Source organism: Camellia sinensis, chromosome 6 (assembly GCF_055761805.1).
Source record: "Camellia sinensis isolate YWXY chromosome 6, ASM5576180v1, whole genome shotgun sequence".
Lineage (NCBI taxonomy): Eukaryota > Viridiplantae > Streptophyta > Magnoliopsida > Ericales > Theaceae > Camellia > Camellia sinensis.
This window is the reverse complement of record NC_138966.1, coordinates 198,341,504-198,413,592: the sequence shown is the minus strand read 5'-3', so window position 1 is coordinate 198,413,592 and position 72,089 is coordinate 198,341,504. Positions and strand designations below refer to the sequence as shown.

The following is a 72,089-nucleotide window of genomic DNA, read 5'->3' as shown; positions in this document are numbered from 1 at the left end:
ATTATTTTGAGGGCGTTACACTAATGGTGGCCTATATATTGAGTGAATGTTTTTTTCGTAATTACGCAAACATTTTTGGTCAATTATGTAATTGATTTTTTCATAATTACGTGAACATTCTTGGTCAATCATGAAACAGGTTTTTTCGTAATTACGCAAACATTCTTGATCAATTGTGAAACATGAATATTTTATTTTTTAACAAATTACAAATACACCCATAAAGTTTGTTTTAAATATGAATTGGTCTTATAATGTTAGAAATTACAATTATCATTTGTTATAAATTTTCATTTAACACAATACTTAGGGGGGGAAAACCAATTCTCCTATGTAATAATAAATTATCAAAATTATTTATTGAAAAATATTTCTCATATTATTAAAAACTATTCAGTGACTTAATGATTTATTTATTAACAAAATGGTTAACTGAAAAATATTTTTATACCATTAAAAATTGTTAATTTAATTAATGATTTATTTATTAATAAAATCGATCATTTATTATACGAGTATTATTCATGTATAAATAAAATAAATTATTTGTATATATATATATATATATTTTCTTCTACAGTTTAGTTAATTATCTTAATAGTTTTTTTAACATGGGAGAATTATTTTAGTATTTATTTTATATTTATCTGTTAAGAAAAGTTACGTGCCATAATTTTTCTTTTTTATCTATTTGGAAGAAATGTTAAAGACTCATAAATTCACCCAAAATGATATAGTAATAAAATTGGAGTCTACATTATCGGGTGTATAACAAAACAAAAAATGATACATATTATACCACATAATTCTATCATATATCTAATGATTTGTTCTAGAGTAATATTTTAATTTTAAAAAAATTATCAAAATACAAACTACAATATACTGCAATAATAGCATGTAATGCATGGACCTTTCAAAGCTAATATATATATATATATATATATATATATAATTTAGCTTAAAATTTTATGCTGTACCTTAATTCATTGAACATTTAGTCTAGTTGAACACTCACCTAATTCACTTTTCTGGGCTTTTTTGGCTATTTTAGTTACAAAAAATAAAACATCATATCCAACCCATAATCATTACACTATTCTCTCACAAAAAAAGTTAAAAAAGCCAAAAAGTCAAAAAGTCCTTCACAAATCAAGTTTTTTAGCCCAGGCTAAAATAGTTAAAAAAGTCAAAAAGCCAAAAAAGCAACCTACTTCCCAAACGGAAGCCTATATACTAGTTGGTTGTACACATAAAACATATGCAATTCAAATAAGGAATAATGAAAACAAATAATAAAGAAATTAGTATATAATAGGTGTGTTTTTTAAGTGGTAAGAGTGTTTTTAATAAATACAAGGTCTTGGATTTTCAGACCTTCTGCACCACCTCGTTGTATGAAAATTGTATGATTTTGCAATTGATCAACAATTTTATAGTTAATCTCAATTTAAATTAAAAGAATTTTCTTTATTTTTTTTTATCATGCTAGTGATAAAAATAAAATATATTTATGTAAATTTTTATATTTACATTTTATTTTTTGAAACAAAGATATCAATGTATTAGAATTTTATTTTATTTATTTATTTGTGCGTGATTTGAAAAGTCTAAAAAAAAAAAAAATTTGAATGTCTAGCCTTTTTTTTTTTTTTTTTTGAGTACTCATTGTGAACCTCCTGAAAAATATTCTTGATGTCGTTACTTCCTATACCATTGAAAAAAAAAAATAAATAAATAAAAAATTATAGTTTCTGTAATATATTGTCAAGTTATTGATTAAAATGAAAAATGATATGGAAAACGAGGAGAGATAAGATGAAATTATGTGGATTTCTTGTTTTAAATATAATAATAATAATAAAAGAATAAATAGCTGTAAACATTTGCAACTAAGAGCAGCTCCAATGGAGCTCTCAAAACACTTGTCAAAGTTATAATTTAGCAATAGTGATAAAAAGTGGGTCTTCAATAGCTTGCTATTTTACTTGCCAAAAATGACATATATCATACATGTTCTCAAATTTGACAAGTAAAATAGCAACTGCCAAACATGCCACATCAGTAAATATGAACATATTTGTGGCTTCAAATTCAGTTAAAAAACACAATTGAAACAGTAGAAAATCAAGTAATTTTTCAAATTTAATTTTTCTAATTGAATTATATTTAATTTTTTTTCTAATTTTTCTAATTTTTTTCATTTTTTATATTTGTCTAGTCGAGAATAATATAAATATATAATTTTTTTTACAAATAGTTAAAAAAAGACATAAAAGACAAAAAATAAACAAAAATAAAATCATAAAAAAACTTATATCTAAACAACACCTACAAACTAGGAGGGAAAGTTGGTTGAGAATTGCCAAAATAGTAAGTGACTATTGGAGCACCATTGCTATAATTTGGAAAATAGCACTATTCATTGCCAAATTATAGTAATAATAATGGTATTATAGCAACAACCATTGGAGATGTTCTAATGCTAACCAAAAAGAGAGAATCAAAGAGGAAGAAAAACAAAATTGATAGTTTGTACAGAGTTTTAGATTGTATTTGGATAGTATATTTGTAAATTGAATTTTTTTTAAAAAAAAATTCTTTTAGGGACTGGATCTTGATGGTCTAGTTTGGCTCATTATGGGTTCATTTTTAACTCATGATGATAATTCGAATAATTTATTTTGTAAGGTCTATTGAATAAATTATTCATACTAAAAATCATATTGAACATTATAAGTCACTTGATCAAATCGCATTTATCTTAGCACAATTTAAATGTAATCTGTTTATTTTTTTTCAAATAAATTTGATCAAATTACTATTGATAGCTTATTAACCTTTTGATAAGAATAATCTGTTTGAAAAGTTTAACAAAATAAATATAAAAAAATATTTTGGAATTCTAAAATATGAGCCCTAAGAGCATCTCCAATGCATCCTCCATAACTTCAAATATGGAGGATTTGTTCCTCAGGGCCAGCCCTGAGGGCAGGCAAGAGAGGCTTGCGCCTTGGGTCCCCGAAATAGGGGCCTCCAAATATAATTTTGTGCTTTAGATATTAAAAAATAAAAACAAAATAAAATAAAGTAAAAATAAAAAAACTCAAATACTATAGGCCCAATTGAACACGAGACCCAAAAAAAAGCAATAAGACTAGATTTTTATTTATTTTTAAGTATTTGTAATGATTGCTTCTTATATTAATATATGAAAGTAAATTTTTATTTATAATTTTAATGATTATATGTGCAAATAAATTTTTTTGTAGCTATAAACAAATAAAAAAGTTATAACTTATTGTTTTATTCACATATATTTTTTTTTCAATGTAAGAGGGACTCATTTTCGAAGTGTAGCCTTGGGCCTCCTAAATCTCAGGACCGGTCCTGTTGTTCCTCAAACCCATCCTCTAAATCCATCTCTATTTGGGAGGAGGATGAGTTGATTCTCCATATTTGGGGGGAGGATAAAAAATAGAGGATCCCTTCCAAAATACGATTCATTCTATATTTTTTATTATATTGTAAATAACTTTTAATATGTAAATTTAATTTTTATAAAATTGATATCATTAAAAAGTATAAAAGCATACCTTTAAAATGAGTATAATACTAAATATATTTTACAAAAATTTCAAAATTAAATATTTGTTAATGAACAAAATTTTTTTACTTTTTCATGAAATTTTTTTCGAGAGAAATCTTTAGAGAATAAAATGATGATTAATGTTAAAAAAAAAATGCCCAACAAGTTAAAAAAAATAAAAAATTGCAGTAGATAACACCCATCCAGAAAAAAAATAAAGGTTTGTGATTGGAGTTTGAATAAATAGTAACGTCCTCTATATTTACTTTTTGAATAAAAAAATTTATTTTCATCCTCTTGGTGGGAGGATTGTGTTAGAGATGCTCTAAAGGAGCTCAAAAGGTGATCCCACTCCATTGATGTGATGGTTTTGACTTTATTTATTTATTTATTTATTTATTTTTTTATCACTGTCACATTATTAGAGCTCTCTTTATGTTGTGTTTGGTTAGGAGATTTAAGGAGGGATTTGGAAAAGGGAAATAAAAAATGCAAGTGAAATATGAATAAAATATACCTATATTTTATCTAGTTTCACACACTTTTTTCATTTCTTTTTCCAAATCTCTCCCCAAATCCGTCAACCAAATATAGTATATTCAAAATTTATAACTCTCGATCATGGTTGAATAAGGGTTGGTTTGGAAAGTGAATTGGCTTTTTAGCTTTTTGATTATTTTAATCTGGGACGAAAAAGCCTCGTTTGGGAAAGACTTTTTGACTTTTTTAACTTTTTGTGAGAGAAATATTGTAATGATTATACGTTGAATGTGATATTTTATCTTATTAAATTAAAAAATCTATTTTATCTTTTTATGATACACTATAACAAATTGGGTCTTGAATGACTAATTTTTTTTGTCTCCAAAGACCTAATTTCGTCACTATATGTATTTGTGAGGAAATATTTTCGTCACTAATTTCGTCATTGAATGTTTGTCACTAAAAATGATTGTGACGAAAAATAATTTCGTCACCAATAACATTACTTTAGTGACGAAATTTTTTGTCACCAATAAGACAACATTTTATCGCAAAAAATTCACATTTTCGTCACCAAATAATTATTAGTACCGTATATAAAACTTTCGTTGATGAATAAATTTTGTCACAAATGTTGATCATTTGTGAGGAAATAATTTCGTCACAGTAAAATGTAAAGTTGACGAAATTTTTCGTCTCCAAAAGTTAGACATGGGTGACGAAATATATTTCCTGACAAAAAGATGTATACGTGACAAAAATTTTAGTCACAAAACAACAAAATCAACAAAACTTTTCATATATAAGCTGCAATAAATTTCGTCACAAAACTTATTATTTCATATTTTATAATTCAATTTAAATTATTGTTTCACAAATATCTCTGCTCATATCTCAATAGCCTTCAAATATACTAACAAATCCATTAACTATTATACACCACTCCACAAAACAATTCAGTAACCAATTTATATTATAAATCAAAATATATCCATCAAACAAATTGAATAATAATTCATAAAGTATAACAAAAATACCATCACAGCTAATCTCAAAATGAACTAAGTATTAGTTAACAAAAAAAATAACACTTGATCTTGGTTTACAAGTAAAACTAAGTATCAGTCCACAAAATATATCAACACTTGATCTTAATTTGCAAGTATGCTTACAAATGTCATCAAAAACCAATCTGCAAACAAAATAAAAAGGAAAACATTAATATATTATCAATTACATCTAAACTAATATATAAATAATTTTATTTTATAAACCAATTTAGCAAAAATACATTTTTTTAATATTATATTTTCATCTGTCCTAAATCACAAAAAACAGCTGATCTAACTGGGGGCAAGTGAATCTTGTGAAATAAACACATATGAACCTGCCGATGTTAAAAACAATTTTAATGACTTTTATTGTCATATAAAATGGTTCAATGAAACTTGGAAATTGGAATCAAAGGTGGTTCACTATTATGCAAGAATCATACACAGTTGGTGAACAACTAACCAAAAACATAATAAAACTACTACAAATAAACATAGGAAGGAACAAAACCAATGTACACCTCCTAAGTTGCCATCCCTTGAACTAGCATACGTTCCATTCATCAGCAACAACAACTAAACACACTCTATATCAGCATCAAAACCAATATACACTCCATTTATTGGCAGTAACAAATATACACCTCAGTGGTAGCAAAATAATATGTCTTGGCTAGTTCTAAAAATTTAATAACATATGCTCTATAAGCTCAAATCCATTCAAGTTCCTAACTAAACTGATATACTTAGACTTCGTTTGGGAAGTGGGTTGGCTTTTTAATTTTTTTGGCTATTTTAGCCTAAGGCTAAAAAGCTTGGTTTGGGAAGTGGGTTGGCTTTTTTGACTTTTTTGTGAGAGAAGGAATGTAATGATTATGGGTTGGATGTGATGCTTTGTCTTATTAGACTAAAAAGCCTATTTTGTTTTTTGTGACTATTTTAGCCCCAAACCCACCCCAACCATCTTCCCAAACGATGGCTTAAAAGCCTAATTTCCTAAGACTAAGTTTGAATCATGATCTTCAATTTTCTACAACATGACAAACATATAATTACTAAGTCTTTCACTTTAATATTGCATTTCAGGCCAGCACATCCCAAATGAAACCATATTTTTAAAAACCAATCTATGAAATTCAGATTTTAGTTTTGGTTGCAATTTTTATTATTTAGATTAAATTACAATAAAGAATCAATCTAACAAAATTGATAAAATTTTAATCGTATAACTAATAATGCATAATAAATATATAATTGAGGTTATGTATGTCCATATCTATTACCAACATTTTCTTTAGATTGAGTGCTCATCAAACATCGGGGCATTTCCCTAAATAAGCCAAATAGTAAGTCAATTCCCAAACTAAGCCTAGTTTTGAAAGAATTCCCAAAATAGGCTAAATCGCGGTTGTGAACCACGATTTCAACACATATAGGCCTCTCTCGCGTGGAAGTGGGGAAATCTTAAAATTGTGGTTACAAAACACGCTTTTGATTAATAAATCGCGGTTACAAAACGCTCTTTTAATTAATTTTTTTTTCCCTTTGAACTCGCTGTTACAAACCATGATTTTTCCAAAAAAAATTTTGTTTTGAATTCGCTGTTTCTAACCACGATTTTATCAAAAAACATTTTTCTTTTGAACTCGTTTTTCCTAACCACGATTTTATCAAAAAAAATTTCTTCTGAACACGCTTTTCCTCACCACGATTTTATCAAAAAACATTTTTCTTTTGAACTCGCTCTTTCGAACCACGCTTTTTTGGCCAAAATTTTTTTCTTCTGAAATCGTGATTATGAACCACGCTTTTAGCGTAAATTTTTTTTTTTGGTTTTTTTTTTTTTTTTCTATTGTCATTGTTTTGGTGATAATGTATTTCAGAATAATTTTTTGGGTTACAATTGTTTTACTAAAACCGTTCTCATGTTAATTTTTTTTTTCTTTTCTTTTATCTTTATTTTGGGTTAGAATGTGTAATTCAGCATTTTTTTTTTTTGCTTGACTAAAGTAAATTTATTTTGTTTTTTCTTGTGTTTGTTTTGGGTTAGAAAGTAATAATGTAATTCATAAATTTTTTGAGCTTTAGTAAAGCCGTTTTGATGTAATTTTTTTTTTATTTATTTTTCTTTGTTTTGGGTTAGAAGGTGTTATTCAGTAATTTGTTTGCGCTTTAATAAAGCCGTTTTTATTTAAATATATATATTTTTTCTTTTGTCTTTGTTTTGGGTTAGAAGGTGATAAGGTAATTCATAAATTTCTTTTCGCTTTACTAAAGCCCATTTCATGTGAAGTTTTTTATTTTTTATTTTTTTCTCTTGTCTTTGTTTTGGGTTAGAATGTGTTATTCAGAAATTTGTTTTGGCTTTACTAAAGCCGTTTTCATGTAAATAAATATTTTTTTTCCTGTTGTCTTTGTTTTGGGTTAGAAGGTGATAATGTAATCCATAAATTTCTTTTCGCTTTACTAAAGCCGTTTTCATGTAAAGTTTTTTGTTTTTTATTTTTTTCTCTTGTCTTTGTTTTGGGTTAGAATGTGTTATTCAGAAATTTGTTTTGGCTTTACTAAAGCCGTTTTCATTTAAATAATTTTTTTTTCTGTTGTCTTTGTTTTGGGTTAGAAGGTGATAATGTAATTCATAAAACCTTGAGGAAAAAACACATAAGTCTCCCACAAAAATACATAGGGAGTACAGACATAAGTCTCGGACAACAATACATTGTGGACACCATGAACTTAACACACAATACATAGATAAACATAACAATTAGACAGACAAATATTAGCCAGACAATCTGACAAACTCATTACGGAAACGCTTACTCTAACACAGACATTACATATTAATGCATGACCTAATATTCCCGAAGTGTAGACATTAACACCTAATTCGCGCTTAAATCGGCAGGTGGCTCAGAGTCTGAATAATCCGAAAGCTCAGCGTCAGAGACAAGTTCAGGATCCTCCATGATACACTTGATAGCCGCAACATTTGGTTCTGTTCTGTTCTTCTGGGAATCCTTCTTAACTATGTGTAGCTGCATATCGCGGGCTAACCTACGGCCCATTTGAGAAATCTCACGTTGTAGTCTTTCACATAGTCGATCAACATTATCAGGATCTTCCTTTTGGATCTCAATAGAACGTGCTTTTGGCACCTTCAGTCGATTTTCCCGACATAATCTTTCCATTTGAACTCGCTCTATAAATAGTGCGGGCCACTTCAGAAGTCTAGCGTTTGCTAAACCATATCCTGTTTGATTATTTGATGGATCCTCCACCAAACCACATGGATCTCGATAGTACTTGGGCATGACAAAATGTCGCTTCCCAAACCTATCATGATAAGCACAAGAGGCATCTAACAAAGGAAATGGTGTTTCATCTTCAGCATCGCCACTTCGTCTTCCCCCTCCTCGTCGTGAACTGTCACCCCTTTGCAAGTTCCTACCACCTCTGTGATTCCCACTCCCTCCCATGAACCATGTAGCCATGCTAATTTTTTAAAACAAATGAATGATAATTTCGTAGGGCGAAATGAGTTGTAAGGTTGTGTCTTCACCTTTAGTTGTTTATATAGTTGGTTATGAATGGCTTTAGAAAGATGCCTCTGCATGACAATCCCACATATACGAATAAGGTATGAGTTGTCACTAGAATGAAAAAACAGAGTAAAGCAAATACTGTGTACCAAGTCACGTGACTTGACAATTCATCTGCATATACCGACAAAGTAAGGGCATGCTCACTGTAAGGTAAATCAGTGAATTCAGTGTTGGCATGTGACTTTCTGAATTGAGAATCCCACATATATCAATAAGAGATGAGTTGTCACTGTAATAAAAAAATCGAGCAAAAAATTGAGAAAACCAAAGCATGTGACCAAGTCACATGACTTGACAATCCATCTGCATATACGGACAAAATAAGGGCAAGCTCACTGTAAGGTAAATCAATGAATTCACTGTTGCCATGTGACTTTCTGCATTGAGAATCCCACATATATTAATTACAAATAAGTTGTCACTGTAATAAAAAAATCAAGCAAAAAATTGAGAAAACCAAAGGATGTGCACTAAGTCACATGACTTGACAATCCATCTGCATATATGGACAAACTAAGGGCATGCTCACTGTAAGGTAAATCAGTGAATTCACTGTTACCATGTGACTTTCTGCATTGAGAATCCCACACATATTAATTACAAATGAGTTGTCACTGTAATAAAAAAATCGAGCAAAAAATTGAGAAAACCAAAGCATGTGCACCAAGTCACATGACTTGACAATCTATTTGCATATACGGACAAAATAAGGGCATGCTCATTGTAAGGTAAATCAGTGAATTCACTGTTGCCATGTGACTTTCTGCATTGAGAATCCCACATATATTAATTACAAATGAGTTGTCACTGTAATAAAAAAATCAAGCAAAAAATCGAGAAAACCAAAGCCTATCCACCAAGTCACATGACTTGACAATCCATCTGCATATACCGACAAAATAAAGGCATGCTCACTGTAAGGTAAATCAGTGAATTCGCTGTTGCCATGTGACTTTCTGAATTGAGAATCCCACATATATCAAATTGGTGTTGAGGTAAATCTGTTTGTGTATAATTAATTGTAAATAGTGATTTTGACAAGCAAATCAAGTAAAACTAATTGGGTTTTAAATTTAGTTCCCCAACTGGACCAACCACTTGGCTTTGAGCTTGTTTGTCTAGCCCCCCAAGTTTAGTTATCTGTCAACCCCCAATTCCTTACCACAGTCATCATTTTGACTGGACTTCCAGGAATTGGAAGGCGACTCTTTCTTCTTTCCCGATGGAGATTGAAATTCGTTACGTACAGGATCCATATTTCACGAGCCCCAGTTAAGGGAAGCTTTTCACTGAGCTACCTGTTCTGTTTTATGTGTTGTTCAAGGCGGTAGTTCGTTTGTATGAACTTTATTTATTTCCCCAACTGGACCAACCACTTGGCTTTGAGCTTGTTTGTCCAGCACCCCAAGTTTAGTTATCTGTCAACCCCCATTCCTTACCACAGTCACTACAAGAAATTTAGCCTATTGTGACAAAATTTGGTGACGACATTTTTTTTTTGTCTTAAAATTTAACCCAAAGATGACGAAATATTAATTTTGTCGTTTGTTTTAATTTTTCTCAAAAGTGTAGGAGACGAAAACAAAATTTTGTCTGCAAAAATGAGGCGCCAATTTCATTTGCATTGGCGCGAATTATTTTAGCTCATTGTAGACGAACATTTTTGTCACAAATTTTTTTTTTTTTTTGTGACGAACGTAAGTCGTCGCCAATAAATTCCATACCTATTAAACGATGTCGTTGCATATTTCCATTTATTAGGCGACAAGTATATTTTTGTCTGGGAAGGATAAGTTATGGAAGACGAAAATATTTCGTCACCAATAAACAATCCATCATGAAGATAATGTCATTTCACCTTTCTATTAAATAGGCGACAAATATATTTTTGTCTCGGAAGAATAAGTTGTGGGAGACGAAAATATTTCGTCACTAATAAATTCTATTGATTGGGTGACGAATATATTTTTCGTCTCATAAGGTTATGTTGTGGAAGACAAAAATATTTCATCACCAATAATAAATTCTTTGTTCTGGTATTTAAGGATACAAAAATATTTTATCACTAATCATTTCTCTTTATTAAAATGCTGTGGTTTTGTGTTTCGAAGCATTGACACTGTGACCCCAAGAGATACACTCTGATGCTTATCACTCATTTTCATGTACACGGACCTTGAAGTCGTGACCCAAGAAGACACTTTCTACAAACCCTCATTTCTCTCTCGCACTTGAGTCTACTCCTCTCTCACAAGTATTGAAGTCGTGACTCAAGAAGACACTCTGTAAACCATTTCTTCTATTTCGCGCTAAAGCCCCTCTATTCTATCTCACACTTAAGCCCTTCGTGCATGCCAGCATTGAAGCTATTATCCAAGAAGGCACCCTATGCAAACCCACTATTCTTTCTCACAGTGAAGGCCCCTCTTGCACGCAAGTAATTTTTCTCATTGTCTGAACCAACTCTACCCTTTCCGTCTAGAACACCCATTTAGAAAAATCGAAGGCCAAAACCTCTCTCCACAAAGAAAAAAAAAAAAGATAATTAATGTAGCTATTTTTTTGTGAGAAAAAATACAGAGAAACAAATAATAAAAATTTGTAATTTTCAAAATTAATAGAAAACTTTACCTTGTTTAGTATGGAGTTTTCAATAATTAATTTTTAAAATTTGGTGGTAAAATTTATTTTCGTTTTAGAATGTAACCCAAACATGACCAAATATTACTTTTGTCATTTCTTTTAATTATTCTCAAAACTATAGGAGATGAAAAAATAAATTCGTCGGAAAAAAAAGAGGTGCCAATTTTTTTGTTGTTGGCGCCAATTATTTTAGCTCATTGGAGACGAACATTTTTGTTACAAAATTTAAAGTTTTTTGTGACAAAAGGAATTCGTCACCAATAAATTCCAAACTTATTAGACGATGTCATTTCATTTTCTTATTTATTTGGTAACAAATATATTTTTTGTCTAGGAAGGATAAGTTATGGGAGACAAAAATATTTTGTCACTAATAAACTCTTTATGCTCATTTTATCTTTTTGTTAATTAGGCGACAAATATATTTTTGTGTCGGAAGGATATGTTTTGGGAGACGAAAATATTTCGTCACTAATAAATTCTCCATGTGTCGTATTACATTTTGATTGATTACGCGACGAATATATTTTCGTCTCATAAGGTTAAGTTGAAGGAGACGAAAATATTTCATCACCAATAAATTCTCCATCCCCACACAACGTTGTTTTTGTATTTTTGTTGATTAGCCAACGAACATATGAGTTTGAGATGAAAATATTTTATCACTAATTATTTCTCTTTACTACAACATCGTCAGAAACTAAGAGACATTCTCACCTTAATCACTTACTTTCACACACACACAAATACTAAAGTCGTGACCCGAAAAGACACCCTCTACAAACCCTCGTTTCTCTCTCGCACTTGAGTCTCCTCTTTCACAAGTATTGAAGCTGTGACTCGAGAAAACAATCTCTATAAACCATCTCTTCTATTTCGCACTGAAGCTCCTCTATTCTCTCTCACATTTAAGCCGTTTGCACATGCAAACATTATTATTTAAGAAGACATTTTGTGCAAAGCTACTATTCTTTCTCACAGTAAACCCCTCTCCACAAAAAGAAAAAAATAATAATAATAATTAAATAAGGAAACAAAATACAAGAAATCAAGGCTATTGTGACAAAATTTGGTGACGAAATTTTTCTCTTAAAATTTAACCCAAAGATGACAAAATATTAATTTTGTCATTTGTTTTAATTTTTCTCAAACGTGTAGGGGACGAAAAAAAATTTTGCCTACAAAATTTAGGCGCCAATTTCATTTGCATTGGCGCGAATTATTTTAGCTCATTGGAGATGGACATTTTTGTCACAAAATATATATATTTTGCAATGAATGTAATTTGGTCACCAATAAATTCCCTACCTATTAAACGATGTCGTTGTATATTTCCATTTATTAGGCGACAAATATATTTTTGTCTAGGAATGATAAGTTATGGAAGACGAAAATATTTCGTCACCAATAAACACTCCATCATGCAAACGATGGCATTTCATCTTTCTATTAAATGGGCGACAAATATATTTTTGTCTTGAAAGAATAAGTTGTGGGAGATGAAAATATTTCATCACTAATAAATTCTGATTGATTGCGTGACGAATATATTTTTCGTCTCATAAGGTTATGTTGTGGAAGACAAAAATATTTCGTCATCAATAATAAATTTTCTGTTCTTGTATTTAAGGAGACAAAAATATTTTATCACTAATTATTTCTCTTTATTAATATGCTATGGTTTTGTGTTTCAGAGCACTGAAACTGTGACTCCAAGAGACACACTCTTATCCTTATCACTCATTTTCATGTGCACGGACACTCAAGTTGTAACGCCCTCAAAATAATAACATTAAACCCATCAAATAAGACATTCATTGACATATGAGATAACCACATTCTTTTATACATCAGAGTTTCATTACAAAAGTATTACATGTTAACAACAAAAGCAAATGCCCTATGGGCTTACAGCTTTCCAAGTTAACACTTGGTTACAATAAAAGAGTACTAACTCATTACACATTAAGCCCTTGGCTTGAAATTACATGTAATACATCAAAAAGGAAACGACAAAAGTATGTCCGCCTCTAGCCTCCCAAGCTATGTCCTTGGAGGTGGCATGCTACCTGTACCTGAAAATGATATTCCGATATAGGGTGAGCCACAGCCCAGTAGAAATACACTAAACCAACCATGAGCAATGACTAAAAGATTAGCAATTGATAGATGGCCAACACTGATACATTCACATAAATTACATATTTATGTCATACGACTTATGAGTCCAAGTTACTTCTCATTTTCCCTTTTTCAACAGATAAGCATATAAGCTATATCCACATTCTCAACAGATATGTATAACAACAATATCCCACATTCACAGATAAGCATATAAGCTATATCCACACTTCACAAAGATAAGCATATAAGCTCTATCTTCACTTCTCTAGACAAGCATAAGAGCTGTATCTACGGAGTTCATCCCCTGTCTTCTCCCAACACTATCCGGTTTAGAGGTACATCCCCTATCTTCCCCTAAACCGCGGAGTACATCCCCCATCTCCTTCTCTACACATAACGTATACAAACACATTGGTTCTATATACGATCACTCAATACCTACAGTTAATGTATTCTATCAACCGTCAAATTCCATGACACATTCCATTGATTAGTTTCCGTTTGCCTAATCATCATGCATTGTCTACAACAATCACGACTATCCTCCACCGATAGCCCAAAGCAGTTATTTCTAAACAGAAAATAAATGCACAATGGATATTTAATCAACATTTCATTCCGGTGAGTGATAAATAATTCAACTACACCCTTTACCCCTTTGCATTCCCATTCTCAACAATTTCATTTCATTACCTCATTTCTCACAATTAATTATCCCAATTAATCAAACAATGTAATTAGGTCATTTTCCATAATTACCATTTCAACCCTTAGGTCCCATTTTCATCAATGATTCAACATTTATTCCATTTCTCTATACCAAACATGCATCTAGGTTTATTATGAATAAAATCCCAACTTTTGTAAAATAACACAAAAGCCCCAAACTTTCACAAAATTACCAAACCAACCCCAACATCTCAAAATACTAAAATTTAAAGACAAAACTCATAGAGATGAGTAGGATATCCCTACCTCGAAGTTTGAGCCAAAAAGGAGATGAAGGCTCACAGATCAACGTGCTCCAAATCCAAACTTTTTCAGATTAAGTCGAAGCTCTCAACGCCCTCTATCTTTTTAACAAAGGCCCTAGGCTAGATTTACACTCTAGGGAGATCAATTCTTAGAGAGAGTGTAAGTTTAGAGAGAGAGGGTCTCGGATCTAGGGTTTGAAAGAAAAAGAGAGTGAAAATCTGATGTTCAAAAACGCTACTGTCCGCTGATATAAAACACGCTCGCTCGAGCGAAGCCTTTGTCGCTCGAGCGACCAGACACAGAAAACGCTCGCTCGAGCCAAGAAGTTCTCGCTCGATCCAAAAACTCAGAAGTGCGCTCGAGCGAAAGAATGCTCGCTCGAGCCAACAACTCAAACCCTCAGGTCTGCAACTAGCACGCTCGAGCGACGGACTTCTCGCTCGAGCGAAGAACAAACCAGACCGCTCGAGCGAAGAAAGCTCGCTCGAGCCAAGAAATACAACTCTCAGGTCCAGAACCAGACGCAATCGCTCGCTCGAGCGAAACCACTCTGGCTCGATCCACCAGACACGAACTCAACTCTCGCTCGAGCGACCAACTCCTCGCTCGAGCGAAGATCCAAAAATCTGGGCAGCAGCACTAGGCTCCCAAACACAACCAATTTGTAACAAACCTGCCCAACACATCCTATAACTCAATATACAAAGTAGAAAGGATGCAAACAGGATAATAAACAACTACCAACATCCACGGACACATGTCCGGATCACTGTACAACAAGGGTAAACCCAGGATTGCTATACAAGTCGTGACCCAAGAAGACACTTCCTACAAACCCTCATTTCTCTTTCGCACTTGAGCCTACTCTTCTCTCACAAGTATTGAAGTCGTGAAGCAAGAAGACACTGTGTAAACCATTTCTTCAATTTTCGCACTAAAGCCCCTCTCATATGTCTCACACTTAAGCCCTTCATGCATGCCAGTATTGAAACTATTATCCAAGAAGGCACCCAATGCAAAATCGACTATTCTTTCTCATAGTGAAGGCACCTCTTGCATAAGCACTTTTTTTTATTATCTGAACCAACTCTACCCTTTCTGTCTAGAACACCCATTTTAGAAATATCGCAAGTCAAAACCCCTCTCCACAAAAAAAAAAAAAAAAAAGAAAAAAAAAAGATAATTAATGTAGCTATTTTTTGTGAGAAAAAAAAAACAGAGGAAAAATTAATAATAATTTTTTAATTTTCAAAATTAATAGAAAACATTACCTTGTTTAGTATTGAGTTTTCAATAATTAATTTGTAATTTTTAATCTATATTTTTTTAGTAAACATTTTTTAATATTATAATTTTTTTTCTTTTTTTTTTTACTTTTTAAATCCCTTTAATTTAGATAAGGTGAAATTACAGCAGTTGTCCCGGTACTTTGGTCCTTCTATCATATAAATGGTATGTGCCATATCTATATCTATATCTATATCTATATCTATCTATCTATATCTGTCTATCTATCTATCTATACTATATATTAAGTAAAATGGGGTTTTTAACTCCAAGCCTTGTGGGAGGTCCAATCTTCCAATCTAAATTTCCTGATTTTTTGATTTTTTTTTTTTATAAAAAATCTTAGCATTTATTAATTTCTCCCAACTCTCAAGTCTTACCCTCATAATAACACTTTAATGCATTAAGAACAAGCACAAAAAAAATTCTTTGAAATCCAACACATATAAATTCCTTGAAAAGTTCCAACATATATAATTATTATCTCTCATAATAATACTTTAATACATTAAGAATAAGCATAAAAAAAAATTCTTGAAAAGTCCAACACATATGATTATTATCAAAATATTAAACTTTAATATAATATAAAAAAGGGAAAAAAAAGAAGAAGACATTTAAAAACAAAAAAAAATATTTAAAAATCAGAATTCACATATATAGATAACTAGCATATCACCCGTGCTATGCACGGATTGTGTTTACAGTTATCTATTTATGTAAATTGTGATTTTTAAATGTCTTCTTTTTTTCCTTTTTTTATATTATATTAAAGTTTAATATTTTGATAATAATCATGTGTTAGACTTTTCAAGGAATTAAATGTCTTTTTTTTATTATATTATATTAAAGTTTAATATTTTGATAATAATCATATGTGTTGGACTTTTCAAAGAATTAAATGTCTTTTTTTTATTATATTATATTAAAGTTTAATATTTTGATAATAATCATATGTGTTAGACTTTTCCAAAAAAAAAATTTATGCTTGTTCTTAATACATTAAAGTATTATTATGAGGGATAATAATCTTATGTGTTGGGACTTTTCAAATAATTCATACTAGCATATCACCCGTGCTATGCACAGATTGTATTTACAATCTATACTATATATTAAGCAAAATGGGGTATTAACCCCCAAGGCCTGTGGGAGTTTCAATATGCCAATCCAAATTTTCTAATTTTTTTTAAAAAAAAAAAAATTAATCTCAGCATTTATTAACTTCTCTCAACCTACAAGACTTTTTGACTTCTCTCATAATTACTGCAGTACCTTTTCAAAAACAAATAATTTGTATATTAAAAAAAATTTAAAACAAATATAAATATCTTTATCTATGTCTATCTATAACCCACAAGACTTTTTGACTTATCTCATAATTATTGCAGTACCTTTTCCAAAACAAATAATTTGTATATTAAAAAAAATTAAAACAAATATAAATATCTATATCTATATCTATCTATTTATTTATATTTATCTCTAACCCACAAGTTTTGTGGGAGCTCCAATATCCCTATCTAAATTTTTCTGATTTTTTGAGGTTTTTTTTTTTTAAAAAAAAAAACCTTAGTATTTATTAATTTCTTCCAACCCCCAAGCCTTACCCTCATAATAACACATTAATGCATTAAGAACAAGCATAAAAAAATTCTTTGAAAAGTTCAACACATGAATTCTTTGAAAAGTCTCAACACATATGATTATTATCCCTCATAATAACACTTTAATGCATTAAGAACAAGCATACAAAAAATTCTTTAAAAAGTTCAACACATATGATTATTATCAAAATATTAAACTTTAATATAATATAAAAAAAGAAGATATTTAATTCATTGGAAAGTCCAACACATATGATTATTATCAAAATATTAAACTTTAATATAATATAAAAAAGAAGACATTTAATTCCTTGGAAAGTCCAACACATATGATTATTATCAAAATATTAAACTTTAATATAATATAAAAATGAAAAAAATTAAGACATTTAAAAAAAAAAAGACATTTAAAAATCATAATTCACATATATAAATAATTGTAAATACAACCCGTGCTATGCACGGGTGATATGCTAGTATATTATATAAGGAAAATGGAGCTTTTAACTTACAAGCCTTCTGAGGAGCTCCAATATTCCAATCTTAATTTTCTAAATTTTTTATTTAAAAAAAAAACTCAGCATTTATTGACTTCTCTTAACCCACTTTTTGACTTCTCTCATATCTACTCCTACACCCATTTCAACTTCTCCCATGCACTATGCCTCCGTTTGGCAAGTTGGGTTATGGACTTTTTTGGCTATTTTTGCCACAAAAGACAAAATATGCTATTTTAGCTACAAAAAATAAAACATCACATCTAATCCATAATTATTACACTATTCTCTCACAAAAAAAGCCAAAAAAGTCAAAAAGCCAAAAAGCCCTTCCCAAACCAAGCTTTTTAGCCCAGGCTAAAATAGCCAAAACAACCAAAAAGCCAAAAAGCCAACCCACTTCCCAAACCAACCCTATGACTAGTAATGAGATTGTTAAATTATTTTTATAAAAAAATCTTTTAAAAAAAATAATATGTATATTAAAAAAATATCTAAAACAAACATAAATTCTTATTCAATCTATCTATCTATCTATCTATCTATCTATCTATACTATATATTAAGCAAAATGAAATTTTTAACCCCAAGCCTTGTGGGAGCTCCAATCTCCCAATCTAAATTTCTTGATTTAAAAAAAAAAATCTTAGCATTTATTAACTTCTCCCAACTCCCAAGTTTTACCATCATAATAACACTTTAATGCATTAAGAACAAGCATAAAAAAAAATTCTTTGAAATCCAACACATATGAATTCCTTGAAAAGTCCCAACACATATGATTATTATCCCTCATAATAACATTTTAATGCATTAAGAACAAGCATAAAAAAAAATTTTGAAAAGTCCAACACATATGATTATTATCAAAATATTTAACTTTAATATAATATAATAATGAAAAAAAAAGACATTTAATTCCTTGAAAAGTCCAACACATATGATTATTATCAAAATATTAAACTTTAATATAATATAAAAAAGAAAAAAAAGAAGACATTTAAAAAAAGAAAAAAAATATTTAAAAATCACAATTCACATATATAAATAATTATAAATACAATCCGTGCATAGCACAGGTGATATGCTAGTATTATATAAAGAAAAAAGGGTCTCCAACTCACATGTCTTGTGGGAGTTCCAATATCTCAATCTTAATTTTCTAAATTTTTGATTTTAAAAAAAAAATCTCAGCATTTATTGACTTCTCCTAACCCACAAGTCTTTTTGACTCCTCTCATACCAATTCTTACACCATTTTCAACTTCTCCGATACATTATAGTTATTGATGGGATTGTTAAATTATTTTTATAAAAAAATTTTAAAAAATAATTTGTATATTAAAAAAATATCTAAAACAAATATAAATTCTTATTAAATCTATATATATATATATGTATATCTATACTATATATTAAACAAAAGTGGGTTTTAACCCCAAGCCTTGTGGGAGCTCTAATCTCTCAATCTAAATTTCTTGATTTTTTGATTTAAAAAAAAAAAAAAACTTAACATTTATCAACTTCTCCCAACCCCCCCCCCCCCCCCGTCTTACCATCATAATAACACTTTAATGTATTAAGAACAAACATAAAAAAAAATTTCTTGAAAAGTCCAACACATATGATTATTATCAAAATATTAAACTTTAATATAATATAATAATAAAAAAAAGACAATTAATTTCTTGTAAAGTCTAACACATATGATTATTATCAAAATCTATACTATATATCTATACTATATATTAAGCAAAATGGGGTTTTTAACCCCAAGTCTTGTAAGAGTTTCAATATGCCAATCCTAATTTCCTGATTTTTTGATTAAAAAAAAAAACCTTAGCATTTATTGATTTGGTCAAAATCTCCTGATCAGCATTTATTAACTTTTTCCAATCCATATGTCTTTCCACATGCCTACATTTATTGATTTAGTCAAAATCATTTAATCAGCATTTAAAATCTTCTCATACAAATAATTATAGATACAATCCATGTATAGTTATTGCAGTACCTATTTCAACTTCTCTCATACACTATGGTTAGTAATAAGATTGTTAAATTATTTTTATAAAAAATCTTAAAAAACATAATTTATATATTAAAAAATCTAAAACAAATATAAATATCTATAATTATTCCGTGAATAGCACGAGTGGATTTATACAGAATATTAAAAGATTGAAGTCATCCAAAAACAAAAAAGAAAAGCAACTAATCTATACTATATATTAAGTAAAAGGGAGTTTTTAACCCAAGCCTTGTGGGACTTCCAATCTCCCAATCTAAATTTTCTAATTTTTTGATTTAAAAAAAAAAACCCTTAGCATTTATTAACTTCTCCCAACCCATAAGTCTTACCCCCATAGTAACACTTTAATGCATTAAAAACAAACATAAAAAAAAAAAATTGAAATCCAACACATATGAATTCCTTGAAAAATCCTAACACAGATAATTATTATCCCTCATAACAACACTTTAATGTATTAAGAACAAGTCTATACTATATATTAAGCAAAAGAGGGTTTTTAACCCCAAGTCTTGTGAGAGCTTCAATATGCCAATCCTAATTTCCTGTTTTTTTGATTAAAAAAAAAACCTTAGCATTTATTGATTTGGTCAAAATCTCCTAATCAGCATTTATTAACTTTTTCCAATCCACATGTCTTTCCATATGCTTACATTTATTGATTTAGTCAAAATCCTTTAATCAGCATTTAAAATCTCTTCATACAAATAATTATAGATACAATCCATGTATAGTTATTGCAGTACCTATTTCAACTTCTCTCATACACTATGGTTAGTGATAAGATTGTTAAATTATTTTTATAAAAAATCTTAAAAAACATAATTTATATATTAAAAAATCTAAAACAAATATAAATATCTATAATTATTCCGTGCATAGCACGAGTGGATTTATACATAATATTAAAAGATTGAAGTCATCCAAAAACAAAAAAGAAAAGCAACTAATCTATACTATATATTAAGTAAAAGGGAGTTTTTAACCCCAAGCCTTGTGGGAGCTCCAATCTCCCAATCTAAATTTTCTAATTCTTTGATTTAAAAAAAAAAAAACCTTAGCATTTATTAACTTCTCCCAACCCCTAAGTCTTACCCCCCATAATAACACTTTAATGCATTAAAAACAAACATAAAAAAAAATCTTTGAAATCCAACACATATGAATTCCTTGAAAAGTCCCAACACATATGATTATTATCCACCATAACAACACTTTAATGTATTAAGAACAAGCATAAAAAAAAATTCTTGAAAAGTCCAACACATATGATTATTATCAAAATATTAAGCTTTAATATAATATAATTAAAAAAAAACATTTAATTCCTTGAAAACTCTAACACATATAATTATTATCAAAATATTAAAATTTCAGGGTGTTTTGAGAAGTTGGTAAAAAGCTGACTTTTGACTTTTTGCTGACTTTTGACTTTTTACTAAGCTTTTTGGCTTTTTTAGAAAATGATTTGAGAAGTTGGTAAAAAAACTAACTTTTAACTTTTTTTAGTTAATATTTGTTTATGGTATCAAATCAAAATAAAATGACCAAAATAACCTTGCCAAACTTTGGAATTCTACATAATTTGTTAACATAGTTGGCTCAGCTTTTTTCCATAGCAACAAAAACGCAAGCGTTTTTGTGCTCTTCCCAAAACGGCTTAATATAATATAAAAAAGGGGGAAAAAAAAGAAGGCATTTAAAAAAAATTAAAAATTAAAAATCGCAATTCACATTTATAGATAATTGTAAACACAATCCGTGCATAGCACGGGTGATATGCTAGTATAGTATATAAGTAAAATGGGATTTCTAACCACAAGTCTTGTGGGAGCTTCAATATCTCAAACTAAAATTTCTAATTTTTTGATTTTAAATAATTAAAAAAATCCTCTATAGCTTTCATTCAAGCAAAATTACACAATTTTTAACTTCTCCCATACACTATGATTATTAATGGGATTGTTAAATTATTGTTATAAACCAATCTTAATTTCCTAAATTTTTGATCAAAAAAAAAAACAAAAAAAACTCGGCATTTATTACATTATCTCATACCTACTCTTACACATTTTTCAACTTCCCCCATACACTATGGTTATTGATGGGATTTTTAAATTATTTTTATAAAAAAATTATAAAAAATAATTTGTGTATTAAAAAAATATCTAAAACAAATATAAATTCTTATTAAATATATATATATATATATTATATAAGTAAAATGGGGTTTCTAGCCACAAGTCTTGGGAGGGAAATTTGAAACGTGGAAGCGATAATTGAAATTTTTTTGCGACAAAAAAATTTGGTCGCCGATTGTTAAACGACGTTGTTTTGTACTAGGAAAACAAAAAAAAAAAATTTAAAAAAAAGCCCTAATCTCTCCACTGTCTCTAGCTCGCTCTCTGTGTCTCTCTATGTTGGTCTACCCTCTCCCTCTCTCTGTGTTCTCTCTCTTAATCGGTGCCCACTCTCTCTAGCTCACCGAAGTCCCTCACCACCGTTACTCACGTCCGTCACACATCGCTGGAGTTTGATTCACAAAAATAATTTTTAAAAAGCACAAAAATAATTTTCTCTAGCTCACCAAAAATAATTTTTTCTTTTTGAAGGTCATAAATAATTTTAAAAAATATTAAACATTTCATGATACACAAAAAGCCAGCCGTTAAAAATTACATTTTTCACGATGCACAAAAAACCAACCGTTTAAAATATTTCACTTTTCAAAATACTCAATTGCTGTCAGAAAAGGTATGACCGAAAAAAAAATAGCGCCAAAATAAAAATTTCAGAAGCCAAACACCAAAAAAAAAATAAATAAATAAAAAATCAAAAGCGGCCTTGTTTGGTTTGTATTTGAGAAACATGTTTTGAGATAAAAAGTACGAAAATTTGTTTAGTTTGGTTTTTTTTCAAAAGATGTTTTGAAAAATTATTTTGAAAGAGAGTTTTGGAAAAAGTGATTAATTTGATGTGTATGAGAGAGAGATTTGTTTGAAAAATTTATAAACCAAACAAATTTTGGAAAAAAATTTTAGAAAAATTTATTTAGTTTGATTACTTTTAAAAACTTATTTGTAAATAATTTTTCTCAAAATTTTTTGAGAAACACAAACCAAACAAAGTCCCTAATTCATTCTCACACCCAAACCTGCCCTAGTGTCTCTCTCTCTCTCTCTCTCACACTCTCTCTCTCGTAGTGGCGACAACACCGACGTGTGCAGGCCGCCCTTCGGCGCCTAGGTAACCCTCCTCCTCTCATGTCCTCTCATTCTCTTCTATCGCTCTCGCAGAAGCTCACAATCTCTCTCTCGTAGACCGGCGTTTGCAGATCTCCCAACCCTCTCACTCTCTCGTAGACATATATTGAGGTCGAAGATCCTTCAATCTAGAAGGATTTGGATCTGCCGGAGTTTTGATCGGCCTCCGATGGGACATTTGTTGGATGAGAAAGTTATCATCTCGGAAATACGATGAAATGGGTTACATTGTTTAAAGATTTCAAAGAATAAGTCGGGTCTTTCTCAGCCTCCTTCCTTTTCTTCTTCATCTTCCTCGTCCATTAACCAAGACAACAATGTCATTTCAACCACACAAGACTCATCGGCATCTTCATCGTCTTCAAGGTTTGTTTTATCATACTATCTAATTATTAATGTGTTTTATGTTCTTTTGTAATGCCCTAAATTCAATTTTATTGAATGATTTTTACTGGGTTTTGTATAATAGTGATTAGTTGTTGTTGGGAGATGTTTGAATCTGCAAGTGTTTGATTAATTTACTCACTGATTAGAAGAAAGCTATCAACTGAAAAGTGTTAGGGGTTTCTAATAGATGAAAAGGCATGAAAAGGGGGAATAAAGAGAAAATGAGGGTGTTTGGGTTTCTAACTTCGATTATCCACTAAAGTTAGTAAGGACTTTTAATTAACTTGAGTTTATAAATTTCATTATCAAGTAGTGGTTTCTTATTAAGTAAAAATTCGTGATTTATGAGTCAGCATGAAGTTCAATGTGACTCATGTAACTTTGTTTTCTAAATTGATTCAAACATTATAATTTGCTATATTTTCTGTTAAAAAGGCTTCGTGATTAATAGTCTGATTTGAATTTCTGATGCATTGTGTTTGTTTTTGTATTGTTGTTTGTTATCTACTTCATTAGTCGTAGTTGATTTCTATATTGCTCTGTTTAATTCTGATTTTAAGCTCTGTATTGTTGTGCATTGCTTTTCTACACTCTCTACCAGCAGGTTTGATTTTCTTTTAATTTGATCCTGTGTTGTATGATGTCAAATTTGTGTCTCGATTTGGTTGAATTGTTGTAGGAGCTGTATGTGTTTGTATGGGAAATGATGGGTTTAATTTCTGTTATTTAGATATTAATTTGTGTCTCAATTTGGTTGAATTTTTTTTTGTTTCACTGTCAAATCAAACCAAAGCAAGCTTGGTGTCCATATCAAGTGGGTTTTGTTATTGCTTTTGAGTAATAATGATTTTTTTAATGGCATTGAATTGGATGTCTGTTTGGTTTTCTTAATACTTTTTTACAGCATTTTTGTTCAAAATTACTTTGTAGGCAGGCACAGAAAATTGAGCCTATTTAAGAAAAGCAAAAAACCAATTCTAGGGGCCACAACTTCACTGGTTTGAAACCCTTTCAGTGTTTGGTAAAGCATTTCAGAAGTACATATGCCAACCTTTACTTGATAAAAATTCCCAAAACCTGGTTAAAATCCAACCAAGTTGGCTGGTTTTTCAAAATTTCTAATAAATTAATGCAAGTGGTGCTGATCTGGTCCATTTTTTAGATTACCCAAAGCAAAGTATATAATGAAATTGAAATGTTTTTCATTCTTAATTTTAAGAAATGAATGACTATCATTTTCCTTTATTTGAGCATTGTCATGTTTGTTTTATCTTATGAAATTCTTCTCAGAAGTTCCCTCTCATAAGAAGCTAAGATCACTTCTGTCACACTCAAATAAATTTTCCCTTCTAATTTCTATTTAGGCAAGCATATCACTTAAGTGAAAGCATAAAAAGGTTACTTGAAATCTGATCATGAGTTGTCTTGAAGAAATAATGATTATGCAAAATTCCTGATATTATGCCATTATGAATTTCGTAACAAACTTGCATCCTCTTCTATATATCATTTCATTTTGAATAATCGAAGTTAATGTGAACTTCAAATATGAACTTGATTTGCAATTTTGAGTTCATGTTGTTTTCTTTGTCTTATTCGTCAAAATCTACTATTGGATGCCAAAAGAAAGCTTGGTGAAATTTTATCTGCATTTGAATTTTTGGATAGCAACTCAATGGGTCTGGTAAATTTTCTCTACTGGATCTAGATACAGATATTTGAACTAAAAAATCTTTCTTTTATTTGCATTACATTATTTAACTGCATTAGAGAGATTCTTCAAAATCAGAAGGTTTAAGATTAGTAGGACCAATATCGGTCAAAAACATGATTTTGGTAAAGAAAATAAAGTTAGAAATGTTGGAGATTGTTTAGAGGTCAAAGGTTGGAATTCTTGATATCTAGTCTCAAGTTCTTGCCTACAGAATCAGAGTATATCTTCAACTAGTTCATACATTTTATTGATTATACCCTAATGATGCTTTGATACATTTTAGAGTATGCCCTTCAACTAGTGCTAGTCTCAAGTTTTGAGCATGACTGAGTACAATACATAAATAGTGTGCCTAGCATTGTCAATCCTCATGAATCTTATGACAAGTAAGCTATTTGCTGATAATGCATTGTTTATCTGCTCAAATTAGTTCCCTTTCTATTTTTCGTTTTCTTTTTTAGAAAACTCTATTTTGTCATCTTAATTTTTTTGAAGAATTTTGGTCTAGTCAACATTAGTTCCTTGGTCATCAATTAAAGAAAAGTTTCTTGCATGCCCCTTTCTTTATAAGATTCAAGTCATAAAATAAAGAAATAGAAAAGACCAAGTGATAGGGATTGTAAAGGCATCGGATGACCAATAAATTAAGGAAAAATTTTCAACCTTGGTTATCCTTATGTCTGACTGAAGCTTTGTTATGGTCTTTGATTAGCAATTTTATCAGCTGAAATAGCATATCATTATTTTGTGATGTCCAAGTTCAACTTTGCCCATAGCACTTCGTCTAGCTTGTGTTTCCTGTTATTTTACAGAATGAATTGCCTTATCGTATCACTTTACTATGGCTGATGTGTTGATGTTTTTTGGATTCTAAAATTCATTTTCATGCCTCCAGAGAGAAGCTTGAGGCCTTCCTACTCCGTTCAATGGAAGGTGGTTTGATATCTGATGGTGTTCTAGCCCAAGACATAATCCAAGCATTATCCATTTGGTGTATTTGTGAGGCTCTTCTACTTTACATGTTCGTTTGTATTGGCAAGTCTTTCATTATCAGTATAGGGAGAGTATGGTATGTTGGACATACATAACTTGATAATTAGAATTTTAATATTCATGTAAATGGCTTTCACTCTATATTGTGCTCTCATTTGTTGTAACTTCTCTCTCACCTCTCACTGGATATAACTTGATAAGTATTCGTGTAAAATTGACTTCTCCTTCTCCATGTTGAACAATTTATTTATAAGCCATTTAGGATTCGGTGTTGAACAATTTATTTATATGCCATTTAGGATTCGGGATGTATAAATTGTGAATTAGTCTAAAAAATATTTCTTTTTCTCTATACTTAAAGCTTCAAAAAAGGCCATCGAAAGGCTAAATTATCACACAACCACAGATTTGTACAGGAACCAACAGAAACACTTTAGGAGGGATCAATATAAGTTGTATGAACTTACGACACATTAATGGGATGTACCATTTGTGAATTAGCCTTAAAATTAATTTTTTGTTCTCATAATCTCGAAAAAAAAGTATGTTAGATGGATAAATTATATAATTGATCTAATTGTAAATTGATGAGTTACTAATGTTTTTAATCTTTTGTATAATTAATTAATTACTAAAGCTTTTAATTTATTTTTTTGCAGATTGGATTGGGGTGGCATTTTTGACGTGCGACAATGATGTAATTTGCTTTGCTTGAATGTTCATTTCTGTTTGATAAGGGTACATATATTTTGTGGAGTTGCACTAGTTATTGTTGGATGTTTGGTAGAATTGTACAAGTTACAACTTTTAGATATTTTGTGGATATTGTACTATTTTATTGTATTATTTGTAATGATGAATGGATATTTTCATTTTGTTAATTTACAAATGTGTTGATGACAGGTTAGGTTAAGTTGTGATGGAATTGTTATATTTAACAGGTTTCAACATGAACAGTGTTTTATTTGTTGAACTAAAATTCAGATTTTGATAAAATAGGTATATAATGTGGAAAAAAATATTATGGAATTAGTGATAAAATTTTTCATCCCTAAAGAAGGTTTTTTCATCTCTTACTTGGTTTAGGTGAAAGATTAATTTTGTCATGAATTTTTTATTTCGTCGCTAAATGAATTTGTCATGACGAAAAGTATTGTCATATTTTGTCACTACTACCCTCAATGTGTGACGATTTTTTTTTGGCATTATTTCATCATTTTTAATGATGAATTTGTTTTCGTCTCTATTGGTAGCTTCTTTGAAAAAAAAATTTCGTCTTCGTTTATATTAAACATGATAAAATTATTTCGTCTCTATTTTTTATATTTATGACAAAATACTTTTGTCTCTAATTTTTTTCATTAATGACAAAATATTTTGTCGCTAATTATTTACAAGTATGTTCCCAACAGAGTGTATTGGAGACAAAAAAATTTGTCATAAATTTATCATTTTTAATGATGAATTTGTTTTTGTTTCTATTGGTAGCTTCTTTGACAAAAAATTTTCGTCTTCGTTTATATTAAATGTGACAAAATTATTTCGTCTCTATTTCTTATATTTATGACAAAATACTTTTGTCTCTAATTTTTTCCTTTAATGACAAAATATTTTGTCGCCAATTACTTACAAGTATGTTCCCAACAGAGTGCATTGGAGACAAAAAAATTTGTCACAAATTTATCATTTTCAATGACAAATTTGTTTTTTCGTCTCTAAGACCCTTTAGCGACGATGCTTTGGCGACAAAATGGGTGACGAAAAATTTTCGTCGTAATTAGTTTAAGTGATGAAATATATACATTTTGGGACAAATTTGTTTCGTCTTTAAATCCCAAATTTGTTTTAGTGTCATCATTTTGATTGGACTTCCAGGAATTGGAAGGCAACTCTTTCTTCTTTCCCGTTGGAGATTGAAATTCTTTACGTACAGGATCCCTATTTCACGAGGCCCAATTAAGGGAAGCTTTTCACCGAGCTACCTGTTCTGTTTTATGTGTTGTTCAAGGCGGTAGTTCGTTTGTATGAACTTTATTTAGTTCCCCAATTGGACCAACCATTTGGCTTTGAGCTTGCTTGTCCAGCCCCCCAAGTTTAGTTATCTGTCAACCCCCCATTCCTTGCCACAGTCATCATTTTGACTGGACTTCCAGGAATTGGAAGGCGACTCTTTCTTCTTTCTCGATGGAGATTGAAATTCGTTACGTACAGGATCCCTATTTCACGAGCCCCAGTTAAGGGAAGCTTTTCACCGAGCTACCTGTTCTATTTTATGTGTTGTTCAAGGCGGTAGTTCGTTTGTATGAACTTTATTTAGTTCCCCAACTGGACCAACCACTTGGCTTTGAGCTTCTTTGTCCAGCCCTCCAAGTTTAGTTATCTGTCAACCCCCCATTCCTTACCACAGTCATCATTTTGACTGGACTTCCAGGAATTGGAAGGCGACTCTTTCTTCTTTCCCGATGGAGATTGAAATTCTTTATGTACAGGATCCCTATTTCACGAGCCCCAGTTAAGGGAAGTTTTTCACTGAGCTACCTGTTCTGTTTTATGTGTTGTTCAAGGCGGTAGTTCGTTTGTATGAACTTTATTTAGTTCCCCAACTGGACCAACCACTTGGCTTTGAGCTTGTTTGTCCAGCCCCTCAAGTTTAGTTATCTGTCAACCCCCCATTCCTTACCACAGTCATCATTTTGACTGGACTTCCAGGAATTGGAAGGCGACTCTTTCTTCTTTCCCGATGGAGATTGAAATTCTTTACGTACAGAATTCCTATTTCACGAGCCCCAGTTAAGGGAAGTTTTTCACTGAGCTACCTGTTCTGTTTTATGTGTTGTTCAAGGCGGTAGTTCGTTTGTATGAACTTTATTTAGTTCCCCAACTGGACCAACCACTTGGCTTTGAGCTTGTTTGTCCAGCCCCTCAAGTTTAGTTATCTGTCAACCCCCCATTCCTTACCACAGTCATCATTTTGACTGGACTTCCAGGAATTGGAAGGCGACTCTTTCTTCTTTCCCGATGGAGATTGAAATTCTTTACGTACAGAATTCCTATTTCACGAGCCCTAGTTAAGGGAAGTTTTTCACTGAGCTACCTGTTCTGTTTTATGTGTTTTAAGTATTTACATCATTTAACATACATTAATCCATTCATTAATCCAGAACATTCATTAACTCATTGCAATTCAATAAAGAAAGTCATGAACTAATAAATGTGCAGTTATAAATGTAGTTATTTCATAAACTTCAAGTTCATAAAAAAAATACTTGAAATATGAGAGGGTAATTTTTGTAAAAATTGGGCCGAGCTGGGAGATGGTCATTATGGCCCACAATACGAAGGGCTGAGTAAAATGGCCGTAAAGTTACTCCGGCCCAAGAGAGGTACAAAATTACTCTGGCCCGAGATAAATGTAATGTTACTCCGGTCCGGAAGCGGCTTGGAGTTAGGCCGGTCCCAGAGTTAGTCCGGTCATGGCATATTGTGGTTAGAACGGTCAGAACTTTGCTACTTGGTAGCTCGGTCTAAACACACCATGGTTTGTACATGAGAAAACCGAGATAAGGTGTAGCAAAAGGAAGAACCGGACTAAGGATAGTTCGGCCTACTCTGCGACTCAGCATAGCCGTGATTACTTCGGTTATGTTGGAATTCGGCCATGGTAAAAACCATCTCACTTGGTTTAAGCAGTGAGGGGGGTGTTGAAGGATAAGCATTATCTTTCAGGAGTATGAATCCTAGGAGGACTTTGCATGGAGGAGTAGAAGTCCTACTAGGATTATGCCACACAAAACCTATAAAAGTTCACAAACATCACCTTGGGAGAGGTAATACACAACCTTGCTTTCTGAATACACGGAGCTTTTGTCTATTTGTTAAGCTTACTGACTTAGGCATCGGAGAGGTTTCCGACACACACCCGCCGGCTAGCTCACGTTTGCGTTTTCAGGTGATAAAGCGACGACGTACAGAGGAGCGCAGACTTGATTAACAAGATTACACGAGAAAGTTTATTTCTTTCCCGTACAATTGGCGCCGTCTGTGGGAATAACAGACAGGACAAAACCTCTTGATCAAGCTTTGCCTCTTGAGGAACAATGGCGCACAATGAAGAATTACCACAGTCCGCCATCGACGGGCAAACACCAGATGGGGGGGCCAGGCGTGAAGGATTACCTTCTATCCCTCCCATGACGGACTTGGAGTCCCAACGACATAACCCCAGGAGGGATACTAGGGGAAGACGGACACACAGCCCCCGTCACTCTCGTTCACAAAGTCCAGACAGGCAAAGACGGAGGATTGATCCTCAAGTTCTGGAGGACCGCGTGAAGGAGCAAGACGAATTGATAAGGAAGATGGCGGCGGACATGGAGGCCTTAAAGCGCCAGATAAAGAACAAAGAAGTGACGACAGAAGAGGGGCGCAAAAATAAGACACCCCCTCGCCACTCAAAAAATCGTAGTAAAAATACCACACCCTCGCAAGGAGAGAGTAGAAACCTTAGGACAGGCGATACTCAATCCAGGTCTTCCAGAACTCATCACTCCAGGTCTGAGAGGACGAGATCTGAAAGATCATACACTGAAGGAAGCACGTATTGGCCCTCACATACGCACCAAACCAAATCTAGACAGACGGAGTTACCCAGATCATTCGACTTATGAACCGTGCTCAAGGAAAAAGCACGATGCAAGGAGGATGCCAGGGCACGGAATCCACACAGAGTTTCTGCCTTACAGCGGTTGGCTCTTCGAACGCATGGAAGCGTCGAGGTTGGAATGCCAATACCGCGCCCTGCCTACGAACCAACAGACAAAGCATTAGCAAGGCTGCAGACTTCGCCGTTTGTTCCGGCGATTGAAAACGCGCCCTTACCATCAGGCTTCCTTCAGCCCAAATTCACTATATATGAAGGGAAGACAGACCCCTACTCACACTTGAGCCACTTTCGCCAGGTCATGGCTGTATACAGGCGAAACGAGGCCTTAATGTACATACTCTTCCCATCTAGCCTTGGCGACCTAGGCTTGACTTGGTTCGAGAAACTTCCAGAGGGCAGCATAGCCTCTTGGGCGCAATTGGCAGAGGCCTTCGTAACAAGGTTCCGAATGAACACTAAAACCCCGGTGGAGATTGACCAATTGCTCTCCATCGACATGGGCGATAAAGAAACCCTAAGATCCTATAATAGTCGCTACTGGGAGACATTCAATCAGATTGGGGACTGCCACACCAATCTCGCCATTGCACAGTATAAAAGAGGCCTTCCAGTCGGGAACAGACTACGGGATTCAATCACCATGACGCTGCCCCTCACCATGGAAGCCTTGATGGAAAGAGTGCATCAGCACATCAGGGTAGAAGAGGATGGTGCACATGCCAAAGCAAAATCTGGGGCGACCACAGTACCAGAAAAGAAGACCTCAGCGAAGGTCAATACAGTAGACCAACAGAACAGAAACGGACGTGGCAGGCGAGACAACGGAGAGGACCCAGATAAAAGATGGTTGAGGGTCCGCACAGCCATAACCACGGTATTCAAGAAACTGATCTACCGAATTCTAAGTGAAATAAGAGATGAGCCTTTCATCAGATGGCCAGCCAAACTAGGGGAAGCGCAGAAGGACTATGACGAAAGATCACGGTGCACCTTCCATAAAGAAAAGGGACACCGCACTGAGAATTGCACGCCATTAAGACAACACCTGGAGGAGTTGGTGGCAGCAGGACACTTGGATAAGTACATTGAAAGAATGACGCAACCAACCCCCCAGGATCACAATAACCCCAACGGGATGCCAGTCGACGCCCCACCTCAAGGCGTTATCAATGTGATACATAGAGTCTTTGAACCTGAGCGTGTATGCGAGCTCAGAGGATCAATCAAAAAGGCTGAACACTTAAGAGAGGTACTAAGTGCCCAACCTGCTACCAAGAAGGGGAAGACAGAGGCAACAAATGTCATGTCTTTTTCGGATAAAGACTTAGAACGGATATATTGCCCTCACAATGATGCCCTGGTCGTCACTCTCCGAGTCAAGGATTTTGACGTCAAGCGGATTCTAATTGACTAGGGTAGTTCATGTGAAATCATGTACTACGAAACATTTAAACAACTAAAGCTACAAGACAAAGACTTGGCGCCTGCTGTATCACCCCTAATTGGATTCAATTCTATGCCAGAATGGCCCGTCGGCAAAATAATTCTTCCAGTTAGAGCAGGAAGCGTGACGAAACAAGTGGAGTTCTGGGTATTGAAGGTCCCCTCCACTTGCAACATCATCTTGGGCAGAACATGGCTGCATGCCATGCGATCGGTGGCGTCATCCTACTACCAAGTAATGCGGTTCCCCAACGACACCGGTGTAATTGAAGAGGTCTACGGAGATCAGATTATGTCCAAGCAATGCTTTGTCACGGTAAACGGCAGCCACGCTGCCAAAGGATATGTTCATTCGGTGGAAGAACCTGAGAATAATGAACTGTTCGCAGATGTAGGCAAAGCGGCTAATCAGAAAGCGGTGGAGGACTTGGTAGAGGTAAAAATAGATGAAAAGAACCCGGATAAGTTCTTTTTGCTCAGTTCGTCGTTGTCCAACATTGAGAGATTAGGGGTCTTGGAATTCTTAACCTCTAACATCGAAGTGTTCGCCTGGACACCCTACGACATGCCAGGCATTGATCCAAACTTCATCTGTCACCAACTGAATGTCCACCCATCCGCCAGACCAGTCATTCAGCACACTCGCAGATCGGCACTTCACCATGCCGAAATAGTGGCGGAAGAAGTAAGTAACCTGCTGGAAGCAGGAGCAATTAGAGAGGTGCACTACCCAAAATGGATCTCCAACACGGTCGTAGTGCCAAAGAAGAATGGCAAATGGCGTGTCTGCGTCGACTACAAAATAGTCAACAAGGCGTGCCCAAAAGACAGCTTTCCTCTACCACGGATAGATCAACTGGTAGACCTAACGGTGGGGCACAACCGACTTAGCTTTCTGGATGCATACAGAGGCTACCACCAAATCGCCATGCATGAACCAGACCAGGAGGTCACATCATTTACAACTCCGAGAGGACTATACTGTTACAAGGTCATGCCCTTTGGCCTGAAGAACGCAGGGGCAACATTCCAACGAATGGTCACCAAGATGTTTGAACCATTGTTAGGAAGGACGATGGAGGCTTACATCGACGACATGGTGGTCAAAAGCAAGGACAAAAATGACCATCTCAAGGACCTAGGAGAGATGTTTGAAATCCTAAAAAAGCACAAGTTGCGCCTCAATGCATCCAAGTGTGCATTCGGAGTAGGATCTGGCAAATTCCTAGGCTTCCTTGTGACCAACCGGGGTATAGAAGCAGACCCCTCCCAGATCAAAGCAATTCAGGATTTGGAAAGACCAAACTCAGTAAAAGAAGTACAGTATCTCACCGGCATGGCGGCCGCGCTCAATCGATTCATAAGCCGATCGTCAGACAGACTATGACCATTCTTTCAAGCTTTAAAAGCCAAGTTCGAATGGGACGAAGAATGCGACCAAACACTGGAAAGCTTGAAACAATACATGTCCTCTCCACCATTGCTGGTCACCCCAATACCAGGAGAAGAACTCTTCCTATACCTTGCAGTCTCTCAGCACGCAATTAGCGCAGTGTTGGTCCGTGCGGAAGGGGTTCAACATCTGCCCATCTATTATGTCAGCAAGACATTGCTGGGAGCCGAAACAAGGTACTTGCCATTGGAAAAACTTGCATTGGCCTTAATGATGGCCTCCAGGAAATTGGCACACTACTTTCACGCCCACACCATAGTTGTCCTCACAGCTTTTCCACTAAAAGCTTTGTTTGAGAGGGCAAACTTTTCTGGGCGAATTTTGAAGTGGGCAGTAGAGTTGGAACAATTGACGTCAAGTTCCAACCTAGAACCGCAGTAAAAGCCCAATCTTTGGCAGACTTCGTCGTAGAGTTTACTCCTAGAAGTCATCATATCTGCCCAGTCGACCTAACTGACACAACCGAACTAGGGATGGAAGATGATGCCGGAATAGCGCAATCCCTAGCAGAAGATACTCAGTCAGACTCCAAGGCAGACCAGACTAAAGACAACAAGGAAGAAACAAACCAAGCTTCAACAAATCAAGACTCACCAACAAATAAAGACTTGGTTCAATCAGATAGCGAGGGCAGATAGCAAGCATAAACCTTAAAGAAAACACCAGCAACATTCTTGACCCCACGACATCATCCGACCCCTCCACTTGCTGGAAGTTGTTCGTTGGTGAGATGTGGAAGCTCTTTGTGGATGGAGTATCCAACCAGCATGGTGCAGGACTTAGCATAGTCCTTATCTCACCAGACGGCCTGGTTGTAGAGCAAGCAATCAACCTTGGCTTCCTAGCATCAAACAACGAAGCGGAATATGAAGCACTTCTAGCAGAACTCAAATCAGCATACCACATGAAGGCCACCGAATTAATGGTCTACAGCGACTCACAGTTGGTGGTAAACCAAATGTCTAGTGACTATGAAGCAAAGGATGATAGGATGACCAAGTACCAAGAATTGGTCAGAATAGAGATCAAGAAATTCGAAGTAGTTAGGATAGAACAGATAGGCCGGGAGGAGAACAACAGAGCAGACGAACTAGCAGGCTTCGCCTCAATGGCAGACACCTCAATCCCTCATCCACTACTAATCGACTACCTACCTAGACCAAGCATTGAGGACCCCGAAGCAGAAGAGGTATGTTGCACAGAACTAGGCCCCTCATGGATAGATCCCATCATACTATTCTTGAAAGATGGTGTCCTACCGGAAGAAAAGAAAGAAGCCAACAAAATTAGAGCAAAGTCACAGCGATTTTGGCTCTCCCCATCTTTGGCATTATACAAAAAGTCGTTCTTAGGACCTTATCTAAAGTGTGTCCACCCCAGCAAAGTGGAAGCATTCTTGTACGAGATACACGAAGGGGTGTGCGGAAGCCATCAAGGAGGAAGATCGCTAGCTTACAGGGCCATTTCACAAGGATACTGGTGGCCATACATGCAGGTAGACTCAGAGAAATATGTGAAGAAGTGTGAGAAATGCCAAAAATTCGCACACCAAATACATCAACCAGCAAGAGAACTCCTACCATTAACTAGCCCATGGCCTTTCGCAATGTGGGGCTTGGACATAGTAGGACCACTTCCAACAACACCCGGCAACAGAAAGTTCTTTCTCGCAGCAACAGACTACTTCACAAAGTGGGTGGAAACAGAAGCATTGGCATAAATCAAGGAAAGAGATGTGAAGAAGTTCGTCTGGCAAAATATCATCACTCGGTTTGGAATACCAAAAGCCCTAATCTCAGACAATGACACTCAGTTCGACGACAGAATCTTCAGAGGCTTTTGTGAAGAGTACAAGATAGAGTTCTACAATTCAACACCAGCATATCCTCAAGCAAATGGCCAAGCAGAAGCATCAAATAAGGTAGTCTTGGATGGGTTAAAGAAAAGGTTGGAGAAAGCCAAAGGCAAATGGGCGGAAGAACTTCCTCATGTTTTATGGGCTTACCGCACCACACCTTGACGATCAATAGGAGAAACACCATTCTCCTTAGCCTACGGAATGGAAGCAGTAACCCCACGGGAAGTTGGCCTCCCCACAATTTGAAGCGAAAATTTTGATCCCGACTTGAATGGAGAAGCCATAACATTAGAGCTCGACCTTGCGGAAGAAAGAAGAGAAAGAGCACTGATTCACATTGCCTCATACCAACAAAAGTTATCCAGGAAATACAACAAAACGGTGCATCCAAGACAATTCAAGATCGGAGATTGGGTACTACGTAAAGTGATGGGAAACACCTTGATACCAGGAGATGGCAAGCTAGGGCCTAATTGGGAAGGTCCTTACAAAGTGGTTGGGTTAGTAGGCAAAGGGGCATACCACCTAGAAGACAAGGACGGCAAAGCAATCCCTAGACCATGGTACACCGCCAATCTCAAGTTATTTTATTTTTAGCTTTCCTCTTTCAAATACGTGTAATTTTTTCTTTCCTCAATAAAACAAATCGATTCTTTTCAGCATAAGTTGTTCTCTGTAAAAGTTAGCTTTAGTAAAGTTAGATATATTGCAAACATTATTCTAAGTTGCCTGGAAAAACTAACTTAAAGGTTGGCTGGATTAAACTAACACCCTTCCTAAGCCCAGGATAAGGATCCAGGCTGCAGGACGTTTGGTCAGAATAACCAAACATTATTCTAAGTTGGCTGAAAAAACTAACTTAGCGGTTGGCTGGATTAAACCAACACCCTTCCTAAGTCCAGGATAAGGATCTAGGCTGCAGGACGTTTGGTCGGAATAACCAAACATTATTCTAAGTTGGCCGGAAAAACTAACTTAGAGATTGGCTGGATTAAACCAACTCTTTATACTCATCAGCCGAAATAAGGATATGGCTGAAGAGTGGTTGGCTGGATTAAACCAACTCTTTATACTCTTCAGCCGAAATAAGGGTATGGCTGAAGAGTGGTTGGCTGGATTAAACCAACTCTTTATACTCTTCAGCCGAAGTAAGGGTATGGCTGAAGAGTGGTTGGCTGGATTAAACCAACTCTTTAAACTCTTCAGCTGAAGTAAGGGTATGGCTGAAGAGTGGTTGGCTGGATTAAACCAACTCTTCGTACTCTTCAGCCGAAGTAGGGGTATGGCTGAAGAGTGGTTGGCTGGATTAAACCAACTCTTTATACCCTTCAGCCGAAGTACGGGTATGGCTGAAGAGTGGTTGGCTGGATTAAACCAACGCTTTGTACTCTTCGGCCGAAGTAAGGGTATGGCTGAAGAGTGGTTGGCTGGATTAAACCAACTCTTTGTACTCTTCGGCCAAAATAAGGGTATGGCTGAAGAGTGGTTGGCTGGATTAAACCAACTCTTTGTACTCTTCAGCCGGAGTAAGGGTATGGCTGAAGAGTGGTTGGCTGGCTTTTAACTCTTTGTACTCCTCAGCCGAAGTAATTATGTCGGCTAAAGAGTGGTTGGCTAGTAAGCGTAGTTAGATTGACCAGCTAAAACCGAGATAACAGTTGGAAGTAAAAAAGATGATGGAAAAGTCATTACAAGTACAAACATATAGATCAACCGAAATAAGAAAAATGAATTTTTCATTCATCAAAGAGCAAATACAAAGGGGGGTCCTTAGCCCGGTTACAAGTCCAAGAAAAAGAAAAATACAAAATTAGTCAAAAAGATCATCGAGATCGGCTTCAATTTCAACACCGACTCCGGTTTCAGAGGGACGAACAGTCTCAGTTGGAAGCATGGTCTCTGTTGGAAGCACATTTTCGGTCGTCAAGTCTTCGACTACTGGCTCCAACCGAGCTAATTGATCGTTGACAACCGCGTTGACAACCGAAGTCTCAGTTTCATCTTCTTCTTCATCGTCAGACACAACAAGAAATTGTTTCTGGAGGTCGGCAGCATACTCCGCCAGTGAGGCTGGAATGAAATACTGCGGAGCATTGTAGACATCGGTGTCAGGCCCACAACCGAGCTGCTCCACAACACCCCTCCAGCCGCATTTGAAGAACAAGTCCTTCGCAGCCTCACACTGTTGGATGTACGCAGCCTCGCCATCCTTGAAACCCTTTACCACGGCGTCCTCAGCCTTCTTCTTCAGAACTGTTATTTCGGCGTCTTTAGCGCCCTCAAGCTGTGCCATCTCCCACAAATATTTGTCTTTCACTTCGGTAACAGCTCGCCGTTTATCACTGTCAGCCGAGGCAACTAGTCCGGTTAGACGTGTTACCTCGGCCTCCAGCTCAACCATCCTTTGTTGAGAGCGTGTTAGTTCGGCAGTCTTGGCTTCGGCTTCCGCCATTGCCTGTCTCGTTGTTTTTTGGAGCTCCAGCACTTTCCTATGTGCAAAATTGTTCTTCTGAATGGCCTGCAAAATAATAACTCTCTTTAGCCGGACTAACAGTTGGGAAAAAGTTAGACAAAGAAAACAGAGAGCCACCTACCAGGATCATTGATTTCGTTGATGACCGGATGGCCTTCAGCTCGGTGTTTAGTTGCTTGTTGTGGTGCTCCATATCTTTTGGAAGGCAAACACTCTTGGCTGGATTGAAAGCCATCAAGTGATCCTTCTCAGCAACAACCGAGTCAGTTTCCTGGATATTTCGGTTTTGAAAGGTGAGAATTGGAGCCCATTTGGAGGAGTCAGCTCGGTCAGATTGCTTCGGTTGAAGGCTGGGTTGAGGGCTTGGTGGAAGAATGGACTCGTCTTCGTTGACTAGGCGTTGCTTGGTTTGGCTTGTCCAGGCACGCTTGTTCGCCCGAGATGAGGATGGCTGTTGGGATGGAAGGGCTACCACGGTCTCAGTCGTCTGATCGGTTTGTGGTGCCTCGGGTTTGTTAGTTTCGGTTAGAAGCGCCCTTACTCTGTTCCTTTTAGCCATTTCTTCTTCAGCGGTCAGTGGGATTAATCTGATTTCTGGCAAGGTTGGGTCCGGTTCTAGGGCCTCCTCTAGTAGAAAGTCGGTCACCCTCGCTTTTCGACGGCCGCTGTATCTATAGGTCGGCTCGAACTTTAGCAACTTATCCCAACTACGTTCTGGATACCGTAGTGCGGCGCGCAAGGTCGCTAGGTCTAGGTAGCTGTATAGAGAATGGAGGTGGGCAGAATCTGCGAAAGAAGACAACTGTTAGTTCAGTTGAAAGACTAAAAAACCGAAATATAAAATAGCACGCAACAAAATCGAAGTAATTATACCGGGTTCTCCTTTTTTCCAATTGATGCTTCGGCCAGGAATCTGGGCTTGGTGATCCTCAAAGTTCCCAGACACCCAGAAAAAATCGTCGTCATTCAGGTCTTTATCCGGTGTGTTTTTTATTATTTTCTCATGACGACGGTGTATTCTAAGGTAGTACACCCAGCCGTCTTCCTTCAAACCAATGGAATATTGGTGAAAGATTTCAGCCAGACCGAGGTTGAGACCGGCTTGGCGGTTTAGTTCGGCTATTCCCATTATTATACGGTATGAATTGGTGGATAGTTGGGTGGAACATAGTCTGGTTTGCCTAAGAAACTCACAAATCAAGGGTTGGACTGGAAATCGTAGTCCGGTTTCAATTATGGACAAAAGGGTGAAGGGGACAAAGCCTTCATTCCCCCAGGGTATGACATCTTTTTCTGCCAAGATAAGGTGTACATCGTCAGGTATGCCATAATCCCTTCGGAATTCGGCTAGACCACCTGGCGTCTCAACTAGAAACCTATACTTCCCCATTTATTGTGTAATTTATGAATAAATTAAAGTTCGGTCCAAAAAAATTGTCTCAGTAGCTCGGTTGTGCGCGCAGAGGAGTGCCTGGGCAACCTAAGTCTGCAAAGTAGAAAACAAAGGGGTTAAGCACAGATCATTGGACCGTGCTACAAAATAAAAGTAAAAAAAAATAGGAGCCCTACTTCGGCTATGTGGATGCTACAGGTTCTGACTCGGTTTCTGCAAGGTGATTGGTAGCTCGGTTTGAGCAGGGCTTTGTTAGTTCGAGCTTAGCAAGCGTCTAGATATCTCGGTTGTGGAAACGGTTCTGTTTGACCGGTTGATCGTCTAGGGGCAGCTTTTTGGGTTCCATCTAAAAAACTAAGAAAGCTGGTTTAGCCCCAAAGGCCTAGATCGGTTGGAGTTCAGGTATCTCAGTATGCTAAGCGCAAACCTAGTTCGGTTGGTTACCTCGGCTAAGGTCTATCAAGAAGTGGTTTGACTTATTCAAAGCTACTGGTGTAAACATGAAGTATTAGTCCGGTTGTAAGCTGACTAGACTTTTACCTGGCTTAAACAGTATCCTAGTTCGGTTGCATCATGATTTTGGATCAAAAACCAGTTTTCTACAGGATATTTCATATACTCATGTGTTCTATGGTGACGTTTTTTCCATAAAAGTACAGAGCGAAGCAAAATGGAAAAATACATCTTGCAAAAACATAGAAAACAAAACACAGAAAGCAGAATACGAAAACAAAGTAAAGGTACAGTGCTTACCTGATGAAGAGGCAAGAGTTAGAGGGAGACTAACAGTTATGAAGAACACGAGCTCAAAAGATTGAAGAAGGAGTAGAGGCACAGAGAGGGAAAAATTGCAAAGAGTGTCAAAATGCAGAAGCAATGGAGGCTCAGATAAGGAAAAGTTACAAAATATGGCAAAATGAAGAGGCTCGTTTTAGGTAAAGGAAAAATAGCGGGACTGTTCAAATTTCATGAAGTACGAAGACGGCGTGACAGCCGTCCTCAGTCAATCAAAGCGTGCCACGTGTCCTGGGAAGGAGAAACGATTCAGTCGCTGTGATTGAAGAGACGTTTTGACCGGACAAGCAGAGCCCGGTGTGAAATTAGCTCGGCTGGAAGGCTTAAGGGTTTTTAGCTTGGCTGGAAGGACTCAAAAATTCAGCTCGGTTGATAGACAGGTAATCCCTATCATGCTGCACAGATGGAATTAACGGGCAATTGAGAGGGTAATTTTTGTAAAAATTGGACCGAGCTGGGAGATGGTCATTATGGCCCACAATACAAAGGGCTGAGTAAAAAGGCCGTAAAGTTACTCCTGCCCAAGAGAGGTACAAAATTACTCCGGCCCGAGATAAATGTAATGTTACTCCGGTTCGGAAGCGGCTTGGAGTTAGGCCGGTCCCAGAGTTAGTCCAGTCATGGCATATTGTGGTTAGAACGGTCAGAACCTTGCTACTTGGTAGCTCAGTCTAAACACACCATGGTTCGTACATGAGAAAACCGAGATAAGGTGTAGCGAAAGGAATAACCGGACTAAGGATAGTTCGGCCTACTCTGCGACTCAGCATAGCCGTGATTACTTCGGTCATGTTGGAGTTCGGCCATGATAAAAACCATCTCACTTGGTTTAAGCAGTGAGGAAGGTGTTGAAGGATAAGTATTATCTTTCAGGAGTATGAATCCTAGGAGGACTTTGCATGGAGGAGTAGAAGTCCTACTAGGATTATGCCACACAAAACCTATAAAAGCTCACAAACATCACCTTGGGAGAGGTAATACACAACTTTGCTTTCTAAATACACGGAGCTTTTGTCTATTTGTCAAGCTTACTGACTTAGGCATCGGAGAGGTTTCCGGTACACACCCGCTGGCTAGCTCACGTTTGCGTTTTCAGGTGATAAAGCGATGACGTACAGAGGAGCGCAGACTTGATCAATAGGATTATACGAGAAAGTTTATTTCTTTCCCGTACAAAATACATCCGTACGTTAGATGAACAACAACATTGTCTTACACTCCAGTAGCGAAGATATGAGACAACATACAAACATATATGACAGATAAAGGTGTTTGATTTCTCATTCCTCATCTGACATGTAGTAGTCAAAGAGATATTTTTCATTGTTTAAGACATTATTTCACTCAATCACTGTCAAATCTCTGTTTCTTGCTTCTGCCATTTCGGTGGCTAGCTGAAGCATGAAATGTCGACATCTCCGCATCAACATTCTATTGTTCTCCTTCTTAATTCTGCTAACAACTTTTTCATAGTCACTCACATTTCGTCTAGCCATGGTCAATGAACGACGATGAGGTACCGGTGCCCCAAAGTTACGTAGATCATTAAACAATCCTTCTTGCTCCGTTACCCTGAACGCCCATTCTACTCGGATACCAGCATAATAATCCTTTGGACTCGAGTACTTTTCGCTCTTGTAGTCATAAGTAAATGGAGGTAGCAGCCACACTTTCGGATTTCTTTGTTGGCGTGAACTTCCTGCACCTCTTGAAGACATTGTTCGTAAAATAAACAAACAAATAATAATAGTAATTGTATATTATGACTATTGTTATGCCTTGAACAAACATCATACTGGGGGTGTCGCTATTTATAAACATCATACTGATGGTTAACTAGAGATGATCTAGTGACGATAATGCATGCTGGGGTACTACGGAATAAGTGATACCCGTGATATTATTTTTTAGCTTTTCATTTCATGCAATCCTAGGTACCCGTGACTTTGTGTACCTGTGATGTAGTCACGGACGTGGTTGTCAAATAAAATCATAATTGTAGGCCAGAGGATGACAATGCAATCTCTTCATATTGGAGCAATGAGTTGTCAAATAAAACAAAGCAGTGAGTTGTCAAATAAAACAACATACAGTGAGTTGTTACATCGCCACATGAAACTATTTTTTCTTGCTTACTTTTTTAATACATAAGTAGTCACTTGGAATTGACGATTTCAGTACAAATTGGTGTTTTCAACAAATTATAAATGAAATTAAATGCTTAAATTTTCTTTGTTTTAAAGTAATATTATTCGTAAACAGCCTATATTTTATCTTATTTTCACTTAGTGAACTTCACAGTCATCCCATTTTCTCATCTTTGCATTTTTTGCTTCTTTTTATATTCGGTAAATTACACTTTACTCCTTCAGTCCATCACATAATTGTTTATCAACACTATTGCCATGTGGTCGTATTGATGTGCCATGTGGTCGCAAAGTCAGAAAGTCACATGCATTACTGCATCACTGCACAAAGTGACATGCATCACTGCATTATTGCACAAAGTCACATGCATCACTGCATCGCTGCACAAAGTCAGATGCAGCACTGCATCGCTACACAAAGTCACATAGCATCTGAGGAAAAACCAAAGCATTCAAATTATTACATCTGTTCAAGTCATTGGCGAGCATCACTGACAAATGTTGGACGTATCACTGCGCCGAGCTACAATTTATTATCGTACCGTACCTACTGTGCCCTTGTGAATTATGCAATCCATTAAAATTTTGAGGGGATGTCATAACAAAATAACATTAAATTAATAAATATGTCAATACACCTAAAAAATAAAACAAATTTGTGAATAAATATTTCCAAAAATTTAAAAATATTTTAAAGATTTTTAAATTGTGAGGTCACATTTATTTTTAAAAAAAAAAAAATCAAGCAAAGAAATTTGACTAATTCAGACGTTTAGTCGGTTGATCAGCTTGGTTTTTATTTTATTATTATTTTTTTATGTTTTTACTTTTTGTTTTGGAATAACAGTAAATTTTGCAATTCATAAAAGTCGAAGTGACAACTCCTATCAAGTTGATGCATAGTTGTTCAGGTCATAAAAGTTGACGTGACAACTCTGATGCATAGTTGTTTACAATAATTTCATACATACAGCTACCATGTGTATATATGGTATAAATATCGCATCATACCACAATAAAAGTTTTACAGCTATTTCGAGCGATATCATCATGAGATATACGGTGGTTGATCTGTATTCAACAATCGGTCGGTATTGGGTTGCAGATGGAGATGAATTTGAATACCCAATAAATCCAAATTTGCGTTACTCACGTGCCACCGTCAATACCATGAGAGCTGAGTGAGAATTTCGTAAAACTCGAGCAAATGTTCTCGTTGAGCTATGTCGTGAAGTTAATCTTAAATTTCTTCATCGGTTAGCCATACGTATGCCAACTGACACTCCACAGTTGTTGCAAAGGGCATTGCATCGTATCCGCGACGAGGTTAATCGCATGACCCAACGTTTGCAAAGGTCCGGACTAATGAAGACCGCAAATGAGCGTGCCGAAGATGGGTTAATGGATGATGCACACCAGTACTACGCCTAGAGCATGGATGTTATGTATGAATCTGATATTGAGATGTAAGATGATGATGATAATGAATGAAATTGTTTGGATGAACGCCCAAACCATTTCTGTAATGCATGCAATTTTTAATGCTTATCCACGACTTATCAATGAAGGGAGATATTTCAATTGCTTTCGAATAGTTCTTGTAATTCTACCTTTACTTTCTCTCCGTTATTGTTATTTTGAAAAACGCTACTTCAACTAAACTTTCATGATTTCATGCATTATTGATGTGGAATATAATAATGATACTTAATGAAGTACATGTTCATATAACAAATAGTTGAAATACATGTTTAAGCTATATGAACAACAAATATATATGTGTACATTTTGTTTGGTTATCATTGGTTTGTACATGAAAAGAAGACAGTGAATGCAGTCTTTCAGAAAAGTGAAAGAAAAGGGAAAACAAAATTATGTGTTTATTTAGATATTTGTTTTGTTTCCTGTTTACTCATATTTTTCCCCACAACTATCCATTATGCAATGTTTACATTTTTTTTCCCATATTTTTTTTTGTATAAAATTTTTAGTAACCTGTAGCAACACAAGTGGTCCTCCAATCTCGCTCAATAATAAAATCTTATCAATTCTTATCATTTTTTTCCTGTTTTCCTTTTCATTTTTATGGAAATCATCAAAACAAGTAAGAATAAAAAATTGTAAAATTATATTTTTTGAATAAATAAGTATGACACATTTACATCATCTGTACAAGTTTGATTTACAAAAACTATAACAAAAACTATAAATAAAATAAACTATACACTCCACATCACACCCGCTAATGCCCTAACCTGCCCCCAGTCCCACAATCCCGACCGTGGACCTCCCTCCTCGGTCTCCTGCGGTAGACTCCCTGAATATCTGGCTCCCCCAATCATAAATGCGTATCCTGTGGAGCCTGTGAGTGTGACCCCCCCTCTACTGCATATGCTGCCCCTGATCCTGTCTGTGGCGAAAGATCGAATACTGCTGAGCTGTGAAACTCCATCATCTGGTGCAACTGTATCACGATCTGCAGCTGGAGCTCGACCTCTGCCTTTGCCCGCACCCCGACCTCGGCCGCGACGTCCGCCGCGACCAAAACCTCGCCCTTTCCCGCGCGCTCTGGGTGGGGGCTTAATATGGGCCTCAGCGTCAACGTGGGAGATGTCAGTGAGAACTGCATCATGTGTACTCATGGTCGCCGTCGAACTGTCTGGTGGTGGTAACTGGGTGGATGGGGTAACAACGTCATGCATGTATCGGGGCGGTGTCCAATCAGGGTCAGGCACATAAGGTATGCCGGTATGCTGCGTAGGAAGTACGTCGAGGGAATCTGCAGATATATATGGGGTAGTATGTGGTGGGGTGACTGATGTCGAAGGAGCTGATGTGGCAGGCGCTAAAGTGGAAGGCGCTAACGTGGAACACGCTGATGTATCTGGAGCAGCTGCTGAAGTGTGTACACCGTAGTGGCCGTAATGCAAACGATCTCCCTGATGGGTAAGCTGGAATGCCTGGTACAATAACTCCCGGATCTCTGCAACGGCCTGCAAGGCATGCTGCCCATCACGTCTTAAATGGGCGTCCTCAGCCAAGTGAAACGACCTCCCAACTCCAGCCATCTGAACAAACATTCAGACGTATTATTAGGCTACAGTTGACTGAAAGTAAATAAAGTATGATTTTAATAATTATCTGACACATAATATGATACTCACCAATGCCTCAAGATAAGGGCCAACTCCCTGATATCCAGACTCAGACACGTGACTCGGATTCCCGACTAGTAGGTGTGTATGTCGCCGATACCACAACATGTAAGGGTCGGAAGAGGGGATCACCTCATCACTGTAGTCAGCCTGTACAATACTATCCCGGCGGGCCTCCCATAACTGTATATATCGCATATAAAACAGATGCCAGTCAGTGCCAGCTCGGCTACGCCTATCAGTGACGTGCAACTGCCACTCAGTGTCGAATCGATCCGGTACGGACTGCACCCGACCAAACTGTTGGAGGACACGATGGGGGAGATGCCACTCAACCACTTCAAAATAAATAAGTGGCACTCTCGCCATCCATATCTCCTGACCCAGTCAGCAGTAGTCGGGGAGCGTACCGAGGACCCCAGCGTAAGGTTGCCAGATAAACTACAATGACGACAAATAAATTAAATTTTGCTCGTGAACTCAAAACATATACAATGAAGAAGACAACTAAAACGCAATTAAAAAATTTCATACCTCGCCCTCGATCATCTGGTCCAGCTGGTCTTTATAAACAACCACTACGTGGGTCGAGACGACCTCGTGGCCCATGTCAACCCTCCACCGGCTACCTCGCGGTCTGGTGGGCAACTGCATGTCCCCCTCACCCATAGGCAGCTCACCAGGACCAACCAGTTGCTGCCTAGACGGGGCAATGCGAATCAATCTCTCCCATGCCCAAATCTGCAATAGTTTGAACACAATTACAATACTGATATATGGCATACAATATGAATTGGCATGTAATAAAATTGTTACTAACCTGTAGCAACACAAGTAGTCCTCCAATCTCCCTCGTACCCACCTGAGCTGCTCGACATAGCATCCTATACAACCATGCCAGAGCCGCGCTACCCCAGTTGTACTGCCCAATCTCCTCAATGTCTCTCAGCAATGGCAAGTACATCAGCTTGACCAGGTTCTGTGACTTATCAGGGAGAAGTACCCCCCCAATAAGCCACAGAATATATGCTCGGGTATGCTACTGTACCAACTCATCTGGAGCATGATCTGGAAGATGAGCAAAGTGCTCGGCCAGCCACCTTACCCTCACTCTACCTGCCTGTAAATCTGCTGGTGTAGGTGCTACTCCCAATAGCTTAGCACATAGGGCTACCCACTGCTTCGTTGCGACAGATGGGTCAACTCCAGTAACTGCTCGGCCATCAATCTGAAGACCATATAGGACGGATACGTCCTGCAACGTGACGGTGGCCTCCCCGATCGGGAAATGAAATGTATGAGTCTCTGTGCGCCACCTCTCGACGAGAGCAGTGATGAATGCGTGGTCCAGTCGAATATGCCCGATACGATACACACCATAGAATCCCGCGCGTAATAGATACTGCAAGACTCTATGGTCCAACGGATGCTTCCACAATCCAGAATCTGCCCGACGGCATGTCAACACGGTGGGTGCCTCATCCTGCACAACAGAATGACCAATTTAAATAATAACATTATCACGAAATATACAATAGAATGCAATGTATTTTAATTGTAGGCGTAAAGTCCAACAAACGTTATTGCATACCGGACGGTCCCACATACTGTCAGCCCGATGTACCTGTCTGAATAGTGGAACCTCCTCAGGTACATGTGCCATGAAGCCTGTACAACTGAAATATTAGATCATCCATATCAAAATCTCATTTAATCATAACATAATAATAGAGAAAACAGTAATTATTGATTTTGTACTTAACGATGTAAAATACAATGAAGTAAATGTTATGGGTTCGAGAAAAGACAAATTTATGTGCCACTTACACGGAAGCAATTCGAAATTAATGATTACATTTATGGCATATTTGACAAAACTTAAATATTGATTTTGTAATGCTAAAAGTTTGAATAAATTATAAATTTTTCAAAATACATATACAATTTTGTAATTGTGAACAATGGCTGCAGCATTCCAATTTTTAAAATTTTAATTTATAAAAGGTTAATTTTTTTAAAATTTGTAAATTTTTTAAATTATAAAATGTGAACAATGATTGAAGCATTCGATATTTAATTTATTCAAAAATATGAAATTTTGAAATGGTAGAAGAACTACGTGATTAAGTATAGAATCATGTAATACACATTTTCAATCAAGCACACGGTGAAAAACTAGTACACATTTTCAATAAATTATACAAGTTTGAATAAGTTATACATATTTTCAATTTTGCATTACACATTTTTGAATCAAGTACACATTTTGTAATACACATTTTAAATGTATGACCCCGTTTACAAATACAAAATTTAAAAATACATAATTAAATGATCTATTACAAATGAAGAATTTCAAAATGATATATTACAACATGTAAGTATTACATAGTCTTCATCGACCAAGTCGTGCCGGACATATTCGCCTGTCATGACCTGTCTGGTGGCACTCACTGCAACGAGCTGTCAAACGCCTGTCTGATATATCCATCTCATTCGGAATACGAGCCATAGATGTACGACCCCGTTTTACTTCTCGCAGACGAACTTCATTAGGCAATAAGGTCCACTACGGATCATCCCAATAATCTTGATGCGGTATTGGATTGAATTTAGTTTCCCAAACCCTCATGTATACAGGAAGCCTATACATTGGATCAACGTACTGGAATGGATTGTCACCGCATTCAGACATTACAGCGAGCATATGGGAACATGGATAGTGTCTTATCTCATATTTCCCACAACTGCACGTGGGTTGATTTATTCGCACAATCTGTCTATTACGACCTCGTCCACGGCGAAAAGATGTTTGCACCTCAAATACACGGCGGGGCCTATAAGACAATATTGATACAAACTAATCAAGTTCATGTTTTTAGGTGTAATTAACTTAACAACATAATAATAACAATTTTTTCACATTACAAACTAACCTGTCATACGATATCAACTTGAAAGTATTTCCCCTTGCGATACCCTCCTCCATAGTTCTTTTCATCTCTCTAGGGTATTGGAACTCATTGCGTACATCTGTTTCAGCTTGGGTTCCCATCTCGTCAAAATATTTGACGAGTCGTCGAAATGTAAATTCAACCATAGCTGAAATAGGTAAGTTCCTTGCACCTTTCAAGACGCTGTTGAAGCACTCTGCATCATTACTGGTCAATAACCCCCAGTGATATCCACCGTCATATGCAAGGGCCCAGTCCTCAGGATTCATCTTGTGGACCCAATTGATGGCTTCTTAGTTAATAGCCTGTATCTGATCTAAGTAACCATTACACTTTCGTCATTGATCAACACTCCCTGCTTTCCACAGAAGTTATTTGAGCTCCTTATTTCTGAAATATGTGTTAAAGTTACTGCAAACATGTCGAAGGCAGTGCCGATGATATCCAACAAATTGGAGCGACGGATTCAGCCAATGCCGCCTCACAGCAGCTAAAATACTCTCAGCTCGATCAGCTATCAAAGTCACTCCCTGTCGGTCCATGACAATATGTTCCTTGATATTTTGAATGAAGAACAACCAAGACTCCAAACTCTCCATGTCGACAACAGTGAATGCAAGCGGTAATATTTTGCCATTGGCAGTGACAATCGTTGCTACAAGCAACACACCAGTGTATTTACCGTATAAGAATGTACCATCTATAGTTATAACAGGCCTACAATATCTAAAGCCATCGATGACGGGTTTGAAAGACCAGAAAATAAAGTGGAAGACAGGCATAATGGTTGTATGCTCGGTATATCTGTGCTTCCATGTCACGATGGTGCCAGGATTCGATGTCTGTAATGCATGCATGAATTTAGGCAACTGCCTATATGATTCATCCCAATCACCGAATACCATTTTAATTGCCTTTGCCCTTGTATGCCACGCCTTCTTGTATGATATACTATAGTTCATGGTCTTTTTTATATCTTCGATGACATTCTTAATCGGCATATCAGGTTCATTCTGCATACGACAATCAAATATGAGTTGGATTATCTGGATGTGAACACTATAAACAAACAAATATGTATATATATGTAAATATTTATTTTTTATACTAACCGCAACTTGTCCCAAAATATGAGAAGCAATGTAACTAGAGCTAATATTAATGTGGTCCCTGTTCATTCGTGGGTATAAACAATGGTGAGGACCCCTGTACTGCTTTATTTCAAAAAGACCATGTTTCCCACTAAGAGATGCACGCAACCACCAACTGCAGTCGTGCTTGCAAGCAGACACCCAAAGGTCTCGCTTGGAGGTTACGACCATATACTCTCGATTATTTGTTGCACGGTACAATTTCACAGCATGTAGAAGTTGCTTCTTATCAACAAAAACCATTCCTCTGTCCAACTCGGGATTTTCAGCACTCCAGATCCGGTTACGGAGAACGACATCACGGGTACTAATGTCAAAATCACCACCAATGTGAATGTTGTCATAGAAAGGGATTTCAACTCTAGGTGGAATGGGGGCATTTTCAGGGTCAACGGGAGCCTGGGCATCATATTCTTCATCATCATCATCATCTGATCCGCCTAATAAATTTTCTTCATCACACATGTCATTGTCATCATCGTTTAGGGCGACATCAGGACCATGTCACTGTCAGCAAACTGCACCTCATTCACTGTTTCAGCCATATTACCAGCAACTTCAACCGGAGTGGTATGATGGATACATGTGGGCACATCTTGTGTGTTACTGTCAAATTCATACCCATATCCACCACCTGAACTTGATTCTATACCATGGCCCTGAAATGACTGTTGTGTGTAGCCCAGTGGATAACATTGATCTGATTCATACATAGGAGACTGAAACGTTGTTGTGTCAATCCCATGCGTCAGCAATGTAGTGAACGGACGAGAATCCATTTGTGTCATGTTCGGGATATTGTGTACAATCTCTTTATCAATGTAGACTTCCAAACAATTTGGTGCTTGAAAAGTTGCACCGATACTTAATACGGTGTTCAACGCCTCATCGTCATTGATTGGTAATATCTTGTATTTGCTGTGTGCTTGCCACTAGCGATAAGGATATCTACATTTGAAGGTCAATCAGACACTTTTCCCGTAACTTGCCACCTTTGACGTAAACATCTCCTCCAAATTGCTAAGCGTGGTGCCAATTTGCACCGCATATATCCCTTTCGACTCAGCATCATATGATAAGCCTTCATCGGGATCTCGAATTATGTTTCCCCCCAGTAGAAAATAATTGGAACAGTGTCCATATACTTGCTTCAATTAAGACAAAAAACATTAAAATAGCAACAATATACTTATATCTCCTTGTACTCGTAAAAGAATTATATGAATTTTAACTCATTCAAGTACAATTACTTGTGACGCAAAAACTGTATTTAAGTAATCATCAATTATAATTCAACAATCATTATTGATTTTTTAATTAAGATATGAGTTAAAATAATGATAATGCTTTAGATTTTTTAGCTTTTTAAGAAAAACATCTTACAACACATACAAAATTAACATCATGCTCTTCTGTTATGTTTTTTACATTACTTATTATGATTAAGATCATGCTCTTATGCACAATAAATGTAATTCAGCTAAGTTTTAGGTCTAAAAATCTTTTATTAACTTTGGATTAATTTTGTATAAATTATAAAAAAAATGATTATAAATTATAAAGTAACAACATTTGTAATCATTAAATAAATATAATTGATGTAAGTTGATTTAGGTAATTGATAAATTATAAATCTAAGTAATTTACATAAACTTATAAGTGTAAGTTGTTAATCTTGTTACTTTGAGTGTAGGTAAACTTATGAATGTAGAAAAATTCAACAATTTTATGATGTAGGTAAACTTATGAGTGTAGGTAAACCTAACTTTACATCAAAGTAACAATATTTCTAATTTACCTAAATTTCACATCATGACATAAATTATGAGTGTAGGTTGTGACTTTATATAAATTATAAAGTGTTGGTAAACTTGATTTATACATAAAGAAAACTTATTTATACATATTAGTGACCACGCTTGTAAGTAAAATATGTAAAAACGTGTTTTCAAAACACATTTGGAACAAAAATTCAAAACCAGCACTCACTCTTCTTTGTCACAAACACTGACACTCACTCTCTCTATCTCTCTCTCTGACACACACACCCACAACACTTACACTCACATAAAACATATATAATTTTTAATATATATAAATTTTATTTTATAAAATTCAAAACAATTAATTTTTTTTTAATTTAATTTTTCTTTTGAAATAGATTATTTTTCCAATTATTTTTATTTTTTTTCCAATGAATTTTTTTTTCAAAGGTAGGGGAATAACTGTCATAAATATAAACCTCAGGTGTGTCAACGTAATTTACCAAAAACAAAAAATTACATTTTAAGAATTAAAGTAAAAAAATAATCATTTTATATAGTTGATTCTTATTTGCTATTATTAATTATTATTATATATATTTAATATTGGTCTGAATTTTACAAAATAAAATTTATATATATTAAAAATTATATATGTTTGATGTGAGTGTAAGTGTTGTGGGTGTGTGTGTTAGAGAGAGGGATAGAGAGTAGAGATGGCAATCTGAAACCAGCCCGACGGTGACCCGACCCCCGTCCCCGAATTTAATGGTTATTCACCGAAAAATATCCCCTACGGGCCGGGGACGGTATTTAAAATTTCATCCCCGATGATATCCGGGCCGGGGACGGGGATAGATGTTTCATACCCGGACCCGGCCCGGCCCCGGCCCCGCCCCGCTAATTCCCCGAGACGAAATTACCATTTTGTCCTTGCATATATATATATATCATATATGTTTGTATTTGATTAGGGTTCCTTTCATTCAGACACCACACCAAACTCCCTCTCACACTGTCACACACGGCGCTCCTCTCCCTCTCTCGCAGCTCGCCACTGGTCTCTCCCTCCTCACCGGCGATCCTCCTCACCGGCGATCCTCCATCACCACCGAGCCTCTCACTCACCCACGGCGCTCCTCTCTCTCTCTCTCTCGCTCACCACTGGTCTCTCCCTCTCGCTCGCCACTGGTCTCTCCCTCTCTCTTTCATCTGTCACCGCCGAGCCTCCCTCCTCACCGGCGATCCTCCGATCGTCCCTTACCGCCGCTCCTCCGGCTCTCTCTGTTTCGGTATCTCTCTCTCTCTCTCTCTCTCTCTCTCTCTCTCTCTCTCTCTCTCTTTCTAGGGTTTACATATATATATATATATATATATGAGTGTTTAGTATTTAGATCTGTAAATATTTTGTATATTTGAGTTTAGATCTGTAAATATTTTGTGCCAACAGCCTCTACAGATCTGTAAATATTTAGATCTGTAAATATAGCTCCGTCTACAGATCTGTAAATATTTTCATTTATTTTCATTATTTTTATTTTTATATTCATTTCTTTCAGGGAAGTTATTTTGTATATTTGATTTGGTTATTTGAATTGCCAGATCTGTGTATTGGATTTGATTTTGTCTGTGAATTGAAACTCTTGTTGTGGCTGATTTGAATGGCTTCCCAATTGTCTCTTTCTTTTTAATTAAAACTATCATATTTTAGTAATGTGCTGTTTGGCTGCTGAGTAATTGTAGGGAAAACAATGAAAAGAAACAAAAGTTGGAAATTGAATTTTAGAAGTTATTGAAAAGAAACAAAAGTTGGAAATTGAATTGAGTATATAGATCTGATTATGTATATTATATATATATATAGATCTGATTATATATATATATAGATCTGATTATATATATATATTAGTTTACATCTATGTATATTATATATATATATATAGATCTGATTATATATATATATATATATCTGAATATGAGTATATAGATCTGTTTTTTTTTCTAAATTTATTTATTCTGTGTAGATGATGATGTTCATTGTTCATTAGTTCATTATTGAAGATGAATATATAGATCTCTGAATATGAGTATATAGATCTCCCCTAATTATTGTTCATTGTTCATTATTGAATCCATGTTTTGGGTCAAGTGACTAGTCTCACTCACTCACTTCTCTTTTTCTCTTCAACGAACCTTTTTGTGTTGTATATGATGAAAGTTTTGGTGCACGATTATTCATATATATATATATATATTTATATAGGCACGTTGGAGTGAAAAAAGAAGTTGTGGTATGATGAACAAGAGGTCCACCCCAACACTTTGTGCCCCAGTTCTCTCTATCCCACATCATTCAATTGAGTGGCATCTCTATGGTATCATAGCAAAAAAATTAAACAATTGTATTAATGAAATGAATTAAAAAATAGGAATAGATGGTTGGATTGATCTATATTAGAATTGCTGAGGACAGAATGAGATCACTCATCTATTATTATTTTAATATATGATTTTGTTGAAGTTAATTTTTAATTTTTTTTTTTTAAACTGGCTGTCCATACCAGCTTGTCCTAATGCTAACTATTAACTTATTGTAGGCTTCTTGTCCGCTTCTTTCTCTAGTTGTGAGAATATAAAAACAAAAACCAATAGCTTTATATTTATAGAAAAAGTGTCTAGAAAGTATTTTAAAAAATGCAACATGAGGGCTAGATTTATTTGAGAAAAGTATATAAAAATTTGTATGACTATTTCCCAACACCTCATAGCATTTTTAGGGCTTGTGAAGGTTTGATCATTTATGTATGATTTACATCATTCACTTCTTTTAAATTCAAATAATTCTCTAACTTCTGAAATTGATTCAGTTTTACCCTTATGTGACATTCTGTGTTGATCAAATAGGACTAATTTAAAAGATAAATTGATAAATTTAATTCTAAAACCTTTTTCTTAGTATAAAAAAAATCCATTGATAACATGAGTACACATTTTCCTTTTAACACAGTATTTACTAGCAGATGTACTTTCAGTTTTGGCCATGACCATGTCTGTCGAATGAGAACGGGTATGCTGAATTATTTTACGTTTTACATTTCATTATGCATTCTTAATATCACTCTGTTTTGACATTAGCTTACTTGGTTCTGTGAGGCAACTTTTTGGCCATGCAATTATCCTCTATTCTCTATATGTTTTTTTCCCTCTCTACAGGCTGTAAGAGTTGAACATTGTGACCGGGTTCATGTCATTGTAGCAGCAAAACGAATTTGTATTGCAAATTGTCGTCTGTATTCTTCTTAGGTGTAAATCAACGGCTTCTTATTGTTGGTGACAACCATAAGCTGCTGCAGGGGTGTGACATGTTTTAGCAGACTTCACTCCTCTTTCTTCTAATCATAGCTTGTGAATTGTCATTTGTGCAAAGAAGTTATTTAAAATCTTTTTTTTCTCTCTCTCTCTCTCTGTGGATATTGTGCCAACAATGGATTTGATTTTTTATGTTGTAATGGACATATATATATTTTTTTTGTAATTTCAATTTTTGGGTAACCTATCCCTTGCGGGTTGTGCTTGGGATTAATTATTTTCTTTTTTACTTGTTGAATTTTCTTGTGTGTGGGTTGCTGGACAGATTGTATATATTGGCAGATTATGTTGAATTTTTGAAGTTCTTTGTGATAGGATGAAAGTTGTGTGTGATAGGATTTTTTAAACATGTACAGATGCTGCTGGACAGATTGTATATATTGCAATGCTACAGGTGTACAGATTGTATATGTGCTGCTGGACAAATATATTTTGAAATTGCTACAGGTTATTTTGTATGGCAACGCTACAGGTTTACAAATATATTTTAATCCATAATAATTGTCTTCATTGTCTCAAATATATTTTAATCTATGTTTATAGATTTTTATAGATTAAAAAAAAAAAAAAAAAAATCGGGGATTTTTCGGGGTCGGGGATCCCCGATCCCCGATCGGGGGCGGGGATGGGACCGGGCTATGAGTCCCCGTCGGGGATCGGGGCCGGGGCCGGGGAAAATTCGGGCATCGGGGATCGGGGACGGGGAGTGCGATCCCCGGCCCCGCCCCGCCCCGTTGCCATTCCTAATAGAGAGAGTGCTTGTGAGTGTCTGTGACAAACAAGAATGAGTGCTAGTTTTGAATTCTTTGTTGAATTTTTACATTTTGATTAGAAGTGATTATTATCCACGGGTCAACAGTAAAACCGTGGTTTGCAACCACGTTCTCTGAAGATAGAAAGAATTACTTAACAAAAGTATAGTTATGTATAAATCAAATTTCTTTAATCAGATTTACTTTAAAAAAATAATTACTTCAAAATTTATGTATAAATAAAATTTCCTTAAAAACGTGATTTGTAACCTAGACAGATATATCAATAATTTTGAATATGAAGGCATTACGAAGATTCTTCTTTTATTTTTCTGTTCATATAATTTTATAGTATAATTTGTATCAAGTATTGTATTTATTTTTTCTGTTCATATAATTTTGTAACAAGTCATACAAAAATCTTAAATCATAGTGTAACTTTTTTCTGTGAAATTATTATTTTTTTCATTGAGTTCAAATAACTCGACTGATTTTGTATGACTTGTTCTTAATTTTTATTTCAAACATTGTTCGCATCATTTTTTATAATTGGTGGTCCAATTAGTGAGATTTATGGACAATTAAAGAGATGTTAATTTTATTTGCTCAAGCTTCTGCCAATAGGGACCCTAATGACAAAGTTATTTGGTAGGTTATTTCCTATGACATTATTCCCTAACTTAGGGAAATAACCTCATCCGAAACAACGTAGGAAATAACTTAGGGAAATAACGTACGAAATAACATAAATAAAAAATTAATGAGCTCTCATAATTTTAAGCAATATAAAAAACATAACAAAAAAATTATCGACCTGAATCAAGTCAAACTTGAGTTTCATTAATATTAAAGAGCTCTCATTATATGTTAAAAATTAGGTATGCTCCTTTCAGATCTCAAGTTGAACTCTCAGTATGTGTCATGTTTATAGGTATTAATTGAGATTTATCGGATCTACGTGGAAGGGATGTTTGGTGCGGATTGTAAGATTAGTCGATAAATACGTAAACTAATTCAGACATCCGACTATAATAAAAAGTTAAAACTTAATTGAATAAACATAATACAGGCGCATAGAGAATAAGTCAATTGGATAATTCAAATAGGTAAAAATTATCAAGAATGACTCATTTTATAAATCAAATATTTTAATTTTTTCAAACATAATTCCTAAACAATTTTTTTTTTTTTTTTATATCAAATGTTTTCATAATAGCATTTTCTATGACGACTTGAAAGGCCTCTTTTGGCAAAGAGGTAAAAAGTAATTTTTTGACTTCTAATTTTTTGTGGATCAAATTATTCGACCTCTAATGTTTATATCAATTTTTTTGTGGATCACTTCTAAAAAGTCATTTATTTATATCAAATTTATAAAAGGGAATGTCATGAAATTTAAGGAGGAAAAACTCGAAAATGAAATTCAACCCTAAATGGGGCATGAAATTCAAGTAAACTATACTTTTTATATTTAACCACGATTAGATTTGAATTTAGTGCATAAATTTAGTCAAACCAATTTTTCTTATCGTAGGGGCATGTGGCATCAATGGCATATTTTAAAATTTTCTTTCTTTAAAAAAAAATTTAGTGTACTACTTAAAGGGTCACCCATACAAAATATTAACAATCACAATCACTCTTTAAAAAAATTTAACAAGAAAACGAAAGAAGGCCTACACCGACATAAAATTCAATTATCTGACTTTTCTATTTTGCCATATCCCTATCTCCAAAATATATATATATATATATATATATTTGTTCCTGGCCAAAATGACGAGAAAACTTCCATAGCAATTTCTTATCACAAATTTGTTCCTTACTTTTCAATTTCTTGTTCTTACTTAAAAAATTGAAATTTAGAACAAAAAATATTTTTGTTACTCTATTAATTTTAAGTTATTACTACTCCACGTCACCTAATTAATAATAATTTTTACAGCCAAATTAACGTTTCTCTTTCTTATGTAATTAATTAACAGCATTAAAATTTAACAAATTATCTATAATTAAACACATTCAACAAATTCAACAAATTATCTATAGCAAAAGATTTCACATTCAACAGATTATCTATAATTAAAATTCAACAAATTATCTATAATTAAACACATTCAACAAATTCTCTATAATTAAAATTCAACACATTCAACATTCACATTCAACAAATTATCTATAGTTAAAATTTCACAAATATAAACCCTAGCCCTAATTTATTATTTCTGATTTCACAACATTTTATTCACAAACATAAACCCTAACCCTAACCCCACATTCATGAACCCTAACCCGAATTTATTCACAAATATAAACCCTAACCCTAACCCTAACCCTAACCCCACATTCCTGAACCCTAACCCCAATTTATTCACATTTTCATAAACAAAATATATTCACAAATATGTAAAGTAGATGATAGAAGCCATACCAACGAGAAAGAGACGGTATTGAAGCAGAGGGAGCTCGACAGAGAGAAAGCAGGGAGCACAGTGACAAAGAGAGGAGTAAGAGCGAGAGAGAGACGGTAGAGGGAGTTCGACAGAGAGAGGAGTAAGCGTGAATGTAAAACACGGGGCTGGGGAGATTATATACAAGTTTTAAAATCGTGGTTGTGAACCACGAGTTCACTTAATGGAAAAAAATTTGGCCAAAACTCGTGGTTAGAAAAAACGAGTTCAGAACAAAAAAAAATTTGCTAAAATCGTGGTTTGGAAAAGCGAGTTCAAAAGAAAACGGTTATTGATAAAATTGTGGTTACAAATAGCGAGTTCAGAACAAATTTTTTTTTTCACAAAAGCGGGGTTGCGAACAGCGAATTCATAACATAATTTTTTTTCAATGAACTCGTGGTTTATAACAGCGAGTTCAAAGGAAAGAAAAGTTAATTAAAATCGCGTTTTGTAACCACGATTTATTAATCGAAAGCGCTTTTTGTAACCACGAATTTAAAATTTCCCAACTTTCACGTGGGACAGGCAGAAATATGTTGAAATCGCGATTATGAACCGCGAGTTAGCTTATTTTGGGAATTCTTTGAAAACTAGGCTTAGTTTGGAAATTGATTTACTATTTTAGCTTATTTAGGGAAATGCCCCTCAAACATCTTCCTCAGTTGCAGTGGTCAAGTAATGAGATCTCCAATTAATTTGCAGCCTTCACCACTGTAACTAAGAAATAACTCTGGGTGTGTTTTTCATTCTAAAGCACACAATTTAAAGGCATACATCAAGATTTTATGCTAAAGTTTTAGTATGAAAATGTTTTGCATATGTCCTGGCTCACTATTTAATACCTCAAGAGTAGTACCTGATGAGAGAGAATAAAATTGACTGCATTATATAACTGATCTACTGCTATTGTTTCTCCAACACGGGTAGATGGCATCTGGGATAGCATGAGTGTTGCCTGCATAAAATTATATTATACCATAAATGAAAACATTTTTTTAAGCCATCTTTTAAACTTAGAGAACTCCATTACTAAAATTCTAAATGTCCTATCTAAGGTACATTTTCATGCCAAAAGACTTGGTAAGCATGGATACTTCTAGATTGGAGTTGTATTTGTATCACAAACCAATACTTACCAATACTCATGGATACGTATATGATAGTTCCTAAACGTATCAAATAATTGATTTTTTTTTTTTTAAAGAATATCAGCTACTTTAGATCACGTATCTGAATTATTATGAAAGTGAAATAGTAATAAAGTGTATAATTGATAGGATTCATACGAGAATAACTTCTTGTACTTTACAAAGAAGAAAATATTTTTTAAAACTTATCCAATTGACATACCCTTATAAACGTGTCATATATGTGTTTCATATTCATATCCGTATATGGTTTTTAGAAAGTAAGGACAACTATGGAAATATGATGATCCTAAAATTAGATTTCAACACAAACACTTTGTGTATAACACATTTAACTATGAAAGAGAACAGAAAAAAGGAGAAAAAATAATTTAGACGTGATATTGAAATGCAAATTTCATAAGACCTACAAAAAAAAAAAAAAAAAAGGAACGTTGTTGGTCATTGACTCGCCATGTATAACACAATACAAAAATTATTAAAATATTTTTTATGAGCATAATCTGGTTGTACCCATATTCTATTCTTCAAAGTATTTCACATTGTTAAATTCATATCGTATCATACCTGTATCTTATATCCATGCTTCAAAAAGACATATTGGCTCATGATTTTGAAAGAAAAAAAAAAGATAGAAAAGGAAAGGGCAATAGATTTTTATATTCTATGTTTCCTCTAATGCTGTGTTTGGTTGATGGATTTGGGGAGGGATTTGGAAAGAGAAAGGGAAAAGGTGTGTAAAACTAAGTGAATATAGATATGTTTTATTCACATTTCACTTACCTTTTCCATTTTCCTTTCCAAATCCCTCCTCAAATCCCCCAACCGAACACAGCATAAACGTTTTCTACAGAATATGTTTTAAAACAACATTAGTATATCTTTTACTTATGAAATTTTAATGCACCTTCTAAGGACCATCTTAAACTTACTGAAGTTAATGGAAACAATCTACCTTTAAACCTTCTGCAGTGCAATCTGATACAGGTATCTGGGGTAGAGAAAGGCCACCCACCCTTTGAAATGTGACAGTACCAGAAGCTAAGATTGCCTGAGCTGTCATCCCTAACCTTTAAGCCAAAATCAAATTCAAATTAGTACAACTCATATGTTTCACATAATTAGAATAATTTTTTTATACATGATGAACATTGTTCACCAAAGTTCTAACTTGCCTGTGAGATCTTAATGAACTCATGGGATTTTTTAAGCATTGAACCATATTCATCAACAAGATTGGTAGAGAGGATTGCTTGGACAGCAAAAGCAACATCCCATAATTGGGATCCATTGTAACCCTGACATTGAAATATTGCCTTTTGTTTTTTAGTAGTTCAAAGAAAATCTGGAGACAGAGGTATCAGCTTCCTTTTTTCACATTACTTTGTTTCATACTCGTAAGTTCTAATTAATAGCCAACGAGTGTGCAACAATTTTAATTGGGAAAAAATACTTGATAGAAAACCTGCATTTTCATTCCATCTTCAGCCACCCAGAGATAATCTTTGATCCTTGAGAGGTGTAGCTGATTTGCCATTGAATTTGGATCATCCACCCAACAACATATCATGTTTAGTACCTATGGTTAGAAAGAATAACTTATGAGTATTCAGTACAATTCTTACACTCCCAAAAATGAAAGTAGTTTGTTATAGAGTGACAAGTAGATAGGCTACTCATAAGTGACTGAAAATATCAGATTGTCTATGTATACCAAATTTTATCACAATTTAACAACCTATGCATTCCCTTCCTAAGATATTCATGCTTAGGATTTTTGCCAAAATGCTTGGATACGCCAATGTTTGAAAAAAGAGATAACATGCATGTATTAGAGATAAAAGTACGTACCTTATTTACTGGTCCAAGACAGATATATTGTGTATTCTCATCCTCATAGTGAATATGTTCCATTACCATGCTTAACGCCTTTTTTCTTAGCCTATAGAAAGGCCATTGCATGAGAAGAGGCTCCCCAATCTTATGTAAAGAATCCCAAAGGATGTCTTGTATCATGGGATGTGGGTAGTACAAATCTTCCTGCAACACTAGATTGGATATTATAAACATTATCATGATTATTACATATTCACCTTAAACAATGGCATAATTATAAGTAAAATTGCATTTCATGATTGATCTCTGATTGAAATGCATCCAACATCAACGACAGGGAAAGAACAAATTATATTTTAATTGAGATTAATATGCTAGAGTTGATAATGGGATGGTTCAAATTTGTTTGGTCGAGTTAATTTTGGCTCAACCCTAAATACCAAGTTGTTATATTAACTTAGTTCTTTGACCTAGGGATGTAATTAGGTAGCCTATCACTAAAATTTGGGTACTAAGTTTAGTTGTTGATATCAGTATGTTCATTAAAGCAATATGGCGGAGATAGTGGCAGGGAACGATAGCTGAATTGATTAAAGAAATAAGATTTAATAACTAGTTTTGATAATATTTTATATTTTGGTATTTATTTTATTTTTTGGTTTTTAGTTAGGACTTACTTGACTAGATCATCAAAATTTGTGGCTCTTTTTTCCTCCTTTTTTCTTAGTCTTTTTGATATTTTTTTATTTTCTCTTTTCGATCAATTCTCCATAGATTTTGATTTTGGGATCAATTGAATAGTTGAATAGATTTCTTAAATGTTGTTCGATGTCAGCTAGAGTTTTGCAACTGAGCAAGGATAAACATGTATCAAACTATACCTTAGCGCATAGGTATCTAGCTTGGTTCCAATCAATCTGATGGTAGGGATGTGTATACAACTCTCTTCTCAATGACAAAATGGTAGCATTAATTGGCCCCACGAACCTCTTCCCATATAAATATGACATTGGTAGGTACACCATCCTACAATGACACCACATACGCCCTGCATAAAGTGGAACATCTATTGTAATTTTGGTTGTTGATGTATTGATATGCCAATTTATATGACATATCTGTAAGCCTACTTTTTTTTGATAACTGAGTGTCCGGGCCAGCTTTCGCGCACCTCGACTAATCTCAGGGCCCTGAAGTTAACGACCGGGCAAACCTCCAGTGGCCCCAAGGTGTGACTCGAACTCGAGACCTGTGGATTTTATCCTCCAAGCTTTACCGCTCTGCCACTTGCCTTGGGGTTATATCTGTAAGCCTACTTACTCTCTTAATGTATATTGCATTCTTTAATATTATGAAGCATCAATCCAAACACACGCATTATGCATACATACATAACAAGATTAAAAATAAAAATAAAAAGGCATTTGCACTTTCTGTTGCTTCTCATAAGGGTTTTTATGGAACCAACAAGCCTAATCTCCCGTAGAGCGAAAAATTGAAATAGAAATTCTATGAAGCATGTTGAATGGAAGTTCAACATTGACATAACTATGAGACAAACAAAACCAATACGTTAAACTCCTTGAAATCAAGCTCACCTTGTAACCATAGCCAACTACACAAGCATAGAAGCATTCCTGCATGCAAAAAAAAGAGCAATAGAGACCAAATTAGTAAAATAAATATTTTTAACTTGAATATATGTTTTATATTTGAATAAATAGTGATAACCTTATCCTAGGGAAGAAATTTTTCTTTTTCTTTATTATTTTTCACAAGCAAATCATTAATCGGTTGGAAGTAAAATATTAGCCGAAGCATATTTATGAAGTCCTTTTTGCTCACCAGCTTTTGCTGAATTAACATGTTATAATGCGTTTCTGATGATGAAATTTTCATATACAAAGGAATGTCAATCTTCAAAGTCTTGAGTGAACCAGTATGGTTTATGTATCTGTCAAATGTAACAGTTGTGCCTTGTTTCTATAAAGAGGAAGCTCTGACAATCAAGCAAGTTCTACAGTGAGCTTCCAGTGCTGGGTAGAAATATGTGTTAATGATTTAGAAGTGCCTTTATCAAAATGCTCGTTTATATGAACCACATTTAACCGATACAATTTAGAGAAGCAGAACTGTTGTTTCTTTCAAGTTTATAACATTCCAAGAATCTACAATCTTGGTATTCCTCTGATGCTTTCAAATAAATTGACCTCATTAACATTTCGCATTCTTAACCACTCAGTAGTTTTAAACAAATTTTAAAGCACCTCCTACAACATTTTCATATAAAATGCCAGTCTAACACTTTTAGCCTCTTGTGACAAAGAACAAGGGGTTAAATCATATCTCCTAACAAACATATTACAGTCCTGTGAAATCCAAAGAGTATGAGAAAAGCACTGTTGAAGGATTAAAAAAAAGAAGAAACCTCTAAGTTGCTGGCAACACTAGGAGAACAGTCAATTTAAGCACTCCACTATCGGTCTTTTAAAACTGGATCCTTGTAGCATATCTCATCGCACTCTCCCAAGCCTATTTATCAAATAGCAATAGCAAATAACCCTATAGCTTAAATCCTTAAAATGATAGAATCAAGTACAATGACTATTAAAGGGTCCATAAATTATAAATCACAGATATTGAATTAATTCACTATCTCACTGTTATTAACAATTAACATCAGTCTTGATTGGTCAGGATCAAAACAATTGAACAAAAGAAAGTTAACAGTAACAAGATCTTGTAAATTGCTTAGCCAAAATAGACCACATAAATGTTGAGTTAGTAAACACCAACAAACATAAATAAAAACCAAAATGTTGATAACTAAAAAAGTAATTAAATACACCAGATAACATTTGTTTTTCCCATTTTTAATATCTTAAAACATCATCATGTGAAGATTTATTTTGTTGGTAACTAACGTGTGTTCATAAGCCCAGAGTTTTCTAAATCAATCGAAGTATGGAATGATAGTGTGGTGGCTCTATTCAGAAGATACCCAGTCCAATGACATTAAGAGAGACAATCAAACATAAAGTGTATTTATACAGTATCAAATGTTGTATATAATATATACATGGGGTCGATTCTCAAGTCGGTTTGAGTTACTCGGATTCCTAACCAAGAACTGAACTGACCAGATCACTTATGGGATCTTTGAACCCAAAACTAAACCATGCCCAACATATGAAAACCATGTTGGTTCGGTTTGCAGGTTCCTTAGTTACTTTGTGCACACCTACTTGAGGACAACTACAGAAGTGGTGTCTACTACATCAGGTAATAAATGAAATCATAGTAAACATCCATGACCATCAAAGTCAGCTAACACAAAGATGGTGTCGTACTGTGATGTTAACTACTGAAGTGCAAACAATTAGTACATATCACAAGTGACTGACAGGAAAAATGTTTGAAAGTCAATCATCAGAAACATTGACTATGGACAACATGCTAATGATATGAGATATATGTTGTGAAAGGGAACTCACATCATGCAGCCTTTTGTAATCCAACATTTCTACATGTCTCTTTCCTGATAAAGTGCAGACTCTCCTTGGCCAGGACCTGACTCTAATAGATAAGACAACTCATCATTTAAAGATTGTTTTTTCCTCTGACCAACTTTAGATCTCTCTCCATTGGAGACACCACAGGGCTTGTTCTGGTCTAATGACGCAGAAATCAGTTCATCAGGCACAGGTTCGTCTTTGCATGGAGATATGTTATCATTGAATGCAACACTAAAATCCTTAGAGTCGGATGTAAAATCAGAACTTGGACTTTCCTGCTTACCCTGATCACTAAGATCTGGAGCATCAGGATCATAATCATCATCCTCTGAATCATCAGAAAAAGGTAGTTCCAACTTCTGCTTGTTTTTTGGTGAATCTCCATTATCTTCAGAAGCAGAATAGAAATCAGATTCATCAGAACTAGATTCATCTCCCTCAACTTTCTCATCCACTTCTGAACCATCAGGGTCATAATCATTAACCTCAGAATCACAAGCATTGGGTGTACTTGCTTGCAAATGAGATGGCCAATCCACATGTTTGACAAACCAATTGAAAACTTAGTGTATACTCTATTTATGAATCTATCTAACATCTTACTATCCCCTAAATTCTGCTTAAATACATATATACATTAATCACCTATGGAATTAATTTATTTGGTTTCACCCCACAACATAGATTTAAGCAAAAGTCTTAATTAAACAACAATAAAGGGATTGAAGAAATTAGATAAGAATTCACTATAAATGCCACAATAGCACTGGAAAGAGCGAGAAACCTATACTCAGCCATGCCTTCAGATAACCCAATAAACATATTGGCAACGCCTAATGGACATACATAAAATACATTTATCTAGAAACAGAGTTAATTTTTTTAAAAACAAATTTCATCAAATTAACAACAAAATTCTTTAAACAATTTTATTTTATTTTTGGATCTGTTTTAAACATATTCATACAAACTTTAAAAAAAAAAAAAAAAAAAAAAAAAATTCACCGAAAACAATAGCAACAATCAATTTCAAAAAAATTATTGGTAATCTCAAACAAATTTCAACAAATCTCAAGCAAAGATTCCAAAATCTAACGTAAATTTTAAACAAGAAATACCTATGTTTCAATATGCTTACGAGTTTGGGCTTGTAATATGTGATCTACGAATAGGGCTGTGATCTGCAATAAGGGCTTGTGATCTTTGATCTCGTCGACTGATGTTCACTGAAGAGAGGTTTGTGATGTTAGATTCTCGTCAACTGATGTTCACCGAAGAAAGATAAAAGAGATGGAGAGAAAGAGGGGGTAGGATGTCGACTGTAAGAGACCGAACGACAACAAGAAGAGAGAAAGTGAAGGGGATTTGCTGATAGTCCCTTGTTTACCGAAGAGAACAATGGAGAGAGAGAGAGAGAGATTCTCATAGTCGTTGGTGAGTGTTGGCTACATATTTTGTAAAAGCCAGTTACAGTTCGACACGTGGCAGAGTAAGAGTAATAAAGGAAGGTTATTCGAGCCTTTAATCCTGATCGTACACGTGGCAATAAATATTGGTCCTCACATGATCTGAGTAACACTAGATCAATAACGGGATACAAGATGACGTGTCTTCAACGGTTACTCATATTCAAATTCAAGTACAAGAGAGAAGCTCAACTGCCAGTAATGGCGTAATGGAGCTACTTGTAAGGAAGCATGATCAGCGATCATGGAGGAGCAGTTCGACGGTTCGAAGTGCAGTTCGAAGGTCATCACTAACGAGTATAAATAGCAGGGCAACCCCAGAAAAAGAGGACGGACTCAGATCATACAAATCAGTCATTTACTTCATATATTTTCTTTTCCAGTCTTTTACATTTCCAGTCTTTAAATACCTGTTCTTTAAATACCTGTATTTTAAATACCCGCACTGCACTTCGATTCATAGGAGTAGCTTCAAGTAGATTCAAGTAGATTGTTGTTGTAAACCTCTCCGAGGCTGAGTTCGGACCATTGTAAGTGTTCATTTTTATGAAATACTTCAATTGTTCTTCATATCACTGTTATTTCTCTTAATTTCTCCTAAGTCAAGCCACCAGTAAAAGTCTTCTTCATTGAGGCTGAAAAGAACTAAAACACAATCGTCTGATAATTGGTTGGCAATCACAATTTCTGTAAGGACTGATTGATCCTTGCTGGCACGCTCACATTCACAAAAATACCCTTCGAAAAGCCAAAAAGCCAACATATATTTTTGGCACGCCCAGTGGGACTTAATTAAAAATGGCTAGAAGAAGACGACAAGGAGAAAATGAACGCTTGGAAGAAGGCGTGGAAGGAGAGGTAGAAATACCAAATCCAGAGGATAATGTGGTAACACATCCTGTGGAAACTCCTATACTGTCAGAACCTATGGTCGAACAGACCAGTACTTCTGGACAAGAACCATACGTTCATATTATTGGACAAAACCAAGGAATTGGACCGTCCACTGTGCCATTTATTCAACTAACAAATCCATGGGATGGTTTAGTAAATGCCATGGGACAACAATTAATGAACACAATGGAAAGGTGGGCAACATCCTTTTTGGATCGAATGAATAACCACCAACCAACAAACACAAGACACACGGAGGAAGTCGTAAATGTCCCCCAACAAAGATTGGCTAGAGAAAAACAGCCTATGCAAGTCAATGGACAGTATAATGGTCAAACTAGTAATCAGAACCATGAAAGACCATCACCTCAGTCTTGGTATGAACCTATTTCAAGGCCTATAGCAGGCCAAAATGCCTCAGTACTTAATAATGAAGCCACACAAGTTAGTGGATCTAGCCAAATACAAGAAACTGGCATAAGAATGGTTACAAATCCCATGTTCGAAGCCATACCTGGCACAAGGGGATACACTAATCCCTTATTCGAATTTACACCCGGGGGGTTGGAGGGTTTTCCTACAAATGGCAGAGACACAACACCTGTTCCAGCACCTTTTGCAGGTCCTTTCGCAGGTAATGCTCAAAGGGGTTATCCATACCCTCAACAGCAACTTGCACCGCAAGGACAACCAGCCCCAAATTTACCACCTTATGGACCAAGAGGACCACAAGCACAAGTTTGTCTACCAAATCCTGTGTTTGCCCCTCCAGTAGTGGTTCAGCAGGCACAAAATATGGTCCCTAGAGACCAGATTGCTGATATTGTTAGGGAGATATGTGGACCAATGGCTCGGGGGGTCCAGACTCCTATATACAGAAAACCATACCCAGAATGGGTAGATAGGGTACATGAATACCCAAGGGGATTCAGGATACCAGATTTTACCCTTTTTTATGGGACTGGAAATCAATCAACGATAGAACATATTGCTAGGTTTGCTGCTCAATGCGGTGAATTTACTAACCATGACTATATGAAACTGAGATTATTTCCAAATTCCCTAACAGGGGGAGCTTTTGTATGGTACATCAACCTTACACCTGGCTCCATTCAAAATTGGCAACAGATGGAAGAGGCGTTTCATGCCCAATTCTTCCAATCAGAGCCAGAAGTATCTATGGCAGACTTGGCTAGATTGAGTCAAAGGCCTGAAGAAAAGGCTACTCAGTTTATTGCCAGATTTAAAAGGGCTCGAAATAAATGTAGAGTCATCCTGCCAGAGCCAGAATTCGTCAGATTGGCTCAAAATGGTTTAGAATTCAGGCTTCGAAAGAAGTTTGATTCAACTAAATTCAGAGATTTGGTCGAATTGACCTATAAGGTGTCTCGATATGAAGCATTATTAGAAGAGGAACAAGATCGAAATAATGCATCATATAAGACATATTATAGAGATCCTAATTATGAAATAGATGCAGCAGAGATTGTAGGCAAAGAACCTGTAATTTGTGAAGCATTAATTCATAAGGATACAACTATAGACCAGCAGTTTAAAAAGAAAGACTTTCACAGAAAATACTCTTTCGATTTAACAAAAGCAGATGACATCTTTGATTATTTGCTCGCGGCTAATTTCCTTAAGTTACCAAAAGGAGTAAAACTACCATCTCCAGATGAACTGAAAGGAAAAGTATACTGTAAATGGCATAATTCTTGGTCGCACTCGACTAAAAACTGCATTGTTTTTCGAGACAGGATCCAAGAACAGATTCGGAAAGGAAGTTTGAAGTTCCCAGCTAAAACAGAAAAAGCCATGGGAATTGACAGTGATCCGTTTCCAGAAGTTGGAGAAGGCACAGCTAATGTGGTTGTACCAAACTTCCAGAATCTATCTCTGCAAGAGTTGGAAGAGGTCAACGTGCAAATGCATACTGCCAACCAGATAACTGCTAAGAAGGAGGCTAGAAACCCACCAGCTATTGGACAAGGTTTCTCACATCAGGAGGAGCAATCTGACGAAGAAACACTAGATGACAACTCCTTGGAAGCAGCGATGATGCAGAGAATGTGCCCCAGGTGCAGACTCAGTTACAAGTGGTTGAAGGGGCTTCCAACTGATGGGAAGCAATACTATAGGGATGTTCAGAGACGTCCTAAGTCAACCAATGCTTACAACAAAAGGCCGTATCCGGCTAGTGATAGGCAGAGATCACCAGTGGTTGAGCCTGTGGTGAACAGAATGCATGACAAAGGCAAGAAGCTCTTGCATGAATCCAGGCCACATAACTATTATAGAATGGAGAGTAGCCATTCTGAAAGAAAACTGGAGAGGGGTTCAGTTCATGGAATCAAAGCCAGAGATTGGCCCCCTAGACCAGTTTCACGCAGGACAGAAAATGGTCACCCTTATCGAAGGTCTGAATCAGATTCAAAACATGAAGACAAGCACTTACCTTCACGGCCAGTTTTGAAGATGGCTTCGAAGGTGGAAAAGGGCAGTTCAGCGTCTGAATCAGCAAGTTCATGGGTACCTGGAGTCCCAGACTGGTTTGTAATGTAAAACAAACCTAGAGAATTGCCTGTTCGAAGAGATGTTGTAAACCAAGGCAGGATGATCAGGCCTCCTATGGTGGCTCCGAATAACTGGGTGCTGCTTAAACACCCAAAGACAAGGGAGCCAGACATGGTCCCAGTCATCTCAAGATCACAGAGGAGAAAAATTCAGCGCAGGTACACCCAGTACCAGAAAGATCTGAAGGAAAGTGAAGAAAATTCTTCACCAGTCAAAACGGAAGGAAGGAAGAACCCAAAGTCAGACCATGCTCCAAAGCCGGTTCCACAGAGCAAAGTGGTCTGCAGCCGAGAACAATTGGCTAAGGTTCATGCCGAACTAACAGCCAAAGAAAAGTCTAGTTTAATTGGATTGGAGAAGACTCTGATGGAGACAGATAGCGAGACCGAAGAAGAGAGTAGCGTAAGCCAGAAGAAAGAGGTCGTGGAGGAAGAGATGTTCGAAGCCTTCATGGTTGAGCAAACGTTTCTGACTGAAGAGCCGGTTGAGAAAGATCCTTCGAAGGGATCAGTTAGCAATGAAATACCAGAATGCATCATGCAGGATGTTTCTGAGGGAGTCGACCAAAGTAACCAAGAGGGGGAACAAGTACAGCCAGCCATCCAGTTTGGCTCGTTTCCCCCAGTCTCAGTGAACATGGTACACATACTACCACAGGAATTCCAAGCTGGAGATGAAAACCAAGAGGGGCAGGAAGCTGATCCAGTTCAGATCTCTAGTGAAGACTCGCAAGCAAGCATGGTGCAAGATAACTTCGAAATGGTTACACCGATGGAAGATGAATATGAAAGTGAGGAAGTGGTAAGCATCAATCTATCGTATCCATTCGAGTACCCCTCAGATTCGATGACGCAGCACGTCAGGCCTTTGTACATCAAGGCTTTCTTTGATGGAATACAGCTGAACCGAGTCCTGATAGATAATGGGGCAGCAGTAAACCTACTCCCGAAATCTTCTTTGAAGAAACTAGGGAAAAAGAATCCCAGGTTGATACCAACCAGCACAACCATTGCTGGTTTTGCTGGAGATAAGCAAATGGCTCAGGAGATTTTACCCATTAATTTAAGTGTGGGAACCAGGGATTGTATGACAGCATTCTTCGTAATCGACAGTAATGCTAAATATAATGCTTTGCTTGGAAGGGACTGGATCCACACTAACAAATGTGTGCCTTCTTCTTTACATCAGAAAATCATGATGGCTTTAGGCAATGGAGAGACAGAGGAAATCGATGCAGATCCTCAACCCTTCATAGCCTGTGCAGACTTTGCGGAGGCTAAATTGTATATTGAGGGAGTGTCGCCGCTCAGTATACTGATGAAAGATGACGATTCAGCCGAAGTGACGGCTGATGAGGAAGTGGCACACTTGAAGCACTTAGTCCAAAAAAGTGCTGATGAAGAGGTTGTCCTTAGAGATGACAATGATGCCTGGTTATAGGCAAAGAGAGGAACCACAGGAAGCCAGATCCTTGGCTTTGATTAAATTTTCAGCATTGGATATAAAAGCAATAGTCCAGAAAGTTCAGGAGCAAGAGAGAGAGGCCATGATAATTGGCTGCAAACAGCAGCAGCAACAGGCTAGAGTCTTGACTCTTGGTAAGTACTGTGCCTTGGACATTGAAGCAAAAGTCCAGGAGATACAGGAAGAGGAAGCCTTATGGACAGATTTTGTCTATGAGGAGGAGGACAGAGATATTGAATTGAAGAACCTGGGGGCAGAACCAAGCTTGAAGATCACTGCAAAGGTAGCAGAAACCAGAGGGAGTTCTCATGCACAAGACCCTTTAGAAGAAGTAAATCTAGGGGAAGGTTCTGTACAACAGCCCACTTATGTAAGTGCTTCTTTGAATGCTCTGGACAGAAACCAGCTTTTGGTTGTTCTGAAGAAATACAAAGATTGCTTTGCATGGTCTTATAATGAACTACCAGGATTGGACAGGTCATTAGTGGAACATAGGCTCCCTATGAAGCCTAATTTCAGGCCATATAAGCAGAAACCAAGAAGGATGAGTCCAGAAGTAATTCAGAAGGTCAAGGAAGAGATCCTTAGACTCCTCAAGGCAGGTTTTATTAGAACAGCCAGGTATGTCGAGTGGCTATCTAATATTGTTCCTGTAGTCAAGAAGAATGGCAAAATGAGGGTATGTGTCGATTTCAGAAATTTAAATCTGGCAACTCCCAAAGATGAGTACCCTATGCCTATAGTGGATTTGCTGGTGGACAGTTCAGCGGGTCACCAAGTCTTGTCAATGATGGATGGGCATTCCGGCTATAACCAAATCTGCATTACAGAGGAAGATATCCACAAGACAGCATTCAGATGTCCTGGGAATATTGGCACCTTTGAATGGGTTAAAATGCCATTTGGTCTAAAGAATGCTGGAGCTACATATCAAAGAGCCATGAACACTATCTTTCATGATCTTATTGGAGGATATCTGGAATGTTATATTGATGACATTGTGGTTAAATCCCAATCCATGGAAGAGCACCTGTTTCACTTAGAAGCAGCTTTTGAAAGGATGAGGAAGTTCAAATTAAAGCTTAATCCTCTTAAATGTGCTTTTGGTGTATCATCTAG

General features: G+C 35.7%; 1 protein-coding gene and 1 pseudogene across 3 annotated transcripts; both read right to left on the bottom strand.

Annotated features, from left to right (window-relative positions):
* Window positions 1-44,587: 44,587 nt before the first annotated feature.
* On the bottom strand, window positions 44,588-66,029 carry LOC114292745 (cycloartenol synthase 2-like; annotated as a pseudogene). The gene is made up of 15 exons (XR_014331584.1): window positions 65,691-66,029; window positions 63,486-63,589; window positions 62,656-62,694; window positions 61,939-62,105; window positions 61,073-61,261; window positions 60,687-60,800; window positions 60,397-60,519; window positions 60,177-60,291; window positions 58,930-59,028; window positions 58,052-58,085; window positions 47,223-47,299; window positions 46,452-47,114; window positions 46,166-46,372; window positions 45,641-46,072; window positions 44,588-45,544 (listed from the first exon to the last, which is right to left on the bottom strand). The product of XR_014331584.1 is annotated as a cycloartenol synthase 2-like (transcript).
* On the bottom strand, window positions 48,431-52,204 carry LOC145792203 (uncharacterized). 2 transcript variants are annotated; one of them, XM_082872951.1, is made up of 3 exons: window positions 49,698-52,204; window positions 48,611-49,598; window positions 48,431-48,567 (listed from the first exon to the last, which is right to left on the bottom strand). In XM_082872951.1, exons 1-2 carry the CDS (start codon window positions 50,199-50,201, stop codon window positions 48,957-48,959), a joined length of 1,146 nt encoding a protein of 381 aa, XP_082729077.1. In that variant the 5' UTR covers window positions 50,202-52,204; the 3' UTR covers window positions 48,431-48,567; window positions 48,611-48,956. The 2 variants fall into 2 exon arrangements, with proteins under 2 accessions (XP_082729077.1, XP_082729076.1); XM_082872950.1 differs by having other exon boundaries at window positions 48,611-52,204.
* Window positions 66,030-72,089: the final 6,060 nt, after the last annotated feature.

What these genes read in the sequence shown, in the direction of transcription:
- LOC145792203 (XM_082872950.1), bottom strand. Translation starts at nt 50,201, where the DNA reads ATGTGTGATGAAGAAAATTTATTAGGCGGATCAGATGATGATGATGAT.